At 42.4% G+C, this 63,902-nt stretch overlaps 1 protein-coding gene and 1 long non-coding RNA gene across 2 annotated transcripts; both read left to right on the top strand.

The window, feature by feature from the left end:
- Nucleotides 1–16,166: 16,166 nt before the first annotated feature.
- LOC136610625 (uncharacterized PE-PGRS family protein PE_PGRS36-like) lies at nucleotides 16,167–62,442 on the top strand. The gene is made up of 9 exons (XM_066589837.1): nucleotides 16,167–16,199; nucleotides 16,914–16,996; nucleotides 18,262–18,324; nucleotides 18,424–18,471; nucleotides 19,723–19,773; nucleotides 55,137–55,202; nucleotides 56,535–56,582; nucleotides 59,530–60,253; nucleotides 62,327–62,442. The coding sequence occupies exons 2-8, from the start codon at nucleotides 16,922–16,924 to the stop codon at nucleotides 60,235–60,237; spliced, it is 1,059 nt and encodes a 352-aa protein (XP_066445934.1). The 5' UTR covers nucleotides 16,167–16,199; nucleotides 16,914–16,921; the 3' UTR covers nucleotides 60,238–60,253; nucleotides 62,327–62,442.
- LOC136610624 (uncharacterized) lies at nucleotides 25,461–31,581 on the top strand. The gene is made up of 2 exons (XR_010790134.1): nucleotides 25,461–25,644; nucleotides 31,466–31,581. It is a non-coding gene; the product is annotated as an uncharacterized lncRNA (long non-coding RNA).
- Nucleotides 62,443–63,902: the final 1,460 nt, after the last annotated feature.

Genomic DNA, 63,902 nt, shown 5'->3' with positions numbered 1-63,902 from the left:
ATGTGCTGTTGGCTGCTTGTACCTCACACTTGTGTGTCGTGTTCTTAAAGGGGTTGTCTCGCGGCAGCAAGTGGGTCTATACACTTCCGTATGGCCATATTAATGCACTTTGTAATATACATCGTGCATTAAATATGAGCCATACAGAAGTTATTCACTTACCTGCTCCGTTGCTGGCGTCCCCGTCTCCACGGTGCCGTCTAACGCTGTCTTCTCCTTCTATTAGACGCGCTTGCGCTGTGCGGTCTTCTGCTGTGTTCAATGGAGCAGCTCCGGCGTGCTCGCGCCGGAGAGCTGGTCTGCGCATGCGCAGAAGACCTAGGCGGCGCGAGCACTCCGGAGCGGCTCCATTGAACAAAAAAGTCAGTGAAAAAGATATTTAAAAAATCGACCTATATGTCACAGGAAAAAAAACGCAGCAAAAATAATTTTGGTAGCTAAAGGAAAAGAAATGGAGCAGTAAAACCGCCACATGGGTAAAATCCCTAAAAAGTGTCTGGTCCTTAAGGTACAAAACAGCTTGGTCCTTAAGGGGTTAAAGAAAATAAATAAATATTTGTTTTCTCTTACAAGTTATATATAATTCATATATGGATGTACATATATATATTACGGTAGTAGTGGATGCACAATTATGTTTTTAGATATTTTCAATAAAAATAATATTAACATTTTTTTCCCCAGGACCACCTATAGTTTCTACTGGTACTATTTGGGGGTACATGCAACTTTTTAATCGCTTTTCTTTACATTTTCACTTGTAAATAGGGTGACCTAAAAAGTGCAATCCTGGGTTTGTGTAGGATAAATAGGGTGTTATTTCAATACATTGACATTTGATGGATGTGGCAATACCAAATATTGTTGTTTGTTTATTTTTTTGTTTGGTTTTCATTTAGATTTTTTATAAGTATGGGAAAACTCTTAATATTTTTTATTCTTTGTTATAATTTTAAAAAGTGTTCCTTTTTTTGAGTTTTTTTTTTGTTCTTTTCTTTAGTTCCCAAAGGGAAGTTGAACTTGCAATCATTTGATCACTTATACAACACACCATAATACTAAAGTACTATTGTATTACTGCAGGCATTCTATTAAGACGTGTAATAGGCATGTCTTAATATGTAGAAATACATGGCAGCCCTTCACAAGGCTCCAGGCTACGTAACACCTGATCCAGCACCCCGCAAATTCATTTTGGACAAACTATTCAGGAGATTCCACTGCAGTCCATGGAAGCTATCCATTCCGCGATACTTCCACTGTGAGCACTGCAGAAGTATTGCGGGAATCCGCGTCATAGCCCAGCGCCCGCACGTCATGCCCTGCACTGTGCATCCATGACAGCTCGCCGGGCGTGAAACTTGCGGCAGTTCTGGAGAGGTGAGTATGGGTCTCTGGGGGACACCAGGTCTGATTCCACTGCGAGATTTCACAGTCGAAATACCACCCGGCCGTGGGCATGAGGCCTTATAGATGAAAATACTGAATCAAATAAGTGAAAGTTATACACCCCCAGCTTAGCATCTCCCCTTTTATTACATACTGCCCTAAGATAGGGGAGCGTCAGAGCTGTTTTCAAATAAACTGTGTATCTTAATGCTAAATAAAAATAAATAAATAAGATTTCTATGTTTTTCCTTAGATTTAGCAGCGCTAAAGGCACTTTTAGGGCTCAGTCACACGGGCGCATTGGCGCCCGTGTTCCTGCACTATAAGACAGCCGCACTGCAGATGTGGACGACTCTCCGCACCGCCAGAAGAAAGAACATGTGACTGGCTGTATTGCCGGTCCTGTGTTCTTTCTTCCACACCTGCAGTACGCCCGATGCACCCGTGTGACTAAGCTCTTACACTGAACGATTGCTCAGATTGTCGCTGGATCACGGGAATCTGAGCGATAATCGCTCAGTGTAAATGCCTGCACGATCTAAGCAATGAACCATAAGGGCTCATGTCCACGGGGAAAATATGATTTAGGATCCGCAGCGGATCTCCCGCACGCGGATCCGCATCCCATAGGGATGCATTGACCACCCGCGGGTACATAAATACCCGCGGATCGTCAATAAAAGTGATTTAAAAAAAAATGGAGCATGAAAAAATCTGGACCATGCTCCATTTTCATGCGGGTCTCCCGCGGGGACGGCTCCCTCGGGCTTCTATTGAAGCCTATGGAAGCCGTCCAGATCCGCGGGAGACCTAAAATAGGAATTTAAAGCATTTACTCACCCGCAGCGGGCCGCGAAGCTCTGCTCTTCCTCACGGCCGCATCTCCCTTGCTTCGGCTCGGCGGATGTGCCGGCGCATGCGCGCGGCACGTCGACGACGTGCCGGCGACGTGCCGCCGGCGTGCCGCCGGCGTCAGGAATTCATCCGCCGGCCGAAAATGAAGATCCGGCCGTGAGGAACAGCTGACCTTCGCCGCCCGCTACGGATAGGTAAATGCTTTTAAATTGCTATTTTCGGCGCTCATGTCCGCGGGGCAGGAGGGACCCGCTGCAGATTCTACATGTAGAATCTGCAGCGGATCTGATTTTCCCCGTGGACATGAGGCCTAAGTTGTTGGATCATTCAGGCAGAACTGAATCTAATGATGATCGGCCCGTGTAAACAGGCAGCCGCTCATCTATGAACGACGGCCTGTTTACTGTGAATGGAGGCGGATGGGCCAGAACAATGTCCCCCCTGCTTCACTTCCATTTATTGAGCAATCATCGGTCCTGCCTAAAAGCACCGGAGCGAGTATCACTGGGACGACTCCAGGGCGGTTCTGCACTTGACAGTGTTGCGTGTTAAATGGCGCTATGATCTTTATGAAGATTATAAGCTACTGAGTATCTCATGTTCTTATTTACTCTGTAAATAGCACATCGGATTACAGCAAAGACATAAAGTCAATTTAGCAGATATTTACCTATGGCTCTGCTGACATCAGTTTAGGGACGGTGTTGTAGGGGAAATCTAATTAGTTCAGCCACATTTTACAAGGTAATCTGAATTATGGATCTAGTGTTCTGCTTGTCTTCCTTTATTCTTCTACAGCTGCCAATCCTCTGCCATTCTGAAAGAGTGTTGATCAACATTATAGCATGTCAGTAGGCACTAGTTCTGCTCTTCACACTGGCAGAGGTATTCTGGGGGCAAACGATTATTACTACGATTCATCCCCATCCGGGGCGACGGCCCCTGTTTATATGGAGAGGTGTGCAGCCGACCACTGAGCCATGTTATGCTCACAAACAAGCTGATCGGCTGACCAACAAGTGTTTGCTCTCTGGTCAGTGGATCATTTAGTTGTACATGGAACAATGATCAAGGGAAGAAACATTCATGTGAGGTTGTATAAAAGGCCCTTTAAGCTACATTTACTATGATGTTTAAGATTACCGTGGGGAAGGCAATGGCAAACCACCCCCCAAAAACAGTCTGCCAAGAAAACGTCACGATGTGTCATCACCCTAGGAGTCGGTCATGACTCGGTGCTTGCACCAGGGGACTTTACCTTACCCTTGGGATTACCATTGTAGTGTCTGTCATTATTATTTCCAGAAACGGATTCCAGAACCAGGAAGAAGGGAATAATTCCCAAACTTCATGTTTGAAACCATGTTATTCTTTGCTGCACCAATGCCGGAAACAGATGGAACCCCGCTCAGAGACCTTAGTGGTCCCCTTTTGAGCAGTTTCTAGGAATCAAAGCCTATGGTTCCATGCAGGTTTCATTCTAGATGCCATTTTCGGTGATCCAGATGGAAACCTGTGATGGAACCCAGAAGCGGAGAGAACAAAATGAGATGTGAAGAAGTTCTAATGTGTATGAAGATCTTTAGATGGGCTGCCCTGGACGAAGCTAAGGGTGAAACGAGTGTATCGGAGCGCAGAGATTTCCAGACCCTCGGTTACGTGGTGACATTTTATTATGTGCATGACATTGAGCTTGGTTGCGCCTATTGTAGGGTAATATGAGCATGATTTTCTTTGGGAACTTCTTATATGTGTGACCTGAGGTGATGTATCTCGCTGTGTATTGAGGCTGCATTTCCTTCATGTTCTGTTTTTTAAATGCTTTTATTATGTATGTAATTCTCAATAAACATTTTTTAATGCTAATCTCTGCAGCTCTGTCTTGGACATTTATTTTGGGGTTGTTATATTGGTTGATGTGTGGGACTGACATTTTTGGTGGGGCTATAGTTGTCTTCATATAGAATTCACAATTTGGGAGTAAGCAGGTAGGAAGTTGACCATTGGAAACCAGAAAAAAGGCCTTTACATGGCGATGATTGAGCAAAAATGTTCCTAGGAACATTTGTTTGCCCGATCACTGTGCTAGGCGAAGGTGCTGCCCATCAGACGATAAATGAGCAAGTGCTCGTTTGTTGTGTGCTGCACAAAAAATTATTATTGTTGGTGGCATGCCAGTTTGTGTAAACGGGGAATGGGCTATGGGCTAATGATGATGATGAAATGCTATTGGGGATAAACAATCATATCAATGATTGTTAGTCACCAATACAGTATGAATCAGCATGTATAAAGGCTTGGTACACAAGCGCCAATCTTACTGAATGGCGCTCATCATCAAGAGCAGATTGCGGTTCTTTTAAAGGCCCTTTTACAAACAAAAATTATTGCTCAAAATTTGGTCAAACAAGCAAAAGTGAGCGATAATCATACAGTGCGAAGCGAAAATATCACTCACTTGTTGTTAGCGGTTGTTAAGCTGACTTTTCGCCAGCAAGACTTTCAGTTTGAAAGCTCTGCAAGAGCGCTGATGACCTAAGCGGTGACATCAGCGCTCGTGCAGTCGCTTAACAGAGTGCTGGCCCGTGTAAAAGGGGCTTAATACAGGCAGATCCTCTACATATGCTAACGTTTGCTGACTGCCAATAAGTATGTCAACACAGATGATCTGCAGTATGGGTCCAAACAATGATTATCGTGATTGTTCACCCTAATACTACTTTGATGGTTCAGCTGCATATTTCCCCGATTCCAGAGGAAGCTGTGCAGCCGACCAGTAAACATTTTTTGGCTCACTTAGACAAATCGATCGGTCGATGGATGAGCAGTTTGTTTGTCAGCTGATCAATGTTACATTTATAAGGCCCAACAATCTGGCAAATATACCTTCATACAAACACTCATGCCCGAAAAAGGCCATGTAGAGGTAAGGAACCTGTCAGCATTTTTTTTATCACTACGAGCTAATAATAGCGGTAGATTAATGTAGCATCTATCCTTCCAACAATGATTTAGCTGTGTTGGACGTTTTTTTAAAAATGTGTGTGTGTGTATATAATATATATATATATACACTACCGTTCAAAAGTTTGGGGTCACATTGAAATGTCCTTATTTTTGAAGGGAAAGCACTGTACTTTTCAATGAAGATAACTTTAAACTAGTCCTAACTTTAAACAAATGCACTCTATACATTGCTAATGTGGTAAATGACTATTCTAGCTGCAAATGCCTGTTTTTTTGTGCAAAATCTACAAAGGTGAATAGAGGCCCATTTCCAGCAACTTTCACTCCAGTGTTCTAATGGTACAATGTGTTTGCTCATTGGCTCAGAAGGCTAATTGATGATTAGAAAACCCTTGTGCAATCATGTTCACACATCTGAAAACAGTCTAGCTCGTTACAGAAGCTACAAAACTGACCTTCCTGTGAGCAGATTGAGTTTCTGGAGCATCACATTTGTGGGGTCAATTAAACGCTCAAAATGGCCAGAAAAAGAGAACTTTCATCTGAAACTCGACAGTCTATTCTTGTTCTTAGAAATGAAGGCTATTCCATGCGAGAAATTGCTAAGAAATTGAAGATTTCCTACAACGGTGTGTACTACTCCCTTCAGAGGACAGCACAAACAGGCTCTAACCAGAGTAGAAAAAGAAGTGGGAGGCCGCGTTGCACAACTAAGCAAGAAGATAAGCACATTAGAGTCTCTAGTTTGAGAAACAGACGCCTCACAGGTACCCAACTGGCATCTTCATTAAATAGTACCCGCAAAACACCAGTGTCAACATCTACAGTGAAGAGGCGGCTGCGGGATTTTGGGCTTCAGGGCAGAGTGGCAAAGAAAAAGCCATATCTGAGACTGGCCAATAAAAGAAAAAGAATAAGATGGGCAAAAGAACACAGACATTGGACAGAGGAAGACTGGAAAAAAGTGTTGTGGACGGATGAATCCAAGTTTGAGGTGTTTGGATCACAAAGAAGAACGTTTGTGAGACGCAGAACAAATGAAAAGATGCTGGAAGAATGCCTGACGCCATCTGTTAAGCATGGTGGAGGTAATGTGATGGTCTGGGGTTGCTTTGGTGCTGGTAAGGTGGGAGATTTGTACAGGGTAAAAGGGATTCTGAATAAGGAAGGCTATCACTCCATTTTGCAACGCCATGCCATACCCAGTGGACAGCGCTTGATTGGAACCAATTTCATCCTACAACAGGACAATGACCCTAAACACACCTCCAAATTGTGCAAGAACTATTTACAGCAGAAGCAGGCAGCTGGTATTCTATCGGTAATGGAGTGGCCAGCGCAGTCACCAGATCTGAACCCCATTGAGCTGTTGTGGGAGCAGCTTGACCGTATGGTACGCCAGAAGTGCCCATCCAACCAATCCAACTTGTGGGAGATGCTTCTAGAAGCGTGGGGTGCAATTTCACAAGCTTACCTCAACAAATTAACAGCTAGAATGTCAAAGGTGTGCAATGCTGTAATTGCTGCAAAAGGAGGATTCTTTGACGAAAGCAAAGTTTGATGTAAAAACAATGTTATTTCAAATACAAATCATTATTTCTAACCTTGTCAATGTCTTGACTCTATTTTCTATTCATTTCACAACGCATGGTGGTGAATAAGTGTGACTTTTCATGGAAAACACAAAATTGTTTGGGTGACCCCAAACTTTTGAACGGTAGTGTGTGTGTGTATATATATATATATATATATATATATATATATATATATATATATAATCTCTATAGTGACAAGTCAGGGTTTACTCGCCTCTGGATCACTGTCCGAACGGTCAGGAAGTGGCATACCTCGACGAAAATATGCTCAGCAGTAGAAGATTTCTTTAAACTTTGGCTCATACACAGTCCAACATAGCTTGGGGTTCACAACCCACAGGGTGGTGTCACTAACCCCTCCTTGGACGTCTGGAGGGCGTCTTTCTCCGTCAGACAGGGTGACAGACCTAACTAGTCCAATGTAAAGGCCATAAACACCCCACCTAGGAGGTTAGGGTTGTCGTCAACTTCAGGGCCTTTGCTGGTCCTCACTGGACTCCAGCTTGCAGTCTGTCCCGCACTGCAAAGCTGTAACAACCAGGCAAACGGTAACAGTCCAATTGTGTTGTTTTTCACACAAACAAAAATAAAGGAACAAACTGTTCTCCAGCAAACAAAAAGAAATACAATGTCCTTCACACTGGTATTAGCAGTGGTAGTAGTAGCTATGACAATAGCTGTAGCAACAGCAGTAGTAATAGCTCTTACCCAGCTTTTCTCAAGCATAGGTTCCACCCAGTTTCCCTCACAGAAGAAGTCTTGAGCACACACATACAAACACGCTTACACGTGTGTGAAGCTGGCCTAAGGCTAGGGCTAGACCGCGACTTTGGCGGTGATAAGGGTCATGTGACTAAAGATCACTGTGTAATGCTCTGACATCGCAGTGCGAGTCACAGGTTCTAGTGACAATTGTCACAAAATGGATTTTTCGCACTGCGACTCTATTAGTCTTTCATCATAGAACAAGATTTTAAGATGTTTAGAGTTTGTGGTTGAGTATGTACTTTCAGATTCTGTACCAAATCTGACTTCAGCCTTAAGATTCTTGTTAGCGTTATGTGTTTCAGTATCATTGTGTGAGAGGAGTTTTTCAAAAATAAAATGAATCAAGAGCTCTCTTAGGTCCACTAGAAGTCAGACTCGGCTCTCTGGCTTAGCCATCTTGTCAATTGAAAACAAAGTAGCGAAAGAAATAGCTTTTGATGATGCGATTTCAAAGTTTGCAGAGAACAAAGTTAGGCCCCTTGTCCACGGACGTGTACTCGCCAGCGGTAAACTGCCGGCGAATTACGCCGGCCGACGCTTTCCATAGCATTGCTATGGAAAGCGCTGGCTCCTGTCCACAAGTGGAGAATCGCAATGATGTGAATTGCCCCTATTCTCCGCGGTCAGCCTATCTATCAGATAGGGCTGACCGGCGGAGATTCGGCGTCGGCTCCTGGGTGTCGGCTCCCGCGGCGGAGATCTGCCGTGGGACTTTGCGACGCCCGTGGACAGGGGGCCTTAGGAGGAAGGTTTTAAGTGTTTATGCTCACATTGTTAAGTAAATAAACCAGAAAATTAAACTTGCAGCTGTATCTTGTTTTTCCTTCTTTTAATAATTTCAAAATTGAAAGGATGGGTGCAGAGGGTGCGTGTGTGGAAAGATCCATAGAGCAAACCCAATTGAGGTGGTCCTACAGATGCTCAATTGGGTTCAAGTCTGGGGAATTATGGAACCAAGGAAGTACTTGAAAGTCTTGGCCGTGCTCCTCCAACCACTGTCAGACATTTCTAGCAGTGTGACATGTCGCACCGTCTTGCTGGAAGATCCCATCTACCCCAGGGAAGACAAACAGCATTTATGGGTGTACATGAGCTGTAAGGATTATTTCATAACCAAATCAGTTCAAAGTGCCCATAGAATGGCACAAAAAAATTCCCGAGACCATAAGGTTTCCGTCACCAGCTTGTGTTCTTTCAGCAATGGTTGCTGGGTGTTCTCTGATACTTTTCACCTGACACGACAACGGCCATCCGTTCCATGAAACAGGAAACAGGATTCATCAGAGAAGGTGACCCTTTGCCAATCAGCTGTGGTCCAATTCTAATACTGTAAATTGAAGCCTTTTCTTTCGGTGTAACGTTGTTAGCATAGGTGCAGTGACCATCCGTCTGCTTCAGAGCCCTATACGCAGTAGAGTTTGCTGAACTGTTGTTTTAGACACATGTCTGGTAGCCACTAGTTCATTTTCATGGTGAGCTTCTCCACCATAGCGTATCTGTCGGCCCTCGTGCACCTTCTTAGCTCTTCATGTCAATGGCACATGGTGCTCCGCTGTTTCAACTCTGGTTATTCCCAATGGTGCCGCTTATGCACTCACAATACATTTTCAACACAGCAGCAGGCAAACCGTTCACAAACTGCGTTGTCTTAGAAATACTGCTACCGTTGGCCAATAATCATCCCTTTTTGTAATAAATAAATAAATCGACAGTTTTACCCATTACAACAATGATTGATATGAGAGCAGACTATCACATTTCTTTATAAACCTAGCAAGTCGGCCCATGTATGTCACTTCGTATGCGCTGCCGACATCGAAAGTAGGAGGTGGTCATAATAATGTGACTTGGCTGTATGTATATATATATATATATATATATATATATATATATATATATATATATATATAGTGAACTGTTGAAAAACATTATATGTAATGTTTGTTATGTGTAGTGAAAGATCTAGCAATGCAACATGTCTGTTCAGTATTCCCACACGCTGAACTATCAGACTGGAATTGAATGAACTCTTGACAATATACAACTAACCCTGCGTTGCCCCGATTTGAACTGTTCTAAAAACATTTCATATGGACATGGACCCAAATACACCAGCAAGAGGCAGCAGCTGAGTTTACAAATAATGACAGTGCTAGTCAGGCACAATGTGACTACGTCATACAGCTCCATTCATTGGAAAAACTAATGGCCCAAGAAGCCCATATATGGTGGGCTCTTACCCCTTTTGAACATCCGATCATGTGCTGGATATCCGTCCTTCTCTACTACATGTCTAGACCTCACTGAGATTAATTCTGTGCATTGGATGTGATCCATCCAAGACGGTGAGCTGGATATACCCTTTCTGCATTACACAGTGCTCATTCGAATCAATGTCTGGGTCCTCAAGAACGAAAGATGGGATGAACAGTGGATCCGCCATTCTAAATTGAGAATTCAGTACATGAAAAAGAATGTCCTAAACTTTACACATGGTCATGGAAGATATTGTGTGTTGATGCTCAAGAAATTGATATTGTTGTAACATTATAAGAGACTCAAACAGAAGCATCATTTGCTCGTCTTTAGGTGTGGGCTACTTTAAGGTTTATGTCTCTCAGGTTTCTAGTCCAACAGAGATTTACTTTGGCTTTCCGCTGCCTTTCACTTTGCCAGTGTCTGATATCTGAATATGTGTGTCGGAACAGTACTGTAAATCTAATAATCTGTTTACAAGGCAACTTTAATCACATTGTAAATATTACAGAAGAACAGAATCACTGTGTCTTATGATTGTCTTAACACCATAGTAAACGAACATGACGAATAGCTTAAAATAATCCGGCAGTGACATTTTACATGTATTTTGATCTTAAGACAATTCTTATGCTTCCTCTATTCCATTTTGCAAGACTATTTTATGGCTATTATTATACTTGCATTGAATACACATTAGTTCCATATTGAAAACTAGAGATGAGCGAGCGTACTCGCTAAAGCAAACTATTCGAGCGAGTAGTGCCTTGTGCGAGTAGCTGCCCGCTCGTCTCTAAAGATTCGGGTGCCGGCTGGGGAGAGCGGTGAGCGGGGGGAGAGAGCGAGAGAGAGATCTCCCCCGTTTCTCCCCCCTCTCCCCCGATGCTCCCCGCCCCCCGACGGCACCCGACTCTTTAGAGACGGGCGGGCAGCTACTCACATAAGGCACTACTCGCTCGAGTAGTTTGCCTTAGCTTGTATGCTTGCTCATCTCTATTGAAAACCTTTTCAATGTAGAGGATCTATGATATGCAACTTTTATTTTAAAATACACAGCATGCTTTGTTGGAGACCATATCAAACATGTTTTATTACTGATTAAAATGCGGAAGCAGTTGAATGGCTGGGAGTTGTTATCAATCCTGAGTGACCTCACAGGACACTGGATAGTCTGCCACTTCTGTTGTGTCGATACCCGGTCCACCACTGCTCTTCACTTCCTGCTGCAGCAAGTCAGAGATGACATCACCAAAGACAAATATTATTAAGAATGGAATGAATAAAATCTGAGAGCGCTTTGCAGAGGCAGTATAGAGAATTATGGCCCTTTTACACAGGCCAACAGTCGGATAAATGACTGCATAAGCAATGACGTCACTGCTAAGGTTGTTAGCACTTGTGTAGAGCGTTTACATTGACAGACTTCACCGCTGTATTGTGAGCTTCTTGCTCAGTTCTTCATCTTCTATGTAAATCGCTGAGCGGTTAGACAGAACGACAAGCCCGCGTTTCAGTGATGGTTCTTATACTGACTGAAAGTCAGCTTTAAAAACCTGTGAACAAAAAGTGAGTGATGTTTGTGCACTTACACTGCACGATTATCATTGAAATTCATTCAAAGATGATCTGAATAAGATCATGTAAGTGCTAAGTGATATTAAAGCGGATGTCCATGTCCTAACTTTTGATGACTTCAATTCAATGGTAACAATGACTGTAATACCAAGCCGGCCACTTCCAAGTATATAGAACTATCATCTTCTGTTTCTGATCGCCTGGGGTTCTCGAGAACAGACCCCCGTCAATCAACTGATGACCTATCCTTCTTAAGGCATGCCCCAATTCGGTGGGGTTACTCCTATTTAACCTTAGGAGCCTTCCTCTTGTCTATTGGCCAGGAGATAAAATATTGCCTGTAGTGGGAGCTTTTCTGGACATAAACTTGATCTTATCCAAAATATGCTGTAATTTGCTATCCTCATGTAAATAGTATATTAACTCTGAATTCTGGGGGGCTTACTCTTTTTCTGCTGTTATACAATGGCGCTATATGCTGGCTAAAGCCAGTACTGCATGGGATGACATGTTGGATAGGCTCTGACAGCAGAGAGGCTGGCAGTATACAGTAAGAGAACCTCGATGGACGTCTTCCAGCATCGGAGCTGTACAGCCTTAAATCATAATGTCTTTAGACGTCAGACAGTGAATTGGAAAGGGTTAATTTTTTTACAAGATAGCAAATTACATTGTATTTTAGATAATAAAAGTAAGTTCATGTCCAGAAAGGCTCCCATTATAGGCAATATTTTATCTCCAAGCCTGTTTGGCAGTGGGACAGATAAAAGTAATGCATGATTGATGTGTGTGGGTTCTTATCGCGGTGGCCAGTCTGTTTGTAAAGCAGCAGTTTTGCAAAACCAAGTAAAACTTTTACTACTACTGCAACAAAGAAGGTTTACAGCATTCACACACACACACACACATATATATATATATATATATATATATATATATATATATATATATATATATATATATATATATATATATATATATTGCAACACTCCTAATGGTGTCTGTTTAATAACTTGTTCAGACTGTAACCTTCAATAAATGGGGTGCACTTCCAGGCCACTGAAAGCCCACTTTAGACGCCACGTTTCAAATATCAATCATGCGAGTAATACATACACGTCCACCTCTCCCCAGCACTTTTATGATGCGCATGTAAGCATTGTAAGTTCAATGCTTTACTAGGGTGTTGAAAAAGTGTGTCGTCCAATAAGGGGCAGTGACTACAGGAAAAATTTGTTAAAAAGGGAAGCTAAATGGATCTTTGAATTGAGTAGTAGGCCTCCCAAGAGTTTAAATATGAAACATAATGTTTTGTTACACTGCTAATTTTAAGGATTTTCTAAAGGTCTGTCATGTGGAATACCTCTTTTAATAGGATGCTAAGTCTCCAGGAGAAACTGCTGCCCCGTAAACAACAATCAGAAGTACAGTATGCCATTTTACTACTTTCACTGCTAGCTACGCTAATTTCAGCCAGAGCCTCTTGGTCTTACAACTCATAAGGAGAACCATTTGAGATCAATGATGTAGATGAATAAACTCCTACAGAAGCCCAATGGACTTGATATAACCCATAAGTCATAATCATATAACCACTTTGTTGTGTTTGTGCTACAGTTCAGTGACATTTACAATTTCTTACAACTGCTTACTTTATATTTGGTTCTACCTGTTGGCAGGTAAGTGCTTGGATAACATTTGCTTCACATGAGGGTACAAATAACCATTAAGGTAACATCCTTTGATCTTCCTGGCACAACATGACATAAGTATAATCATCATCAGATTTCATCCATCTCATCTTTCACAGTGATTTCACACTTTCTTCCTCTTTTTCATGCATGTTAGGTTAATATTGGATGCACTTCTGAACTACAAATTGTATAAATTGCCCAAATCTCCAGTGATTCTACACAGTTCATCTCTGAGTGTTCATACCAAGGAAACACTTTGCACGAAGGACAAAAATGAAGACCGTGTGTCCTCTCCTGGTGATTGCAGCTGTATGTTGCTTCGGTAAGTGCCACTGATTTTTTTGTGATACTGTTGTGCTAGTGTGTTCAGTCTTACAATGCTTTTTATTACAAATTTTGCCAATTCCCTTTTGCTGTTTCTAGATAACAGACTACAAAACTTCCAATCAATAGACTATAATACAAAATATTACTCTGCCAGAATGGTACCCCATTGAAGAGGAAGTGACCTAAGTTTAAAGCAAATCTTCAGCTTTTAATTACAGGTCATTTTAAGGTCCAACATTCTGTGCTGATTAATTTCATAATTAAGTAGTATCACAGCCATACCCTCATTTCTCTAATACAGAGCCCCAAATGCCTAGCAGATTAATATTAGTAAACTCCCAAACTTCCTCTAATGGTGCCTGTAGGCATCTAAAATGATAGGATTTAATTATGTGTATGCAGGGACTCTTTATTAAACAAAAATGAGAATTTGGAGTCTATTGAGATCAAGAAATGCTGTTTAAAGGTGATCATTCACTGTAATACTAAAATATGAAAGGAGTTTTCCAGGAACTAAAGTGGCCCACTAGTTTGGGGACAAATTCTGTTCCATACAGGAGGGGCAGGGGTATATAACTTGCAGTTGTTCTTCTCTGTCGTCCCTCCAATCTGCCAGTTCTCGGCCCTGTTTTTGGCCATTCAGGGTTGGTCACTGCAATTTTCTAACTACCTAATATACTCTGTACATTGTTCTCTGATGGTCAGCTCTGATAATGTAATCAACCCTGGGCAATCAGAGAGAAGGTACAACTACCAATGCATTGTAGTGCTTAGGTAATATATACGCATAAAGCTATTTAGTGTACAGTAAGGTATATTCTCACCTGGTCCCACTATTTCATCCTATTTCACCACCTCCTGATGGATACACTGTTTACATAACTTGTGGGATGTGGAAACAGTGTAGCAAAAGGTGCTCAGCTATTTCTTTAAAACCTGGCCACCTCTCTAAACATTGATGTGGCAACCAGTAGGACCAGGTGAGGCAGGATGGGGTTGTGGGCCCCTTGTTCTATAGATGAGTGATGGTTCCCCACATGCAGGTCCTGTAGGTATGCAATGAATGTCTGGGATAAGAATACCACTTTCAAATTTTGAAAAATGTTAATTAAAATTATTTATACATTTTGTGATCGGAGTCTCAATGTCAATGCAGCTGAGAGAATCTGGATGGGAAATGTTCTAACCAGAATGTCCCTATACTGTGGGCTCACGCCTCGGGACTGTAAATTCCAATCCTAGTATGAGCATAGAGTTCTGTTTCCCTGGTACAGCTTGTGGTATGGTGCCGAGGAGCAAATTACAGCATCTTAGAGAGAATTCCAACCGAGGTTCATGGGTGACCATATATTAGTAAATCATACATAAGAATTAAATAATAACCTGGTTATTTCCCTAAAGTTACCAAACTTTGGCTACAGCTCTGACTTGTGATTTACTAATGTATGGGTAGAAGTTATGTTTAAGTAGGAGGCCATAAATGTACAGGTATAGCCGTATGGTCAGCTTTTTAAAGTCTATGGCCACCTTAAAGCAAGTCTTCAGGAAAATTCTGAACACTGCATCATCCCCCAGTGATCAGAGTGACAGGGAAGATGCATACAGAGTTTGTTCTGTACGTAGTGTTTAGTGTTACTGTCCTGCCTTATGTAGCGCTCTCACAGAACAACTGAACCAGACTACTCAGCAGACTGAGGAGAGAGGTGCTGAAAACAGGAACTGTCCGTCAATTGTGACTGCTCTAATAGTCAAAGTGAAGGCTGGGATATTTTGTATTTGTAGAAAGCCATATACAAATGAATAGTAACACTACCAAAAACTTTAAGAAAATATTTTCATAATAAAAGTCTAATTAAAGGGCTCGTATAACAAATATATTTATAGTGAAATCCAGCCCATAATTATGAACACATTTTGTATTTACACTGATAGCTTTCACGTGGGATGGAATGCTCTGCAGGATGTTACGGAATATTCCTGTCAAAATTCACATGTCTAATTGAGTCAGAATTCTGCCATGTTTTGCATCAAAATTTGCACTTTAGGCATGCATATTTTTGGTATGCCAGAATATTCCATTCCGTGTGAAAATACACTTAAAAATGTTTCTGTCCCCAGATTTTCATTGAGTAATGTTAGAGTAGCGCCACCTGCTGCTTATATTCTGTATCCACCTTAGTTACTGTTCCACCTGTTCAGTCTTGCTTCCATCTCTGCTGCAGTGTTTATATGGAGGGAATGGTGAACGTCAGCTTCTGAGGCTTCTTTCCCACAAGGGTATATCGGCCCGCCGTTTTCACGGTCGGCCGATATACGCTGCGATCTGATGCATTGGATTCCAATGCATCAGATCACATGGCCATATTCCCGTGACATTAAAGTGCCTGGCTGGCCAATATAGCGCCGGGCGTTTTTATGTCGGGCCCAAAAGATAGTCTGGGAACTATCTTTTGGGCTAGAATACGTCGGCCGCTGCATGGGCTCCTATGGGAGCCAATGACAGGGGCCAGAGAAGGGAGGTGGGAGGGAGTTTAGCAGCGTGACTGCTAAACTCCCTCCCTTTTCTCTTGTCCCCTCTGGAAAATTTCAATAGGAGGTGGCGGAGCTAAGTGCTGCCCCGTCCCTTCTCCTCCCTTTTGCTTGCTGTGGACAAGGGGCGGGGATGGGGGTGGAGCTAAGCCAGCAATGGGAGGAGGTGGGACAGAGTGGTGCTTAGCTCCGCCCCCACCCTGCCCTCTCTCATTGCAATCAGACAGCGGGGAGGAGAGAAGAGGTGAGCCGGTGAGGGGGAGGGAAGGTTCGATGACATGGGGCTTTGGTGTATATGTGCCAGGCCTCATGGCGTCTGAATGGGCACACAAATGTTAGGGAACAAAGCCTAAAGTTGCTGTGTCTAATAGGATGGTGAGCAGATAAAAGGGAGACAGCGTTGCAGCAGAGAAGCAAGACTGAGTGACTTGGAACATTACTGAGATGGACAGATACAGAATGGCTCTTCAACAGAAACAGCAGGTGGCGTTAGAGCCGTTATACATGGGAGACGCCTTTGCTTGCACATGAGCAATCACTGCTCAGTGAATGGAGGCAGTGCGGGTCAGAGATCACTTCAGCCACCTGCCTCCATTCACAGTAAAGGGGCATCCATTCATAGATGAACTACTGCTTGTTACATAATTTTATGATTATTCAGTTTTTATGCCTGCAGAAACTAAATTACAAACAATAAGTGAACAAATTATCATTCGTTGTTCAGTTGCTGCAAGGCTGAACGATTATTCCTATAAACAATATTTTTTATGTGGAATATATCCTTTTAATTTTTATTCTTCAAATGCTCTATATATTTTGTGGTTAGTGCGCTGTATATTGGGTATGGCAATTAACATTGTAATGAAGACTGTGCAGTAACAGGCTATAATGACATACGAATTTGAATCTACATTCTAAAAATACCAGAAGGTTACTAACAGTATTTTATGTATTGTAGCCCCTGCCATGTCAAACGTTATTAGGAGTGGCAATGATGAACAAGATTCTGTTCGAGGACAAAGCTGCCTGGAGCAATCTATGGTAAGTATATGACCATATATCAGCAAAGTACTGCAATAAGTAGAAAGCAATTAGAGACGATCATTTTCTGAGCTGTAGCAGATAAAATAAAGTTTGCGATGTAGTTACTTACTTCATACATATGTCTACTTTTGCCCTAAGAGCACATCTAGTTAGGGATTTCAGATAATAGTTGACCAAGTGCCTTTTAAGCCAACAACCAACCACTGTAGACATGTACATTGGGCTCTGCTTGTTTATTTCAGTAGGGACTGGGCATTGTCGCGGCTTGTCAGTCGCGACAGCATTGTGGCATGGTGGCCTCAACACAGGCCAAGACCTGTTGCCTTGTTATGCAGGACAAAGGTTAATGCACCATGTGCAGAGATTGCTGGTGCTGTCTGTCTATGCTGCATGGATGCATGCTGGATTAGTCATGCCTGGGAGTAGGGTGGAGGTGTGGTTTTCTATTCACTCTGCTAGTTCCCAAGTGCGTAGTGGCTTTATATTCTCACCCCTCCCTTTGCTCAGTGCTGCTTATTTTGCTCCATAGTGGAGTAACTGGAGTTTGGAGCTCTTCTACGCTGGGTGTATTGCTACTTGTAGCTAAGTTGCTGCGGGTTCCTTTTCAGTTGCATTTCTGCTTTTCATTTCTGTTTTTCTTTGCTATCTGGTTCATCTCTCCAGAGGGCCCAGGATGAAGACCGCGGGGCCGTCTCTATCGAGATAAATTCTCTGCTTCTAGGCAGGGACCCTTCACACCCCCCCTTCCCCCTCGCTGGGTTAGGGCCAAACTTTCTCCTCCCTGGAGTGGTGCTACCGTTCAGCATAGTGTTGTCTGTGGCTATTTCCTACAGTGCTGAGTGTAGTTCTCTGGTGTTGCACGGGCTTTTCATCTGGGTTATGTATTTCAGTTGTGGTGCGCACTGTTCATCGGTGCATAAATCTATCTACTAGTGTAGTTGTGAACATCACCCTGCATCCGTACTGAGCGTGGTGCTTGTGAGCCGCACAGACGTGACAGGTATATTACAATGTTTGTCTCTTATAGAAACAAAGGCTTTGTCATGTAAAAATCCAGCCAGTCTGATCAGGGACTATCAGTAACGTCTAGCCGTCAACAGCAATCTTCCATCTGTGGCCCCCTTTACTCAACTTTCATATAAATGGACTCTGTGTGGAAACTGTAACAATGCTTTAAATAAATGTTTCCCATTTTCTGTTACCCTGCAGACATTGTTGGTCTTTTTCTTAACTTATAAAAAAAGATTGTGTTTTTCTCTTAGTACAAAAGGCAAAACCCTTCTACTCAGATGTTAGACTTAATCTGCGCACATATGAAATTTAAGGTAAAAAATAAAACCATCATAGCCTTTACTGTGTATTCAGACTGTCTTTCATGGAAACGTATTTACATACTTAATGGATGTGATATATTTACTTATTAGGATACACCTATGAAAGAAGGACTTATCAAAGCAATAAAGGACCTAGAGGTGAGCAACCTGTAATGTTGTTCTTATCCTTATTTCAATCATCTAATTTCACATCATAAACCTTTCGTCCCGCTTGGAAATACACTGAGATTACTGTTTCTGGAAATCTAAGAAATGTATCGCTGTAGTATGGCACAAGGTTAGATTTTTCTGGCTATGATGTTAAATACTATTGTATAAAAAGAGTAAAGTATTATGGAGGTCAGACCTTTATTGGCTAACCAGAAACATTCTATACCATATGCAAGTTTTTGAGGCTACTTAGTGTCCCTTCATCAGGCTGCTGAGGAAGGGGCATTATACAGCCTTAAAAGCTTACATAATTGTCTATTAGCCAATAAAGGTCTTACCCCCAGAATGCTTTACTCTTTTTTATACAAGAGTATTTAACTCATAAATCATTCTGTGAAAGGTTCATTTAAATCACTGGAAGTGTTCTTGGTGCAGATGTTTCCAGGCAGTCCCTGCCATAGATACCCTCCAGAATGCCTGCTTGAGTTACCTTAATGCAATGCCTGCCACTGACGCTGCAATACAGTGCCATCCTCATATGCCCCCTATAATGCCTGCTGAAAATGCCTCTAATGTATCCATAAGTGGCTGGATCAATGTATAATGTGGGCTCAGAGTATAATGTGCCCTTCTTCACACCCTTGCTACAACATCTCCTGCGGTATATGGACTCCCAACAGGGATGTGTCCACCCTAGCCGTCCAATTAGCCATAATGGAAGTGTATGTATTCCGGTTACGCCTCTACATGGGCACTGGTTATTATCCTTTTTGAGGTGTTTGGTGGGGCGACAGACTCATCCCGGCTAACTATGCGGCTATTTATTGTGTGTGAGGGATATATTAGGATAAAAATGTGATAGATGTATTCAAATGGCGCAGATTACATAATACATTTAGTGTAACATAATATATAAAAAACTGTATGTTCATATCAAAAGACAGTCCATGTCAGCAGCACTCACCAAAAACCCACGTGGGGAGGAGGGGAACGATGCACGCCTGCAGGGATCAGACCCACAATCCACTCAAACATCCAAATCGTGCAAGAAGGGCAGCATCCGTGGTGCAACAAAATATCCAGATGGATCTCCTTTATTCCTCAAAATCTATAGCAGTGACGTTTAGACTCCATTCAGGAGTCTTTATCAACAAATGTTGATGTTCCTTTTGGATTTCCACTCCCATAATTGTAACTACCTGGACCATCATTTGGGCTAATGTTTGCATTCTCATCTAGGATGCTTCTGGATGCTCCACTAAAGACCTTTTTGGAACAAGTGCAAGTCCAGTAAGATATTTCTCTATATATTTCATGTCATCTTGTTAAGCGCTGCAGTGTCTTCTACATGTCAGTAATTATCATGTTTTGTATGTTTATGGCCTCATGAACACATGCATGTGTATTTCAGCCTGTAATATAATAATGTATTGCAACCTGGATCCCTTCTACAGTTCAAGGGTTTTCAGTGAATTCTGCGCTGCAGGGTGAATTCAGTCTGATATGCAGCATTATTGGTGCCAAATGTACTAAAACCATGATGTGCAGAAAGCATAATAACACCTAAAGTCTCACTCTGTCTTATATTTCAATATCTGCTGTCCCCCAGGAACAGGTGGCGATGGATGAAAATGGTGTGCTTTCAAACCAGATGCCCACTATGAAGAATATGTTGGTAAACAAATGCACATATACACACTGTAGTATTTAAAGGGAATGTGTCAACAGAAAATTACCTAGAAATCACATTTATGTTAAACATATTTAAGGTGATTTTCTTTTCATTTTCGGTCACAATCTATATATTTTTTAAAATCCTAAAATCCTGCATTTTTCACTCTCAATACAAAGCCTAATATAAGTCTGACACTTCCTGTTGTGTAGAGGAAGCTTTCCAGCAGTCATCTCACTAACATCACAGGCAGGATTACACTGACAGATAGCACCTATATGTAGATAACACAGGATCCACCGTGCACAATAGCTATAAGCTATGACTATCTACTACCCCTTACAGGTCACAGAGCATGTCTAGAACTTCACCCATACAAGTCAGTGGATCCCCTCCTGTCCATTGTGTGAATGGCCCATGAAAATGCGGCTGCTTGGTCGTGTTATTCGGGCGAGATTTTTACGTCTGCAAATACGTCTGTCTGTTTAAGCCCTAAAACAAATTTCTAAATGCTCTTAAGTGTTTAATGCAGCTCAGGAAATATGGCCGCCCCCATAGTCATGTATAGGCAACAGAATAAAGCCTTCTACAATCAGAAAATAAAAAACTATTTGAAAAATGAAAACTGTTTCTCTATCTGGTTTTCATTCGTGGTCATATAGTCTGTTTAAAATTTAGAAAATGAACTGGGATAAGGATTAATATGGGGGCTGGGATGCTCAAAAAATATGAAAGCATTGTAAACTGTTTAAATTTATGTCAGTACATTAATTGTGTCTCCCTTGTATACATGATAGCACAGAGGCTTGTTACTGACAGCTCTGATAGACATACAGTAACTGTGATCAGTCCTGTACTGTGCGTCCATCACATGACCAGGACAAAATTTTAAATCTTTTAAAAATATAAGTTTTCTATTGCATCCTTATTAAAATCGCTTGCTTTATATTTAACTCTAAAGTGGCCAACCTCTTTAACACTCCTCGAAAAGACGATATCCAACCTCTATAATACAATGTAAAACAACTATAAATGCTATAAAACAAGAAAAGACACATATCACTGCAAATGATACCCTCTTAAAAAATATGAACCTTTATTTAGAAATATTTAAAAACATTATTAACCCAAGTATACTCACAAAAAATAATAATATGCAAAAATAATGTGTGTAGCCTTCGGGTTTAGGAGGTATTTCTGCAGTACTCACGGTTCATTGATTCAAACGGTGATATTTATGGTACCACATATATAGATGACTTTCCGGGGATGACTAGCAAGGGTTTCAGGTGATGTTCTGATAGCACACTATCCCTATAAGAGGCCTTACAATCGTCCTAACTATCTGTGGGGCGATCACCCTGACAAGAGCGCCCCCACTCCATGGAAGCTAACCCTGGTGTAACCCTACAAAACCCTAAGACACAATACTGTACTCCTGCGTAGGTTGTCTCTGGGATCATCAGGGGATACTTGAAGTATATTGGGCATGGAGACCACAAATAACCACTATTCCCCACTGATATGGACAACAAGAAAGGATCTGTTATCCCCCTATTCCTTTCCCTAGTGATCCAGTGCTGGCACTCAGGTGGTCCAATCTTTATTTACAAATAGCCAGCATGTGACTGCTGCAACCAATCAGTGGCTGGGGTGCTCACATGCCGTATTTTACTGGCATCACAACTCAGCTCTGTGCCAGGATGCAAGTGGTATGGCACAGACTGCTGCAGCCACTGATAGATGGTCAGGTACTGGCTGCCAGTAAATAAAGAGGTGAGTTTGGGTTTGGTTTTTATTTTATAACATTTGTAGCTCTTTAAATGTACTATTAGGAGTTGCATAGCTCCCTAACTCAGCCATGCATTACATCACATGATCAGTGTGCCCCTCCCACTGTTTTGCCCAATATCCCCCCCCCAATCTTGATACAGCCCTGCCTATAGTAGGTGAGAGGTCCCAATCATAAAAGTGTTCTGTATTTGTTCTAACGTGCCATCTACAGCGATGTGTGACGAAAGCTGAGTATATGTATAGTTTAAAGCTGCTCATAGAACTCCATTGTCAACTTGCATACTCAGCCGAGCATACATGTATTTCCACTGGGCAGAATGGCCACCAGACCACCACTGATGGCTCATCTACACCAGGAACAAAGGATCAGGCCTGTTGAAATCCAACATGCAGATTTTCATTTCCCCAATATCTGCCATCTGGAGGGTCTGTCGGTCCCCATGCACATTGTATTTTGTGGTTCGCCAATCTTGCGCAAATCTGATGGCTCGGCTGATATTTACCTAATTTATGTACTTTTATCATTTCCTTCTCTTTTCAGTAACTATATACTAAGATGTATCTATTCTTTTTGCAGAAACAGTGTAATGTTCCTTTGTCAGTGCCAATCCTGTGCGTTATTCGGGTAAGATCTCTGCAGTTATACTTTAAAAATACCAAACACTAGCATGCCCTGATAGAAAGAAAACCCTCTAGTATAGCATCTAGTATACGGTAACACGTTCCACAGATTATGGCAGGATATGCAGATACAGCACAAGGAAGACCACCTCTTTGAGAGGACCCCCCCTCCATAAAGACCAGATTTCTGTGTGACTGACCTGCAACTACTTTAGAGACTCTCTTAAGTGGTCATCTTTAAAGAGGTTGTCCAGTTGTAAGCTGTTGATGGCCTATGTGCAGAAAAGGCCACCAATTGTTGATCAACAGGGGTCTACTGCCACAGAGCTGCTCACTGGACTGTTGTGTTCAGGCATTGTGCTGATTTCTGCAGGAAACAGACAGCTCTGTTCCCACTGCAGTGGCCAGACTTGGAATTGCAGACCAATTTCCCATTGAAGTGAATGAGAACTTTGCCTGTAATACCAAACTTGACCACTGCAGTGGGAACGAGGCTGTCTGTTTCTTGCAAGAATCAAATCAGTACATGAACGCACTGGCCAACCAAACAGCTGATCAGCCGGTGTCCCCAGAAGCAGACTTCCGCCGAACTACTATTGATAGCCTACCCTAAGGATAGGCCATTAGTAGTTTTCAACACCTTTAAAATACCACCTTTCACTACGACTACCCTTTCTGACTACTTCTTTTGATGGTACATGTATCACATTTAGACGATACATTTGAAGTACCCTAACCCACGAACGGATTTCCGCCGCGTAATTCGCGGCGAAAATCCGCTGCGTTGCACGCAGCTATTAGGTTCTATTGAACCTAATAGCTCCATGCTCACGATGCGTAATTCCACCGCGGAATTACGCACCGCGATTTCTCCCGTCCTCACCCGCAGCATGCTCTATTTTCTGCGGGTGAGGACGGGCTGTACGCACTGACGGCTTCCATTGCAGTCAATGGAAGCCGTCCATTCACGCTATCTCCCGCTGTAACCAGCGGGAGATAGCGTGAAAAAACGCTTTCCCGCCCACCGCCGAGCGTCATATGACGCCAAATGACGCGGTCCGGCCGCGTCACGTGACACGGCTGGTGACGCGAGAGCGGTGGGCGGTGACGAGCGGTGACGAGCGGTGACGCGGCGGTGGTGGGCGGGGAAGCGATTTCACGCTATCTCCCGCAGGTAAGTATAGGGGCTCTGGGGGGCGCCGTGACGGGCTTCACAGCGGAATATTACGCTGCGGAGCCCGTCACGCTCGTGGGAAGGAGGCCTTAGGCTGCTCTCACACAGGCGTTTTTCACAGTGTTTTAGCAGGTGTTTCAAATGGCCATTAAAAACGCTGTGCTAAGCCTCCATTGACGAGCGTACTAAGCCTCAGACGACTGTTTGAGCACGCCGTTTCTAACGCCGCAATTTTTGAATGTTGTCTGCTCTATTTTATTGCATTTTAGGGATTTGTAACACACCACATCAAAATGCTGTTGACTAATTGTCCTACTGCAGTAATGGAGCTCATCAATACCTTCGTGCTATACTGTAAATGTTATAACTATGTGGTTTAGGCCGCCTGCACGATTTTTGAGCGATGCGAGAGTGAGTGAAAAAAAACAGAATTTGTGATGTTTTCACTCATGCAATGTTGTGTGAAAAAAAAAAAACGCAGCATGTTCTTTGTTTCTGTGCTTGGCTTTTTTTTATCTCCCATGTTTTCCTATGGAGCCTCCTTTTTATCGAATCGCAAAGCAAGAACTTGCGATTTCCAGGCAATGTGTTTTTAACAATTGATAGTTCTATTGTCTTTCTTTCACTAAAAAAAATCACGCCCAAATCGTGCTAAAAAACGCACAAGAAAATCACAAGTGGCAGTGATATTTTGGCGAGAAAAAGCAGCAAAATCCTGATCGCCAGTGTGAAGGAGCCCTCAAGCTATTGCAGAATTTCAAGGTTGAAAACATTTGGCCTGCATTTGTACAGATGAGTAAGGGCTCATTCCCATTTCCGTATTGGTAAAACACTACGGGTCTCCCTGCAGCGTTTTACCAGTGTTTGTAAATACTGGCTCCACCGGCAGAGACCGGGTATGGCAGCTCTGCTTCATAGTGGGGTTGCGTATGAAAAACACCGCCCGTACGCAACGTATTTCATAAGGACAGAGTTGCATACGCTGCCTATACCAATGTACAGGCCTCACGCTGCGTGGTACGCAGAGAAACAGAGCATGCTGCAATCTATTTCCCGTGCGTATGAACATGCAGTGCTTACACGCTAATGTGAACGGATCAATGAACGTCTATTTACTTTCATTGACTCCATTCACCTTGTGACACATGGCCGTTCATTGTGGCCGCATGATGTGCTGAAATCACAGTTGTGTGAATGAGCCCTAAAGGAGGAACTATTGAGACCGGATGTTGTTTCTACAACACTAATGTTGTTTTTTCTTCTATTTGCAGGACAATCTTGTGTCTGAACAAACTAGTAAAGGGGAGGCTAGTCAAGGAAATAAACGTATTGCTCGTCAGCTTTTAGGAGGGTTACTTGGAGATGGAGGTGGATCAGGAGGAGGGCTACTTGGAGGAATAGTTGGGCCAAAAGGGCTAGTTAGTGGTGTACTTGGAGGTGGATCAGGAGGAGGGCTACTTGGAGGAATAGTTGGGCCAAATGGGATAGTTAGTGGTGTACTTGGAGAAAGAGGGCTACTTAATCCCATACTTGGTAGTGTACTTGGAGGTGGAGGTGGCGGGCTACTTGGAGGGCTACTTGGAGGTGGAGGTGGAGGTGGCGGGCTACTTGGAGGGCTACTTGGAGGTGGAGGTGGAGGTGGGGGGCTACTTGGAGGGCTACTTGGAGGTGGAGGTGGCGGGCTACTTGGAGGGCTACTTGGAGGTGGAGGTGGATCAAGAGCATGTGATAGGCAAGGTTACCAGGGAACAACTGGTGGTGGTTATCAGCAAGACAATTTATTAAATACTGTACTAAGTCTGCCTGCAAATCTCCTAAGTGGTGGAAGGGATGGAAATGGATTATTACCAACAGTATTAGGCACTGTCAATGGATTAACAAGGATAATTTAAAAAAAAAGGTAAATATACAGTATATGCATTTAACTCTACAAACTCAGTATTTGTGGGGATTGCTTTGCATGGACTGGTCAAACAGCTATATATTTTTCACTTTCTAGCTTATTGAAGTAATCTTTTTGATTTCTCTGACATATAGGGCCACATGTTTTCTTACTGATCTTACCAAATTGCAATCACTTTTCATTTATTACACAATTCACATGGCAACACTTCAGTAAACAAACTGGGTACATATTTAACAAGTCACTTTTAACTGTCCGACTCCAACCCATGTCTAAAAAATGTAACAGACAGAAACTCCAGTCTAACTATAACCTACCCAAAGATACAGTCATACATTATCACCACTATTAATTAAAAATATATAGTTTATTGATACTTGTATGTAAGAGCAAGAACAATATTGAGGTTTTACACAGAACTATCCAAAATTGTTACAAACAGCTATGACAGTGTTTCCTAACCTTTTCAGCCTTTTCAACTTTTTTACAGTGCGGCACCCCTACCAAAAGTGTGTGCGGCTATGGTGTGGTCAGGGGCGTGGCTAGGGTGTGGCTTATTACAACGTATGATTTTTACCTCCATCGTTATAAAAAGGACAGGTCTGTTTAAAAAAAACACACAGGGAAGAGCGCTGGATGGGCTATTGATATACATTATATTTAAAATTAACATGTTGTGGAATTGAATCCTGCACCACATGTCAGTGTCCACACGGGTTTTGTACAGATTGTTTCCACACCGTGTGGATGATTTCAAAATCTCATCCATTTTGCTGCTACAGCTACTATAAATTCCACAACTAATCCGCCGTGTTGGTGGCCCCACTAGTAAAAGCGACCACCTATATTGGTAGCCCTGGTAGTAAAAGCGACCCCCTATATTGGTGCCCCCAGTAGTAATGGCAACCCCCTATATTGGTAGCCCTGGTAGTAAAAGCGACACCCTGTATTGGTGGCCCTGGTAGTAATAGCGACCTCCTATATTGGTAGCCCTGGTAGTTATGGCAACCCCCTATGTTGGTGGCCCAGTAGTAATGGTGATGCATACAGTGAGTGGCCTCGGTAGTAATTATTGTGGCCCCGGCAGTAATAGGTGACCTCTACTGCGGCTCCAGCAGTAAAAGGTGACCCCTATTGCGGCCCTAGTAGTAATAGCGATCTTAGTAGTTATGGCAACCCCTATTGCTGCCCCAGTAGAAATAGCGACCCCTATTGCTGCTAGGGTTGTCACCTTCGTCACAAAAAATACTGGCCATGGTAAAAAAAAAGGAGCGTGGCTTAGGGGCATGGCTTATCAAAGCATAAATGTCATCTACTCACGAGAACATGCTGCAGCCTGCAGACGCTCGCCTCACATACAATCTACACGCAGGCGCGTTTGACATCCCAAAGAGCGGCCCCAGCGTTAATAGTGACACCCTACAGCGGCCCCTGTACTAATGGTGACACCCCACAGTGGCCCCTGTACTAATGGTGACACCCCACAGTGGCCCCTGTACTAATGGTGACACCCCACAGTGGCCCCTGTACCAATGGTGACACCCCACAGTTGCCCCTGTACCAATGGTGACACCCCACAGTGGCCCCTGTACTAATGGTGACACCCCACAGTGGCCCCTGTACTAATGGTGACACCCCACAGTGGCCCCTGTACTAATGCTGACACCCCACAGTGACCCCTGTACTAATGGTGACACCCCACAGTGGCCCCTGTACTAATAGTGACACCCCACAGTGGCCCCTGTACCAATGGTGACACCCCACAGTGGCCCCTGTACCAATGGTGACACCCCACAATGGTCCCTGTACCAATGGTGACACCCCACAGTGGCCCCTGTACTAATGGTGACATCCCACAGCTGCCCCCTGTAGTAATAGTGACATCCCACAGCGGTCCCAAGGTTAATGGTGACATCTCACAGCCGCCCCCTGTAGTAATGGTGACATCCCACAGCGGCCCCTTGTAGTAATGCTGACATCCCACAGTGGCCCCCTGTAGTAATGGTGACATCCCACAGCGGCCCCCTATAGTAATGGTGACACCCCACAGTGCCCCCTGTAGTATTGGTGACCTCCCACAGCGGCCCCTTGTAGTGATAATGCCCCCCTGAGACCCATATACTTACCCCCTCCTCCTTGTGGAAGTGCCGCTGCTTCTTTGCCCAGCACACTGCCAGCAGCGCTGATTGCAGGTGCACACTGACGTCAGTGTGCTGCCGGATGACTCCTCCCCTGCTCTCGTGGAACCTAGGAGATGTCAGGGGAGGGGGAGGAGGATCCCGGCTGCACACTGACGTTACAGTGTGCGTTGGGATCGACGCCACTAGCAGCGCAGCTGAGTGAATACCGGCAGGAGAGCCGCATCTCCTGCCGGTATTCACTAACGTGGTGAGCGGCCGACAGCGGCGTGTGCCAGCTGGGAGGGCTCTGCATGCAACCTCTGGCACGCGTGCCATAGGTTCGCCACCACTGCTCTAGATGCTTCTTCTGGTCTGGAAATTCTGATCACAGCTGCCCGTGGTCCTGGAGGGCATGCGCTGAAGCCAACCGGACAGTGGATGGGCATATGGACCAGCGAGTGGCAGAGAACCCGGGGCCTGACCATAATGCAGGCCTATAATATGACCAGTAAAAAAAAAAAATATCGACCAGGCCAGTGAATTACTGGCTGGGTGGCCACCCTAATTGCTACCTCAGTAGTTATAGCGACCCCTATTGTCGTCCCAATAGTAATATTAACCCCACAGTATCCCTAGCAAAAATATTAACGCCCCCTCAAGTACCAACAATAACCCCCCCCAGTAATAACATTAACTCCCCCCAACCCATATACTTACCCAGTCCTGGTACTGGTGTATCTTGACGTCACCAGGAAGCTAGGGGTATGACAGGGCAGGGATGTGGGAAGGCCCCTGTCAAGCCCCTAGCTCCCCATTGGCTGCATTCCTCCAAGTCCTTGAAGGTCCTTTAGCTGTGTGTTCCATGTTCCCTGGGAGTGGGACTGTGCTCCGTTTCCCAATGTGGGCAAATTTCTGTCTGCAGTGCATGCTCTTTAGTCGCAGTAGTGATGTGGCTCAGTGGAGGCCCGAGTGATGTTGTTTCCTGCCAGACAGCCACGGCATCCCAGTTGGGAATCACTGAGCTAGGTTATGGTGATGAAGTCAGAAATACAATGTAATAGGTACAAAAAAATCACAATATAGAAAAATGTGTACATTTACTATAGCAACTTGAAGCCACACTAAGGGCTCCTGCACACTTGCGTTTTTCTTGTGCGTTTTTTTCACGCGATTGTCAGTGAGACTTTCTAATGTTAAAAACGCATTGCACAAAAATTGCAAAGCACAAACTTGCGATGTGTTTTTAACATTAGAAAGTCCCATTGACTATTGCGTTAAAAAAACGCAGCAATATTGTATGAAAAAAACACTCAAGAAAAACATAAATGTGCAGGAGCCCTAAGGCTGTCTTTACGCAAGCATTTTCTAGCGGCTATTCAGCCAAAAATTGTGACCATCTGAAGCATTGGATTCCAATGCACTTGTTCAAAAGGGCGAATTTTTTTTTTGGTACGTAAAATCGCCGGATGGAAAAGTTAGTGTACACTGCCGGCCACTTTTACTCTGACTGGAAAAGATAGATCTGGACCCATCTTTTACCGGAATATGCCGACCGGTCCCATAGACTCCTATGTGAGCCTAAAAGAACTGCCAAAAAAGGGAGGTGGGAGGGAGTTTAGCAGCGGCTCTGCTAAACTCCCTCCCTCTCTGCCCCTTGCTGGCTCCCGAGAAAGAGAGGAAGCGAGATGGTATTCGCGCCGTAGCCTGGCTGTGTGAATGGGCGTTAAAACGGCAGATGCAGCCGCGACTTGGTTGTGGCTGCCTTTTGTCAATGCGATTTTCGGCCGCGACGTGGGGAGCCTAAAAATCGCAGCGGCCATGTAAAGGAGTCCTAACAATATTGGGCTGTGTTCCCATATGGCACATGTATATTGCTCATGTGGCATTCCTATGGCACTTTGGATGTGCATGTTAATTCCACAACAGAGCGGTTTTGCCAATCAGTTTTCAGCTGATTGGCTCCTGCAGATGAAGGACATTGAAATAATGGGGCTTATTCACTATTGCAAATTGCACCAGAAAACTTGTAAACAAGCTGTACAGCACATTTACTATGTGTTGTAGACACTTTTTTTTGCTGTAATCAACAAAGCATTTAAAGGAAAATGGGGTATGGCCTGATTTTTTGATTGTCTATGAGCAAATTGAACTGTGGATCATCTGCGCAGTTGACCCACGTGGATTCCGCAATTCAATTATGCCCGTGGACATGAGGCATAAGACTTCATGCTTACGACCGTCGCGGGATACACTCACGGTTTTACGATATTAGTAAATAAGCCCCAATGTGCTCTACCTGTAGAAGCTGATCAGCTGGAAACCACACTGGGAAACTATAGCATTTTGCTGTAAATCATGTGCGTTTTTCAACAGCATTTTTAATATCCAGTTAACTTACACATCAAGAATGCCGTGGTAAAGTCACATGACCGCTATACAAGCGATATGTGGGAACACAGCCTAAGCCTGCCTGTCCATGGGTGCTTTTCATTGCATTCCCTGCGGCAATAATCCGGCCGCAGGTAACACAGTGGAAAGCACAGCCCCCTGTCCACGAGCGGAGAACCATAGCGATTCTCCGCTTGCGGCCAGCAAATTGCAGCATGCTACGAATTGCCGCGATTCTCTGCAGTGTGCCTATCTATCAGGTAAGCTCACCGTGGAGCTCCGTCTACCGGCTCCTGCTTCCGGGTGGTAGCTCCCGCAGTGGAGATCCGCCGCGGGATATCGCAACGCCCGTGGAGAGGCAGCCTAAATCCTCCTCGGGGTTTAATTGTATAAGTGACCGTAGTTACTTGAATAACCCAACACACATGCTTCCTCAGGGCTTAAAATAATCGTGCCCCCCCCACCCCTCTGATCCCCTGGTATTAATTACTAAATAATTTGCTGCTGTGTACATGAGCCAAACACACAGCAGGATGTTAATTAGTAATATTTAAACCTTTTCAAACTGTTTGTTCTACAATAGAAGTCAATGGACACTGAAAAAAGCAGGACAAAGATCTGCACTGTATATTTTGTATTGCACCTTTTTGCAGTTTACTCTTTTAAATTAAACCGAGTAACAAAGAGCAGAAGTTGCTGCAAATCTGAACATGTCTGCAAAACATCAGCACCAAATCCACATCAAGGTCCGCATGGAAGACGTTTAGATTTTGATGCAGATTTGTTTGTGATGTTTCTGTCATGTGTGAATCCCCATAAATGATACCTAAACAAGTATTTTAATGTGCATGAATACATTCCAAGCCATATTGGGTCAGCAGGAGTTTTTAGGGAAAGTCTTTAAAATGTAATATGCGCTATAAACCTAATCATTGCTGTTATTTATTACTATTAGAGATGAGCGAACGTACTCGGTAAAGCACTACTCATCCGAGTAATGTGCTTTATCCGAGTACCTCCCCGCTCGTCCTGAAAGATTCGGGGAGCGCCGCTGCTGACAGGTGAGTTGCGGCGGGGAGCGGGGCAGAGCGGGCGGGAGAGAAGGAGAGAGAGATCTCCCCTCCGTTCCTCCCCGCTCTCCCCTGCAGCTCCCCGCTCCGCGAATCTTTCAGGACGAGCGGGGAGATACTCGGATAAAGCACATTACTCGAACGAGTAGTGCTTTACCGAGTACGTTCGCTCATCTCTAATTACTATCGTTTTATTTTTTTCAGTTACTGAAATTTTTTGTTTCCTTTTTGTTTATACAGGAAACCAAGGTGACAATCCAGATGAGTTTGGACGGAACATTTCCATGAAGAATCTATAATTTCCATATGTAGTTTAGCTTTGTTGATCAAAGGCCTAATAAATTAGATGAGAAGCAGCATTTGTCTTGGTGTTTGTCTTTTTCTATAGAGCCAAGTAGGGACAAATAGTGCAAGAAAGGGACTTACTTTGCTTAGATAAGAAGGGCAGTTGTGGTCCATGAAGGTGGCGCAATCATGGAGACACACTGGAGGCAGTGGACATATTTTCTAGTAAATATTTACTGCTGAACTCAACAACAACATAATTCGGTCCCACTGGGAAGAGTCATATACCTGTTTTGGCCTCATAGGGGACAGTCTCTCAATGCCAGTAATATTCAGCCAGCTGGAAACAGTCACTTAGTGTAAACAAGGTCCAGTCCCAGTCACAGTCCCCACATTTCCTGAACCCCTCAACTGTCCCAGACCCATATTTGGTAGCATCCTCTGTTTTGTCCTCTTCTTCTCACACTTGCCATCCTGAGAGGATGATGCTCACATCAAGGGCTTACACCCATGAAGGCTCTAGCACTCAGATAACCCTCCTGGCTTGCTACATCTCTCCAGTCAACTGCACACCACCATTAAGTTCCCAAAGCTGTTACTTCCCAGTGCCATATTGGGTACGGCACAGTCTCTCTAAATCCCCTGAGAATCACTGCGGGTAATGTTAGCCCAGAACAAGTCCCTACTGCACAACATATACAATAGGAGGAATACATAGTTTGAAAATAGACATCTCCTCCTACTCCTATAAACTAAAGCATAAACAACACAAACATGGCATATCATTATAATAAAACATCTCCATACTTTATCAACCGGTAGGGGGACTTCTGCTCCTTAAACTCCCTTACGGTTTATCTGCTGCTGATCTTAATAGCTGAAATAACTCCACACAGGTTTTGTGGATTGTAACAGAACAGCAACTGTGAAGAATATAACAAGTCCGTAATAACGGTATTGCAGTGGGACCGACTCAATATAAATTACCTTTATATGCAAACCATATGTTATATATTACTGACTGTTATATAATTGATTGTTAAATATTCATTAGATCGGACCCAAACAGAGCATCTTGAATGTACTTTCCCATTTAAATGGTAACACACTTCCCTTAGAGGGCAAAAGCTATTGATAATATCTAAAATAAAGCTAAACCTAACAGACACACATAGTACATAAATTCATATATCAGTGATAAAAAATATTTTTTAGTTAATCATATTTGATAGTGCCACTATGGAGTATCCTGGGTGTGATTCAATTTTAATTACCCCCAGAGGCATAAGGGAGTTTTGAAGTAGTATTTACAATCAGAAGAGGTATGTCGTCTGTGTGATATTAGTCACAGAAGATCCTAAATATTACAAGAGTGACTGATGGTTAGGTCACAATTTAAAATAATTAAATTCTAGATGGTTAAGTAGGTCTATTATGGTCCGACGCGTTTCGCTCCACGTTGGAGCTCTTCAGGGACCTATATGCTCAATAGATATGCCTCACTGAATATTGTTGGTGTCACTTCCCCGTGTTATATCTTTTAGTTATGATAGAAGATAGAGCAACATTAGATGGTAAGTGGTAGTGCAAAGTGCAGATATTACGTTGTACTGAACACAATAGTTCATAGAGAAAACTAGAAGCTGACTGTAGAATATCATCCGATGTTAGATTTTACTCTCAGTCAGCAGGAGTATCTGTTCAGTCACCACCAATTACTTATCCCCTGAATTAATTTTAATAAATAAATCCCTTGCTTCAGGGGATAACATGTCTGATTAGTTATGTTGCACTAGTAAGCTCATTTAACTGCCTTATCTTGATAGATTACTGACTGCTCTCTTTATTATTGCATTATCTTCCCAAATATTAACATCCAGTTGAAGGGGTTAATAGATCCTAGATAGATTTGGATCATAACTAGAGATGAGCGAACCTACTCGGTCACGCCCCTTTTTCGCCCGAGCACCGCGATTTTTGAGTACTTCCGTACTCGGGCGAAAAGATTCGGGGGGCGCCGTGGGTGAGTGGGGGGTTGCAGCGGGGAGTGGGGGTGGAGAGGGAGAGAATTTATAAAGTAACCAGGCAGCAGCTGATGATTTTTTATAAACATAGAAAAAACTTTTATTCCTCCATAAAAGTCAGACTGCCAGTCTGACTTTTATGGAGGAATAAAAGTTTTTTCTATCTTTATAAAAAATCATCAGCTGCTGCCTGGTTACTTTATAAATTCAGCTGCATTTGGTTTTTGGATCCGGACCACACCAGGCTCTTGCATATTTCTCCTCATATCCACAACAGATGATTTCCTGGTGGAATCCAGAGTGTTAGTCTCTCAACTCTGGTGAGTGCTGTGGTTGCATTTAACTTTTCTTGGGGAGAGGGAGAGAGAGAGAGGGCTCCCCCCTGTTCCCCGCTGCTACCCCCTGCTTCGCCACGCCTCCCCCCAAATCTTTTCACCCGAGTACTGAAGTACTCGAAAATCGCGGTGCTCGATCGAGTAATTACTCGAAACGAGTAGGTTCGCTCATCTCTAATCATAACCCCATATATTTTCTCAATGTTAGCTGCTAGTAATAGATGATAGATATATTGCTTGATAATCAAAGTTTTCACAGCCACTTGATTTTGTAGTGGCAATGAATACCAGCAGTACAAAATAAAAGAAAAGAAGGAAGGGATAGAGAAGCAGTAAGCCCAACTGCCTTGATGGTAGGCAATTGGTATCCATCAAGGCAGCTGGGCTTACTGCTTCTTTATCCCTTCAGTCAATACTGCTGTCAAATTCTCGGCAAGCCCCAAAATAAACTGTACTCTCTTAAACCTAAACCAAACTATGTCTTTCACTATGCCTGCCAACTAGGTAGTAATTCTAGAAGTATAATTCTGTAAATCTACTCATATTTACAGTGAACTTTACATACTTCGCATTGTAAACTAGGACAGAAGGCTCACATTATTCGTTCTGGAAAGCATTATGGAAATAGAACACCAAAGGAAGCTGCAGAAGAAGTTATCAACTGACTACTTTTACTCTTGGAATGCGTAGAGAACATTGATCCATAGAGTGACCAAAGGTCGGATGTAACCGAACGGATAATCATCATCATTTCTATCCTGCTGCATTGTAAACCTGCATTCCTTGTAGCTGGTCCTTACAACCCCTTACGGCACTGTAATTGCTCAGGCCCCATTGCTGCTGTTACGTTTCCTACAACAAGATCAGTGCAGAAGTCTACCAAACCTTTGAAAATAATCTTAAGTTTGTTTATGATTCCTATGCGGCCGACTGAGGTCAGGATCACTGTCACTAGTAAAGTTGTTCCGGGCCTCTACCGTTCTGAAAGGGCCCGAGGTACTATACACTTGTCCAGTGTAATTAATCCGCTGTGTGCGAATGCCGGTGTATGGAACAGTGGCATCAACCAACAACTACAACCCCCCTCATTCTGAGGACTACGGGCCCTATTCTTTGCTGCGGTAAGTCCTTCCGGGACTAGGAGTTGGTGAGCGCCACCGTGACAGGTCCATGCACTACACCCTCCTAACTCCAACCATATGCTAGGATAGAAAGCCCCATCCTTTCCTCCAGTAACTCCCTTTGGGGCCCGTTACAAACGTTGGCAGTTACTCACGGGATATATTTATATATACCCGGGCGGTTGCACTAATCTCTGTAATTTCCTGCCTCACCCGGCAGCCTGTACACACTACTTTACAGAAAAGATCGTCAGCTGCGGCGTGGGACACTGCGGGAATGTGGGAGTGTTGAATATATGCTCTGTTGTCATTTTTACCCATTTGGGAGATTATTTAGAAGGAATTTAATTAACTTGGACAAACTCTTTTAAGGATATGATGATTTATTATTTCATTGCGGAAATTTTATGCTCCAATAGCCTACTTATGGCTCGGACTGTGAATGCTGTGGAATTTCTGCAGCAAACTTCGCAGTGGAAATTCCGCTATGTGTGAAGGCAGTTCACGTGAGGATTATTTGCTGCACATCTGCACCAAATCCTCATCAATATCTGCATCACATGGTGCACATTTTGTGAGAACTTTGATGCTGATCTGCAGCAGATTTCACCTTTTCAATTGAATGGGTGAAGTCTGTTGAGGATCTGCATTCCCTTAGCCCAATTCCTCACATTCTCTTTGTGTTTTTTTCATTTTCTTGCCCAGATATTTCTCCCAGTTAAATACCATTCTGTTAGTCACAGCCCACTGTTCCAGCTTGTCTAGATCTATTTGAATCCTCTCTTCTTCTATAGGGGGGAAAGCTAACACTTGGTGCAGATTTTGGCACAGATTTTCATGCAGCGTTTGACGCTGATTTTAGTGCAGATTTTCTGCTGCTGAAAATCAGCGCTAATTTCTCTATGTGTGAAGTACTCTGAGGCCTCCTGCACACTGGCGAGAGTGATTCAAGGCCTGCTATCACTCTTGCAATTCATGGGAAACCCCTGGATGCGAGGCGTTTTCATGTGAAAACAGCCTCGCATCCTTGTGGGGATTCCTTTCATTCCATTGCTTTCAATGGGGCAGCAGCAGCGTCAGCCCCATCAAAAGCAATGGAAGAAGATCGCGATCCTCTGCCACTGATGTGTCAGCTGTGGCAGGGAATTTCCTTCATCCCCCATGGGGAGTCCCCTCATCACTGAACACCCTGCTGCTTCACACCCAAGGAATTCCCTGCTACAGCTGTCACAGCTGCAGCAGGGGATAGCGATTCTCTCCCATTGCGTTCAATTGGGCCGGCACTGCTGCCACCGGTCCCGTTGAAAACAATGGACGATATCGCAAAAAGAAGGGGTATGCAGAGATTTGGGGTTTTTTTCACGCAGTATCGCTGGAGTAAAAACATCTCAAATGACAGGGAAACCATTGATCACACAAAAAGAGGCACAATTGCCTCCCCAGTGGAAAGAGGCCCTGAGGCTGCTCGCACACAGGCGTTAGTAAAAATGTAAAGCATTTTCAAACACATTCAACAGTGTTTCTAATGCACCCCATCATTGCACTGGATGATGTAGTGCATTAAAAATCACTGAAACGCACTAAAATAGCACATTGATTTTAATGGGTCCGAGTTCTGTCAGTTTCAAGCTTGGTCAGAAGTTAAAATTGCCCATGTAGATATTTACTTATGCAAGAAATGTAACTGTCAACTTTGGCTCTACTCTCACGGGAAGAAAGAGTTCAACCTTCTGCTTAAACCAATGTGGTTCGCAACTATTTCTTTAAAGGTGAGCCATCAATTTCCATTTTACAAGTAGCCATGCTTATGAAATTGATTTTGTAATACGATATATAAATAGAAATATACATTTGGCTGGTGTGATGCTGAATGCATTTACCACTAATACAGGTGCATAATCCAAAAATAAACTGTATTCTCACCTAAACCAAACTATGCCTTTCATTATGCCTGCCAAGTAAGTAGTAATTCTAGAAGTATAATTCTGTAAATCTTCTCATATTTACGGTGAACTTTACATACTTCGCATTGTAAACTAGAACAGAAGGCTCACATTACTCTTTCTGGAAAGTATTATGGATATATAACACCAAAGGAAGCTGCAGAAGAAGTTATCAACTTACTACTTTTACTCTTGGAATGCGTGGAGAACATTGATCCATAGAGTGACTGAAGGTCGGATGTGACTGAATGGATAATCATCGTCATTTCTATCCTACTGCATTGTACATATGCAGTCCTTGTAGCTGGTCCTTACTACCCCATGCCATACATTTACAGCACTGTGATTGCTCAAACCCCATTGCTGCTGTTGTATGGTCACCACTGGAGGTGAGGGATAGCAGTGATTGATAGCCGCTACCCAGCAGCAACAGTTAGATAGGAGAAAACTCCAATTCTGGTCATGTAAGCAAATCAGGAGCATTCGCTGCATCACTCAGAGAAATGGCTCCTGTATGCTCCATGATGGTTTTAAGAGATGGCTATCTGCCTAAGAAGGATTCCCTGGCCTTTTCTCAGACATTCCTTGTTAGGGCAACCTCAGTTAGCTACAAGTGCATTTTACATGCAAAAGTAGTAATGCTTTTGAATACACAGCTATTGCAATGTAGTGTAATAACAAATAAAATGCAAAAGTTCCTTTGAGGGATAAAAAATAATTAAATGAGATAACCAACATACACATAAAAAAGGAATACAATAGACATTAAGAATAACTATGCTATGAAGATAAACTCGTTAGAGATAAATACAGTGGTGCTTGAAAGTTTATGGACACTTTAGAACTTTTCATATAATGCTTACATTTGACCTAAAACTACATCAGATTTTCACACAAGGTCTAAAAGTAGATTAAGAGAACCAAATAAAAAATGGGTGAAAAACATTTATTTATTTATTGAGGAAAAAGATCCAATATCACATGTCTGATCTTCACAGCACGTTTGTGGAAGTGTATCAAGGCAAGGTTAAAAAAACACCTTTAAAGAGTTTGGACTCCACCAATCCAAAAATCAAACAGATTATGTACAAATGGAGGACATTCAAGACCAAGTGCAAGGCATATAACAGTATGCAAAGTCAGAAATGAACAATACCTAGGTATGACTGGGTGCGCGGCTGTTAGAAAGAAATGGAGATTTTTTTTGATGGGAGGCACTGAGCCAGGTAGCATAGATAAGTGTGCTATCTGCGGAGAGGGAGCATATAGTAATCTCCCTGTAAGTGGAGAATACTATATCCCAAAAAGGCGCAATGTTAGGACAATTCCACCAAATATTCAACATGGCTCCTATTTTCCTATTACACCTCTAGCAATACAGGGAGACCGTGGGGAAAATGTGATGCAACAGAACTGGACACCTATACCATCTAGTTATTATTTTATAGTTCCTTTCTTGTGTTCTACAGGCCATGGGCAGCTTGTGGACCAGTAAAATGGCCCTCTCCCAATCCCCGGGAGCTATTGCACATCCAAGATCCTTTTCCCACATTTTCATCAACGCAGGGTCCCAATCAAGGGTTTTCTCCATAATCTCTTGGTAAATCTTAGACATCTAGGCGGGGGCAATTCCTGGGTAAACAAGGTTTCAAAAAGAGTAAGTGGAGTTGTGAACTTTGAGTAATTGGATTTAAGGAAGTTTCCCTGGCAGGAAGAAAATCTGGGTTGCAAAATAAAGGGATTAATGAGCCCTTCTTCTTGGACAACGCAAAGCTTAGCACTGCATTGTTCCATAACTTCAAGGAATCTACCGGAAGAGGCGAATGCTCAATAGTATTGGGTCTCAATGTTTGCGCCAGCCAGGGTAAACCCGCTACTTTTATTTCCAACAAATCCTCTTCCAATCTCACCCATTGCTTGGAACCCCTGTGAAAATGCCAGCCAAACAAGTGCATTACTATGGAAGCCAGGTGATAAATCCTAAGAACAGGTAGCCTCGTTCTTCCCTTACCCCTTGTGTCTTGTATGGTTCTGCAGCATCCGAGTGAGACGCACTAAAGTGGAGGAGACCACAAGGATTGCAAGTTGGATGTCATGGGTGGCGCTGCAATCTCTCCCGACAATGGCGGCAAAGGTGCCCTACTCAGTCGCTGCGCAGTGGCACAAAAGATATATATATCTACTCTTACGATGAACAGTGCTTTGTCACATGACGCCAGCACTTCATCTGGGACTTCAAGGGTCAATGATGGAAATAATTTCACATGAGTCCTGGTAGCTTTTGATTTAGTAAACTGGAAGTGTACAGATTTACTTAAGCTTCAGTTTTAGAAATCCAATACAATACAGCAATGACACTCTTGAAGAAGCTTGGCAGAGCAACTGATTATGCAGTATAACAACACTTTGTAGTACAGCTGAATTTGGATGAAACACAGATTTCTCTTCAATGCTCTCTCTATTTGTATTTAGAGGTTACACAGTAGAAATTTCCACAGTCCTAGTTATCTGTTGAGCTTACTGAAAGTTGGCTATGCAGTTATTGGAGTTAAAGTTTAAGATGAGCCTCGTTACTACCCCTGGCTTTGATTTCACCGGATTGTATGTAACTCACTGTTTTAGTGGAACGGGTCCCAGTTTCTCTATTCCTCATTGTTAGTAGACTAGGGAGCTGATGAATCTTTGCTTCCCTGTTGAATAGCATGTTGTAGCTGCTCACTCTGCTAAACTCCTCCCGCACGACATCTGACGATGACTCTCTCCGCAGACTCCCTGACTACTCCTTCACTTCCTGTCTTGTTCCTGCACTAAACAAAGTTCGAGAAACATGTTGAGCTCTCTTTTTTCCATCTGTTTGTAAACTTATATTAGCTCAAATCTATATTGTTTACTTTCACAGGCCTCTATTGTGGCCTATGTGATGATATCATGCATTAATACTATTGATGCACCCTGCCTACCCTTTAGGCCTTGTTAACTCTTGATGGATCCTCTGCTTTTTTTCAACACCTAGTTTGGAACCCAGTACATTTGTCTTAGGATCTGGCCTTCCTCTTGGAGCAGTTAAAGTTATTAGAGCATGTTTATCTTTTTTTCTCCGAGATATTTTTTCCACAATATCTATTACAAACGCCGTTAGGTTCACACAATGTGTGTCCTTGCTACTTTAGGAGCACAACTTTTGTCAGAAATATTTTCACCCAATAAACATCATTGATGGTCATTTTTGGCTGACCTATGCCATTGCACCTCAGTCTTGTTTGGTTGTGACTAAAGGCTCAGGGGTTGTCTCAATACCAATATCTCTGTCCGTCTGGTGGTATATTTCTATACTTTTGTATTTTTTTGATATTTATTAGCCCTTATTTGATATTTTAGACAGTTATAATAAAAGTTATATTTTAGGGGTGTGTCCAGTGACATTTCTCCATTTGAATGGGAAACACTGTGACAAACTGGCCACTTCTCCTGCGGGTGCAGACACGTTTAGAGCTTTCGATTTTAAAATTGCTCAACCTGCCAAACCTGCAAATCTCAGTGAGGCTGTGTAATATATAATAACATTTCATCCACGTACAGAGACATTTTTAACAATCTAAAGAACAAATCTAAAGACGTATTTAATATACACACACAATCACATGGGAGGGCGCGAACATGGTGAACTTAATTTGCACTAGATAAAGAGGGTGAGAGGGCACAGATATGTTGGAATAAATAGCATTTAGATAAATACCAAAGAGTGATGACAATAACAATAAATAATTAGTCCAGTGACAAGGAATGTGAAAGCAACGTGAAATCTTTCCTTCAGACCTGCAAACAAGGAAAATGGAACAATACGTCTGCAGCACCACCTATTGGATGGCAGCATTCCTTCAAATCAATGTATGAGTTTTTACTAAGTCTGTAAAACAATGATTGGGAATAGCACCCCTTCTGGATGCTGTCCTTGGGGAAAGACGATGCTATCCCCCGACCCCGTCTTCACGCACCTCCTGACCACCTTCAGACATTATTCTCCACCGATGCAAGAACTCTGCTCCAAGGTGCATTCCATTTTTGAGAGTATCAAAAATGGCCATAAATTTATACTCCAAATTCTTCTGTGAAGTTGCCCCTTAGTATGATAACTCTCATCTGCTCTTTGCTGTGACCCTCACCACAAAAATGTTTTGCCACAGATAATTCAGTCTTTCCCTCTCTAATTGTGTGGCGATGAGATCTCATCCTGGCTCTCTGTTTTTGTCCTGTTCCCTAATATAAAGCCCCCCAACAGGACATTCACTGCATAGGATCAGGTACACAACATTAGACATGGAACATATTAATGTCCCCGGGATCTCATAGTCCTGCTGTGTGGGGGGAATTTCTATCCTGTCCGTTGTCAGTATATGTGACTAGATCTTGCAGCTCCTTACATTACAAGGATAAGGTCCTTTTTGTGTGTCAGAGAACAATGCCCTCCTGATTATAAAGTTCCTCAAATTTGGAGGTTGCCTGTAGCATAGGAAGGGAGAATCCGAGGATATGGTTTTCAGACTGTCATCCTTGTATAGGGTATGGCAAAGTTTCTTTGCAGTCTTCCTTAGAACCTTTATCTGTGAATTGTAGGTCACTACTAGAGGCACACATCTGTTTTTTTTCTTTCTCCTTGTATTAGAGTAGTTGGTTTTGGGTATCCTGGTGGCTCTGGTGATTTGGTCATTAATTGAGGTGGGATGGTAGCCATGATTTAAAAATGTATTTTTGAGATTGTGTAAATGTTTCTCTCTGTCTGTTGGGTTGGAGCAGATCCGGTTGTATCTGATGGACTGGCTGTAGACGATGGACTTTTTAATGTGCTTAGGTTGGGAACTATCCCATCTGAGGTATGTGGGCTGATCAATCGGTTTTCGGTATAGGGATGTCTGTATTGAGTTGTTTGAAATTTTTATGGTGGTGTCCAAAAAGTTGATTTCTGTATACGAGTAGCTTAATATCAGGTTTATGGTGGAGTGGAATGCATTGAATCTCTCATGGAATTTTATTATTTCTTGTACAGTGTTGGTCTAGATGATTATGATTTCAGCAATGTAGCGGAAGTAGGCCAATGGTTTGCTGGAGCAGGGGGCCAGAAAGTCACTCTCCAGTTTTAAGAGTGCTGCTATGATCCTTATGAATACATCAAACTACTTGAAAGAAGCAGATAGACAGCTAATGGATACCAGATACTATACTAAACTGAATTAAGACCCGACCCAAAAATATGTGAGGGAATTGAGAAGGGTCATCAGAAGCCTATCTGTGAACTCCACAAAACGTTTGGAAATATAGCTGAGCTAAATTGAATTTTATTGATAGATAGATGGATGGCTGAACTTATTTTTAATTCAGATTAGATATTAAATAATAACTATTTTCGGCCAGTATCCATGTAGCATAGCTAGTACCATCTATGCCATGCTGGAGTAATATAGCAAGCAGAGATTCTGACCTTTATTATGGGTGGCTCAGAATAGCCTAGCCAGTATTATCTGTCCAATTTAGCTGTGCCTCATGGTTAATATTATCTATGCAGCATAGTTAGGTTGGGATATTACAGCAAGCAGAGATACTGACCTTTATTATATCTAGCTCAGTATAGCCTAGCCAGTACTATCCAGTCAATTTAGTTCAATCAGTATTCAGACATACGTTTGCCTTGCTGTCCTCAAAAGTGCTTTTCTTGAGTAACGGCGAGACAATAGTGATATAGACCAGTAATTATTAGGAAATTATACAGTACATGCACATCAGACACACATCACTGCTACATGTATATCACATACAGCTCTGCTACATATATTCTTCAACAGGGATGAAAAGTAGCACAGCAGAGACCTCCACACACTGATCAACCCTTGGTCATGTGACCCCAGACTGCTTCCATTGCTGCCATACAGGTGACTGATCACATGATGGTGATATCATGACAGGTCCTGTAAGCAAATGGCTATTGTAGGTGTTCGTTAGTATTCCATTCCCTACAAACCTTACTGGCTCCAGTTGCTATAGAATAATAACAAACACCTAGCCGGACAGCAGCAGTGTGCTTACAGGACCTGTGATGACATCACTATCATTTTAACCGGGACAGAGCATGTAACTCACTCACTCGGGATGAAGGATGTTTGATGACGTCTCCATCATGTGATCAAGGCAGAGCATGTAACTCACTCACTCTTGCTCCGCCCCTGATCATCCGGGTGAGTTACATGCTCCACCCCTACTCATATGATGGTGACATCATCACAGGTCCATCATCACAGGTCCTGGAGGTCATCCAGAGTGAATTATGCATCCCCTACAAACCCCCATGGCCTCAGTTGCTATGAATTACTTTCTAAACAAAAAACTGTTTTTCAGTAGGAGCTCCCCATGCTTCCCCATCAACCCAGAGACTCCTAGATACCCAAGCAGCCTTTTCACTTGCCCCCATCTTATAACCCCTGTGTAGAAGCCTAGACTTCCAGTCACAGCTACTTCCTATTCCTCACCAGGTCATTATAACAATTGAAATAAGGACCCTTCATCCAACAGTCTTAAGGCCTATTTACACAGGCAGATAAGTGATCATTTTGCATAAAGTACTAATAGGCACTAATTGCTATTAGTACTTTTTCAGCTTCATTTGCATGCAAATGAGCTTCTGGGAGCTGTTGCAGAACTCACCAGGAGATCTGAGCGCTGTCATTAGCTCCATTGTTCAGCCAGGGGCTGCTAGGAGAAAACAATGTAATCTCAGGCTCACTGTGGAGAATTCAGCACCATGGACAGCAGAGACAGAGTGCCTGCGGTCCTGCTTACCAGCTATTTTGCCAGGGGGGCTGACAACTGAGACAAAGCAATCAGCTATAATCCGCTCTCCCTCAGCAGAACACAGCATGCAGTCCTGCTTATCAGCTGTTCTGCTGAACCATGGTTTTCAAGCAGAATTGAAAACCGTAGTTCGGCAAAAAACTGAAAGATGAGCCTATTTAGACACAACGATTATCGATCAAAAGATGGCTTTTGAGCATATTTTGAAAAAAATCATTGTGTTGAAATGGGCTTTTAAGCATGCAGAGAGGTTGCACAGCACATGCATACAAAGTAATAAGCAGAATCTGGTCCCATTCTTCTCCCACCCCCCACCACACACCTCAGGATGGATAATGGACATAATATCGTTGGAAGAAGTAAAATCTGTGTGGGGCAGAACTTCGAGACCAGACCGAAAAGACAGTGACCAGCACATAAATTATAGTAAGTGTTTATGTGAAATGTGCTTGATTATGTGGGGCAGCAGAAATGGGAAGAGATTCTATAGGTCCTGGAATACTTCTATAATAGGGTGTTTAGTCTCCAGGAGAAACTGCTGCCCCCAAAAGAAGAACCAGAAGTGCAGTATGCTATTTTCCTAATTCACTGCTAGCTACGCTAATTTCAGCCACAGCGTCTTGGTCTTACAACTCATGACACAAGGAGAACCATTTAAGAGTATAGAGATATCACAAGCAGCAAACCACAGTCCCAGTATGGGTAGGACCCTGTTTTAAGATGCAGCAGCCACCCGGGTTTGGACCAAGTCCCAAAGTACAGCCAAAAAAGAAAGAAGGTGGCAGCATCAGGAGGTGCATAAATTCCTCAAGATTTTATTCTCCCATAACAAGAAATCACGATGTTTCAGGTCTTTGTCAAGGAGAACCATTTGAGATCAATGATGTAGATGAATAAACTCATACAGAAGGCCCAATGAACTTGATATAACAGATTACTCATAATCACATAACCCCTTTGTTGTGTTTGTGCTACAGTTCATTGATATTTACAATTTCTTACAACTGCTTACTTTTATATTTGGTTCTACCTGTTGGCAGGTAAGTGCTTGGATAACATTTGCTTTACATGAAGGTACAAATAACCATTAAGGTAACATCCTTTGATCTTCCTGGCATGGCACGACATAAGTATAATGAGCATCAGATTTCATCCATCTCATCTTTCACAGTGACTTCACACTTTCTTCCTCTTTGTGATGTATGTTAGGTTAGTATTGGATGTACTTCTGGACTAAAAATTCTATAAATTGCCCAAATCTCCAGTGATTCTACACAGTTCGTCTCTGAGTGTTCATACCAAAGAAACACTTTGCACGAAGGACAAAAATGAAGACCATGTGTCCTCTCCTGGTGATTGCAGCTGTATGTTGCTTCGGTAAGTGCCACTGATTTTTTTGTGATACTGTTGTGCTAGTGTGTTCAGTCTTACAATGCTTTTTATTACAAATTTTGTCAATTGCTTCTCGCTGTTTCCAGATAACAGACCACAAAACTTCCAAGCAATAGACTATAATGCAAAATATTACTCTGCTAGAATGGTACCGCATTGAAGAGCAAGTGACCTAAGTTTAAAGCAAATCTTCAGCTTTTAATTACAGGTCATTTTTAGGTCCAACATTCTGTGCCATAATTAGGCATTTTCACAGCCATACCTTCATCTCTCTAATACAGAGTCCCAAATGCCTAGCAGAATAATATTAGTAAACTCCTAAACTTCCTCTAATGGTGCCTGTAGGCATCCAAAATGATAGGATTTAATTCTGTATTAGGGTCTCTTTATTAAACAAAAATGAGAATTTGGAGTCTATTGAGATCAAAAAATGCTGTTTAAAAGTGATCATTCACTGTAATAGTGAAATATTAAAGGAGCTTTCCAGGAGTTAAAATTGGTCACTGCAATTTTCTAAGTACTGTTATAGTAATAATATATGTGCTTCTTACATCAGCCTGATAAATATGAGATAGAGAGATATGAGATAGATAGATAGATAGATAAATAGATAGATAGATATGAGATAGAGAGCTAGCATGCAATGGATCTGAGTCTGACTCCATATTGGTCATTCTTCAGTAAACTTCTGTTTTTTTGTTAACATCAAGATACAGATATAGTGGAAATAATGCATGTACACCCCCAAAATCATAACAACTAATGATTTGCTTACTATGTAAAGACTCTAATGATTAACATATCTTAACACCTCAAGTTATATGCTGCTACCAAGCACGTAATTCCTAAAACTCAAGTAGCACAGACGTTCATTAATATCCCTGCCTAGACCAAGGTATGCGAGAGAGGAGATAAGAAGCAGCTCCCCCCATGAGAATGAGCATCCCAGAGCCTTCTCCTGAGAAAGCTGCATAAGGGTGTATTATAACATGCTGCTTGCACATACCAGGGTATAATTTTGAGCACGTTAACCATTTAACTGCTAATTATTTCCTATGAAGGTATATATATATATATATATATATCCATATATCTACCTTCATAGGAAATAGTTAGCAGTTAAACGGTTACATGCATCATTTCCACTATATCTGTATCATGATGTTAACAATAAAGCAGAAGTGTACTGGAGAGTGACCAACATGGAGTCAGACTCAGATACACTGTATGCATGCTACTACTCATTATAACCAATTTGGAGCAGGGCAGTAAAGTACATGAAATGGGATATTATACCCATAACATCTGGCGCCTGACTTGGAAAAATTGACGACTGATCCTTGGAAATACGAATCCAACCAATGGACATGCGGTTTGGCAGACGCAAGCAATGCTGCAGCAAACAAGGGTTCATTTTTGCTAAATGGTCACTTGTCTATTTAAGAACCCTGTGACTTCACTGTTCTGTGTTGCTATGTTCTTTTAAAAATTGTTGGTTAGACATAAGATAGCTCTCATCATCGTTTGTAGTGTTTATTCTGTTACCAAATCTTGACGAAGATTTGATGGTTATTTGAGGTAAGTAATGGTTTCTTGAAATACGAAACGTTTATTCTCAAGGTTATTTTAATTACCTCAGGCAATAAAACTGCTAAGCAGTTGACAGTGAAAGATGGACCATTTGGGTTTCTTTCTAGCCATAAATAATGGGTAATGCTGACTTTAAAATTGATGATGATGTAGATAGGATGTTCACAGCAAAAGAAATAGTGCAAGCTTTTGCAGGTAAAAAGCAGGAGGTTGGGTGGTTACTATAGATGAGCGAGTATACTCGCTAAAGGCAATTGCTCGAGCGAGCATTGCCTTTAGCGAGTATCTCCCCCGCTGGAGACTGAAGGTTCGGGTGCCGGCAGCGGGCAAGGAGCTGTGGTGGAGAGCGGGGCGGAACGGAAGGGAGATCTCTCTCTCTCCCTCTCTCCCCCCCGCTCCCTCCTGCTGACAGCTGCTGCTCACCGCTCCCCCGCGCCGACACCCGAACCTTCTGTCTCGAGCGGGGGAGATACTCACTAAAGGCAATGCTCGCTCGAGCAATTGCCTTTAGCGAGTATACTCGCTCATCTCTGGTGGTTACTAAAAGACACTTCCACAAAGCTTTAGAACCCAGACTTGACGGTCCATAGCAAGTAATCCTAACCACTGCTACAGATGTTCAGCGGGAAGGACAAATTCAATTGGATACACGCGTTTCGCTGCAAGAGAGTCTCCCCACCATGATGAACATATGCTTTTTCCTGGGTTCTTCAATCCCTGTTATCTTTTTCCCAGCAATGCTTCCTTAACTAAGTCTCTGAAGGGTCTAACTAGACTCTTTAAAGAACTAACAGCAAATTTTGCCCTCTCCAACCCCTTTTGGTGACTGCTGGACTGATGCTTTCAGCAGATAGAGCCACCAGATTTAATCTTTTGCTTGAACTTTAGTTAAATGGTTAGCATGCTCAATATTATACCCTGGTATGTGCAAGCAGCATGTCATAATACACCCTTACGCAGCTTTCTTACAAGAAGGCTCTGGGATGCTCATTCTCATGGGGGAAGCTGCTTCTTATCTCCTCTCTCGCATACCTTGGTACAGGCAGGGATATTAATAAAGTCTGTGCTACTTGAGTTTTAGGAATTACGTGTTTGGTAGCGGCATATAACTTGGGGTGTTAAGGTATGTTAATCATTAGAGTCTTTACATAGTAAGAAATCATAGGTTGTTATGATATTTGGGGTGTACATGTGTCATTTCAACTATATCTGTATCTTCATGTTAACAAAAAAGCAGACGTTTACTGAAGAATGACCAATATGGAGTCAGACTCAGATCCATTGCATGCTAGCTCTCTATCTATCTATCTATCTATCTATCTATCTATCTATCTATCTATCTATCTATCTATCTATCTATCTATCTATCTATCTATCTATCTATCTATCTATCTATCTCTAGCTGGTATAAGTTATACATCTCCCTGGATTTACTGTACATAATTTTACACGTTACACACACAATTAAAAACGCATTACAAACACATGCAGTTATTATTAGTGTTTGCAGCTTCTTAATAGCGTACGTGGTCTTTAAATAATGCATGCAGTTTTTTTATGTGTTTTTCTTAATTGTGATTATAAAGTACAACAAAAACATGAACAAACCCTGAGGCCAATCTTACACTTTCATCCAGAAAACGCAGCCTGAAAATGTGGCATTTTTACCAGATTTCCAAGCTGCATTTTTGAACGCATGGTACAGTGTTTGACATCACTGCAATGCACCCCTATCATTGTAATGTGTGAGGAGGTGCATTAAAAAATGCAAAAATAGAACAGACAGCTCTCGAAAAATCACAGCACTATTAATACCGCATTCAAGCACAGGTTTCAGTAACCCTATTAAAATCAATAGGAGTGTAGTACTGCGGTTAGTACAGTGCTCGGGGCACCATGCTAATAGCAGGAAAGTGCAGGAAATGTGTCATGTTTGGAAAGATTACCCAAAGGGGCTAGATCATATATGGAAATTTGTTTTGCAGCTGTATGCAGCATGATTTAGGTATAGGTACGGGGAAGAGGATGGGAGTGAAGGCCCAGGGTGAGGGGCCCCCAAACTAAACCTTTGCACCCGAGCCCCTGAGTCTTTTGGTACGTTTCTGGTATAGGACTGTAAATTCAAGCAATTGAATCCTAGCATGAAAGTAAAGTACTGTTTTCCTGTTACAGCTTGTTGTATGGTGCTGAGGAGCAAATTACAGCATTTTAAAGGGAATTCCAACCAAAGTTCAAGGGTGACCATATATTAGTAAATCATACATGAGAATTTAATAAGAACCTGGTTATATCCCTAAGTGAAAAGTTACCAAACTTTGGCTACAGCTCTGACTCGTGATTCACTAATTTATGGGTAGAAGTTATGTTTAAATATGAGGCCAAAAATGTACAGTTATAACCGTATGGGCAGCTTTTTAAAGTCTATGGCCACCTTAATACAAGTTTTAAGGAAAATACTGAACACTGCATCATCCCCCAGTGATCAGAGTGACAGGGAAGATGCATACAGAATCTGATCTGTATGTAGTGTTTAGTGTTACTGTCCTGCCTTATGTAGCGCTCTCATAGTACAACTGAAGAAGACTACTCAGCAGACTGAGGAGAGGGGTGCTGAAAACAGGAACTGTCAGCCAATTATGACTGCACTAATGGCCAAAGTGAAGGCTGGGATATTTTGCATATATAGAAAGCCATATAAAACTGAATAGTAACACTACCAAAAACGTTAAGTAAATATTTTGAGAATAAAAGGCTAATTAAAGGGCTTGTACCACAAAAAATATTTATAGTTAAATCCAGCCCATAATTATGAACACATTTTGTATATAACCTATTAGGTTTCACGTGGGACGGAATGTTTTGCAGGATGTTACGGAATTTTCCTCTGTCAAAATACGCAGGTCTAATTGCCATAGAATTCTGCCATGTTTTGCATAAAAATCTGCACATTAAGCACGTATTTTTTGTATGCCAGAATATTCCATCCTGTGTGAAAATGCCCTTAAAAATGTTTCTGTCCCCAGGTATTCAAAGAGTAATGTTAGAGTAGTGCCAACTGCTGTTTATATTCTGTATCCACCTTAGTAACTGTTCACCTGTTCAGTCTTGCTTCCATCTCTGCTGCAGTGTTTATGTGGAGGGAATGGTGAAGGTTTGTTCCTGAAGTTGCTGCATCTACTGGATGGTGAGCAGATAATAGTGAGACAGCGTTGCAGCAGAGAAGCAAGACTGAGTGACTTGGAACATTTACTGAGGTTGACAAATACAGAAAGACTCTTCAACAGAAATAGCAGTTAGAGCCGTTGTACATGGGAAACGCCTGACAGTAGTCCCAGCGATAATCGCTCCTTTACTTTCACAAGAGCGCTCATTGCTCAGTGAATGGAGGCTAAACATGTCAGAGATCATTTCAGCCACCTGCCTACATTCACAGTAAACAGGTATCCATTCATAGATGAACGACTGCCTGTTTACATAGTTTTATCATCATGCAGTTTTTATGCCTGCAGAAGCTAAATTACAAACTATACGTCAACAAATTATCATTCGTTCTTCAGTTGCTACAAGGCTAAATGATTATCCTCCTGCGTAAAAAGGTCTTTAGGTTTGATTCACATGAGTGTTTTCACACCCGGCCAATATACGCTGCCACTCTGATGCATTAGTTTACAATGCATCAGTTCAGATGAGCATATTGCTGGGGTGTAAAAGTGCCTGGCTGTCAAAGATAGTGCATTTTGGCCAGGCTCTTTTACTTCGGCAGCTGCATAGACTCCTATGGGAGCCTATGACAGCTGCTACCCCGTCCAGCCTCCTCCCATTGCCGAGAGACAGGGAGGGGGAAGGAAGGGTTAGACAGCTTAGCTCTGTTTAGCTCTAGCTAAACTGTCTCTCGCCACCCAACGGCATGGCGGGCTCGGCGTATATGGGCCGGGCTGGGAGCTGTCTGAATTGGCACACAAACGTTAAATTTGTGCGCCGGTTCATGGGTTTTTACATCACCAGTGGGCGAACATAAAAATGATGACGCCTGTGTGAATAAGCCCTTATACTAACAATAGTTCTACAATATCTGGGAATAGATAACTTTTTTAGGAGTGTAAATACAAAATATAAGTATAATGGGCTGGATTTCCGCATGAACAATATTTTTTGTGGAATATCTCCTTCAAAAAAACTATTTTGTGATTATACATTTGCTTTAAACTGAACAATTGTATTCTCCATATGGAAATATTTTTATTCTTCAAATGCTCTATATTTTTTGTGGTTAGTGGGCTATATATTGGGTATTGCAATTAACATTCTAATGAAGACTGTGCAATAACAGGCTAAAATGACATAAGAATGTGAATCTACATTAGAAAAATACCAAAAGGTTACTAACAGTATTTTATGTATTGTAGCCCCCGCCATGTCAAGTGTTATTAGGGATGGCAATGATGAACAAGGTTCTGTTCAAGGACAAAGCTGCCTGGAGAAATCTGTGGTACGTATATGACTGTATATCAGCAAAGTCCTGCAATAAGTAGAAAGCAACTTGAGACGATCATTTTCTGAGCTGTAGTAGATAAAATAAAGTTTGCAATGTAGTTACTTACTTCATAGTATGTCTACTTTTGCCCTAATAGTGCATCTAGTTAGGGGTTGTTTAAAGTAGATCATAGACTTCAGATAATGGCTGACCAAGTACCTTTTAAGCCACCAACCATCCCACTGTAGACATGTACATTGGGCTCTGCTTGTGTATTTCAGTAGGGACTGGGCATATTATGATGTTTGTCTGTTGTGGAAACAAAGGCTTTGTCATATAAAAATCCAACCAGTCTGATCAGGGACTATCAGTAACGTCTAGCCATCAGCAACAATCTTACATCTGTGGCCCCCTTTACTCAACTTTCATATAAATGGACTCTGTGTGGAAACTGTAACAATGCTGTAAATTAATGTTTCCTATTTTCTGTTACCCTGCAGACATCGTTGGTCTTTACTTTATAAAACATGTAATTGATTGATTTTTTTAGGACAAAAAGAAAAACGCTGCTACTCAGATCTTAGACTTAATCTGCGCACATATGAAATTTAAGGTAAAAAGTGAAACCAGCATGGCCTTTACTGTGTATTCAGGCTGTCTTTCATGGAAACGTATTTACATACTTAATGGATGTGATATATTTACTTATTAGGATACACCTGATAAGGAAGGACTTATCAAAGCAATAAAGGACCTGCAGGTGAGCAACCTATAATGTTATTCTTATCCTCATTTTCATCATCTAATTTCACATTATAAACCTTGTTTCCTGCTCACATTGCTCAGTGTTGTAATCAAGAACCTCATATTTCAGTAAATGCGTCACTTCTGTACCAAAAGAATATCTTTTTCTGCTGCTCGCTTGGAAATACTCAGAGATGACTGTTTCTGGAAATCTAACAAATCTATCGCTGTAGTATGGCACAAGGTTAGATCTTTCTGGCTAGGATGTTAAATACTTTTGTATAAAAAGAGTAAAGTATTATGGAGGTCAGACCTTTATTGGCTAACCAGAAGAATTCTATACAATATACAAGCTTTTGAGGCTACTTAGTGTCCCTTCATCAGGCTGCTGAGTAATGGGCATTATACAGCCTTAAAAGCTTACATAATTGTCTGTTAGTCAATAAAGGTCTTACCCCCAGAATACTTTACTCTTTTTTATACAACAGTATTTAACATCATAAATCATTCTGTGAAAAGCTCATTTAAATCACTGGAAGTGTTCTCGGTGCAGATGTCTCCAGACAGTCCCTGCCATAGATACCCTCCAGAATGCCTGCTTGAGTTACCTTAATGCAATGCCTGCCACTGACGCTGCCATACAGTGCCATCCTCATATGCCCCCTATAGTTCCTGATGAAAATGCCTCTAATTTATCCATAAGTGGCTGGATCAATGTATAATGTGGGCTCAATGTATAATATGCCCTTCTTCACACCCTTGCTACAACATCTCCCGTGGTGTATGGACTCCCAACAGGGATGTGTCCACCATAGCCGTGCAATTAGCCATAATGGAAATGTGTTTATTCCAGTTACGCCTCAACATGGGCACCGGATATTATCCTTCCTGAGGTGTTTGGTGGGGCGACAGACTCATCCCGGCTAACTATGTGGCTATTTATTGTGTGTGAGGCTTATCCACTTCTGCCAAATACTGTGTCACATACATTGCTCTTTCCTTCTGCATTAAATCTCCTCCCTTTCCCGCTTCTAGGGACCAACTATGGCTCTTAAGTTTCCCATGTGGGGTTGCTCCTATCAGGGTGTTCACCCTACTTCTAGGCAGGGTCTGCTACACCAAAGTTAGTTAGGGATTCCATCACCACTTTTATGTTACTATAATTTGCCCTATTTTTTTCCCCTCTTACTTTGGTTATATATGTCTATATTGGTTCTTTAAGGGCAGAAATTATGTCTTGGTCTGATTTGTTGGTGACGTCCATGAACGGAGCTGTACTTGTGCTCTGTATTATCATAAGAAGCACAACATTATAAGATGAGTCTTTATAATATATTTTTGTACAAATAACTACCTGCATATAGCGCCTTTTGTTTCCTATATTTTACTTTGCGCCGTCCCATAATATATTATGCAGCATAACTGGAATTGTTTACAGTAAAAGGATAGAAAAGCTGACGGTTTACCGGTCATGACTGCTTCCCTTGTATGCTTTATCTCCAAAATTTGAGCCTGTATCCACCTGGAGCTGGCATAGGAAATAACTCAACTACCAAACTGGTGATAACAGATAAGGGCCACAGTAATCAATTATGGTATCATAATGACACTTTTCAAAAAAAGGATGATAGTTGGAGAAAAATGTGATAGATGTATTCAAATGGCGCAGATTAAATAATACATTTAGTGTAACATAATATATAAAAACTGTATGTATCATATAATTTACAACAAAACATTAGAACAAATGTTCATATCAAAATACAGTCAAGGTCAGCAGTACTCACCCAAAACCCATGGGGAGGAGGGGAATGATGCACGCCTACAGGGATCAGACCCACAATCCACTCAAACATCCAAATAGTGCAAGGAAGGCAGCATCCGTAGTACAACAAAATATCCAGATGGATCTCCTTTATTCCTCAAAATCTATAGCAGTGACGTTTAGACTCCATTCAGGAGTCTTTATCAACAAATGTTGATGTTCCTTTTTGATTTCCACTCCCATAATTGTAACTACCTGGACCATCATCTGTGCTAATGTTTGCATTCTCATCTAGGATGCTTCTGGCTGCTCCACTAAAGACCTTTTTGGAACAAGTGCAAGCCCAGTAAGATATTTTTCTATATATTTCATATCATCTTGTTAAGCGCTGCAGTGTCTTCTACATGTCAGTAATTATCATGTTTTGTATGTTTTTGGCCTCATGAACACATGCATGTGTATTTCAGGGCTCTTTCCCACAAGCGTATATCAGCCGGCCATTCCAATGCATCAGATCACATGGCCGTATTCCTGAGACGTAAAAGCGCACGGCCAGGTCAATATAGCACCAGGCGTTTTTATGTCGGGCCCAAAAGATAGTACTGGAACTATCTTTTGAGCCGGAATATGTCAGCCATTGCATAGGCTCCTATGGGAGCCCATGGCAGTGGCCACAGGTGGAAGGGAGTTCAGCAGTTTGGCTGCTAAACTCCCTCCCTCTGCTCTCCTCCCCCTGTGTAGGCTCACCGCTCTTCTCCTTCCCGCTCGTTGTTTGCAATGGGAGGGAGTGGGATGTGGGCAGAGCTAAGCACCATTCTGTCCCGCCTCTTCTTATTGCTGGCTGTGGACAAGGGGTGAGACATTGGCGAAACTAAGCTCCCGCCCTCTCCCCACATTGTTCATAGCCATCAATGGGAGGAGGCGGGACAGGCAGGCACTTAGCTCAGCCTCTGTCCCACCCTCCCATTGCAAAGAACGAGCGGGAGGAGAAGAGAGGTGAGCCTGTGATGGAGAGGGAGGGAAAAGGGGTGATGGCATGGTATTCTCTGTGTATATGCGCCGGGACCCATGCCGTCTGAACGGGCGTACAAACTTTTGATTTGTGCGCCCATTCACCAATTTTATCTCTCCCAACATAGCGTATATAGGCCGGCCGAGAAAACGGATGGCTGATATATGCTCGTGGGAAAGGAGCCTCAGCCTGTAATATAGTAATGTATTGCAAGCTGGATCCCTTCTACAGTTCAAGGGTTTTCAGTGAATTCTGCACTTCAGGGTGAATTCAGTCTGATATGCAGCATTATTGGTGCCAAATGTACTAAAACCATGATGTGCAGAAAGCCTAATAACACCTAAAGTCTCACTCTGTCTTCTATTTCAATATCTGCTGTCCCCCAGGAACAGGTGGCGATGGATGAAAATGGTGTCCTTTCAAACCAGATGCCCACTATGAAGAATATGTTGGTAAGCAAATGCACATATACACACTGTAGTATTTAAAGGGAATGTGTCAGCAGAAAATTACCTAGAAATCACATTTATGTTAAACATATTTAAGGTGATTTTTTTAAAATTTTCAGTCACAATTTATTTTTTTTAAATCCTAAAATCCTGCATTTTTCACTCTCAACACAAAGCCTAACAATAGGCTGACACTTCCTGTTCTGTAGAGGAAGCTTTCCAGCAGTCATCTCACTAACATCACAGGCAGGATTACACTGACAGGTAAACCCTATATGTAGATAACACAGGATCCACCGTTTTACAATAGGTGATTAGCTGAGACTATCTACTCCCCTCCCTGCAAAATGACCTCTGCACAGGTCACAGAACATGTCTTGAACAGTCTCCCATACAAGTCCATGTGTCCCCTCCTGTCAATTGTGTGAATGGCCCATGAAAATGATGCTGCTTCATTGTGTTATACGAGCCAGAGTTTCATAGTCGCAAATGCCCCTGCAAATACGTTCGTCTGTTTAGGCCCTTAGGCATATCTTCTAAGTGCTCTTAATGCTCTTAAATGCAGCTCAGGAAAGATGGTCATAGTCATGTGCAGGCAACAGCTAAAAACTTCTACAACCAGAAAATAGAAAAAAAAAAGAAAAATGGAAAATCTGGTTTTAATTTGTGGTCATATAATCACTTTAAAATTTAGAAAATGGACTGGGATAAGGATTAATATGGGGACAGGGATGCTCAAAAAATATTAAAAAGCATTGTAAATGTTTTAACTTTGTCAGTACATTAATTATGCGTCCCTTGTATACATGATAACACAGAGGCTTGTTACAGACAGCTCTGATAGACATACAGTAACTGTGATGAGTCCTGTACTGTGCGTCCATCACATGACCAGGACAAAATTTTACATTTTTAAAAAATATAAAAGTTTTCTATTGAATCCTTATTAAAATTGCTTGCTTTGTATTTAACCCTAAAGTGGCCAACCTCTTTAACACTCCTCAAAAAGACGATATCCAACCCCTATAATAAAATGTAAGACAACTATAAATGCTATAAAACAAGAAAGGACACATATCACAAAACGATACCCCCTTAAAAATGTGAACCTTTATTTAGAAATATTTAAAAACATTATTACTAGAGATGAGCGAGTATACTCGCTAAGGCACATTACCGCTCGTCTTTAAAGATTCGGGGTCCGGCGGCGGCGGGGGAGAGCGGGGAGGAACAGAGGGGAGATCTCTCTCTCCCTCTCTCCCCCCCCCGCTCACCGCCGCAACTCACCTGTCATTTCAATACCTACATACTAAGATTTATTTATTCTTTTTGCAGAAACAGTGTGATCTTCCTTTGTCAGTACCGATCCTGTGCGTTATTCGGGTAAGATCTCTGCAGTTATAGTTTAAAAACAGTAGCATGCCCTGATAAAAAGAAAATCCTCTAGTATAGCATCTAGTATACTGTAACAGGTGCCACAGATTATGACAGGATATGCGGATACAGCACAAGGAAGACCACCTCTTTAGGAGGACCTTCCCTCCATAAAGACCAGATTTTTGTGTGACTGACTTGCTACTCCATAGTCTTTCTTAATTGGTCATCTTTAAAGAGGTTGTCCAGTTGTAAACTATTGATGGCCTATGTGCTGGAAGGGCCACCAATTTTAGATCAACAGGGGTCTGCTGCCACGGAGCTGCTCACTGGGCTGGTGAGTTCATGCATTGAGCTGATTTCTGCAGGAAACAGACAGCTCTGTTCCCACTGCAGTGGCCAGGCTTGGTATTGCAGACCAAGTTCCCATTGAAGTAAATGAGAACTTTGCCTGTAATATCAAGCTCGACCACTGCAGTGGGAACAAAGCTGTCTGTTTCTTGCAAGAATCAGATCAGTGCATGAACACACTGTCCCAACAAACAGCTGATCAGCCGGTGTCCCCAGCAGCAGACCTCCGCTGATCTACTATTGATGGTCTATTCTATGGATAACCACCCTTTCTGAATACTTCTTTTGATGGTACATGTATCACATTTAGGCCACAACGTTTTAGCAGGTGTTTCAAACGGCCACTAAAAACGCTGTGCTAAGCCTCCATTGAAGAGCGTACTAAGCCTCAGACAAGTGTTTGAGCACAGCGTTTCTAACGCCGCAATTTTTGAACGTTGTCTGGTCTACTTTATTGCATTTCAGCGATTTGTAAAGCCATCAAAATGCCGTTAAACGCGTTTTAAAATGCCATTCAAAGAGAGATGGAAAGAGCTTATTCCTGCTCTCACCAGTGAGGACTGGGGGACTGCGATGTCCACAAACACCGCAGTGTCACCAGCAGCAAACAACAAACTGATACAACTATATATACTGCATCAGTGCTATCTGACGCCAATCAGACTGCATAAAATGAAGAGGATCCCCACAAACCAATGTCATAGATGCAGAGCCCCTAATGCAAACTTCAACCATCTAATATGGAGTTGCTCTAATATTCACACTTACTGGGGAGAAGTCACAGAATTCTTAACTCAACTGATGGGCATACCAGTACCACAAGACCCAGCAGTGTGCCTACTGGGCATCCTAGAAGAGGAGCAATGGCAATACCACGACAGAATACTCCTCACTAAGGCACTATTCTACGCCCGCAAGGCAATAGCTTTGTGTTGGATGGATAGACGCCCCCCCGACACTCTCAAAATGGCAGAACATAATTAATGCTATTCTACCATATGAAAAAATAGTATACAAAAATTGAAAATGCCCCGACAAGTTCGATAAGGTGTGGGAAAGATGGTGCGGATCAACAAGCACAATATTCACGCAAGACCGATTCCAAAATCTGCTGAGAGCAGCCGCACCTAGAACAAGCCGGTAAATCACGAGGGAGTTATGGCCCTCCACTGGAGCCATGTGCTAATATGATGCCACAATGTACCCAATACCAGCATATGTTAATGTAGCGTATTTGAATGTAATTACAGAACCACAAGAGCCTATGATGTAACCAAGTTGTTTATTCATGCAATGTATGAAATATAAACTGTTCAATAAACCGAGTTTAAGAAAAAAAAAATGCCATTCAAAAACACTGTAAAACGCTGCATTTTAAAAACATGGTGTTTAACTAACACTCGTGTGAGAGTGGCCTTATAGCTCAGGGCTGCATTCTCAATTCTGTAGAGTTCAGATCTGAAATCTTCAGTATTCCATCATGGCTCAGTGGCAGTAAAAAGCTGCCTGCACTTCTTAGAATGTGAATAACTACAATCTAATATGAAAGAGACTAATTGTCCTACTGAAGTAATGGAGCTCATCAATACCTTCGTGCCATGCTGTAAATGTTATGTTCAAAGATAAATATGTGCTTTAGGCCGCCTGCACACTTGCGAGAAAATCGCACCATTTTTGAGCGATGCAAGAGTGAGTGAAAACATAGAATTATGAAATCCCTGTTTTTCAATGGTTTCCTTCACATTTGCAATGTTTTCACCCATGCAATGTTGCGTAAAAAAAAAAATCATGTTCTTTCTTTCTGTGCTTTGCTTTTTTTATGTCCCATGTTTCCCTATAGAGCCTCCTTTTTATCACATCACTAAGCACGAACGTGCAATGTGTTTATGTGTTCTTAACAATTGATAGTCCTATTGTCTTTCTTGCATAAAAAAATCGCAGCAAAATTGCGCTAAAAAATGCGTGAGAACATCACAAGCGGCAGTGATATTTTGGCGAGAAAAAGCAGCCCTGACGCTCTAAAATCTTTGGAAAAAAGTTGGGATTTTGCTGCGATTTTCTCGCAGCAAAATCATGATCGCCAGTGTGATGGAGCCCTCAAGCTATTGCAGTATTACTTTTGTACAGATGAGTAAGGGCTCATTCCCACAACCATACCTGTAAAACACTACGGGTCTCCCTGCAGCGTTTTACCAGTGTTTGTAAATACTGGCTCCACCGGCAGAGACCGGGTATGGTAGCTCTGCTTCATAGCGGGGTTGCATATGAAAAACACCACCCTTACGCAATGTATTGCATATGGACAGAGTTGCATACGCTGCCTATACCAATGTATAGGCCTCACGCTGCGTGGTACGCAGAGAAATAGAGCATGCTGTAATCGGTTTCCGTGTGTATCAACATGCAGTGCTTACACGCTAATGTGAACGGATCAATGAACGTCTATTTACTTTTATTGACTACATTCACCTTGTGACACATGGCCGTTCATTGTGGCCGCATGATGTGCTGAAATCACAGTTGTGTGAATGAGCCCTAAAGGAGGAACTATTGAGACTGGATGTTGTTTCTACAACACTAATGTTGTTTTTTCTTCTATTTGCAGGACAACATTGTGTCTGAACAAACTAGTAAAGGGGAAGCTAGTCAAGAAAATAAACGTATTACTCGTAGTCTTTTAGGAGGGTTACTTGGAGGTGGAGGTGGATCAGGAGGGCTACTTAATGGTGTACTTGGAGGTGGAGGTGGATCAGGAGGGCTACTTGGAGGAATACTTGGGCCAAAAGGGCTCGTTGGTGGTGTACTTGGAGGTGGAGATGGATCAGGAGGGCTACTTAATGGTGTACTTGGAGGTGGAGGTGGATCAGGAGGGCTACTTGGAGGAATACTTGGGCCAAAAGGGCTAGTTAGTGGTGTACTTGGAGGTGGAGATGGATCAGGAGGGCTACTTAATGGTTTACTTGGAGGTGGATCAGGAGGGCTACTTGGAGGAATACTTGGGCGACAAGGGCTAGTTAATGGTTTACTTGGAAGTGGAGATGGATCAGAAGGATTACTTGGAGGACTACTTTGTGGATCAGGAGGGCTAATTAATGGTTTACTTGGAGGTGGAGGGGGATCAAGAGGACCTGTTAGGCAGGGTTACCAGGGAACAACTGGAGGTGGTTATCAAGGGCAAGCAAATTTATTAGAAAGTTTACTAAAGCCCGTTCTTGGACTGCCTGGAAGTCTCCTAAGTGGTGGAAGGGAAGGAGATGGATTATTAGGAGGATTATTAGGCACTGTCGGTGGAATAACAGGGGGGCTACTTTAAAAAAAAGAATAAAAAGGTAAATATACAGTATATGCGTTTAACTCTACAAACTCAGTATTTGTGGGGATTTCTTTGCATGGACTGGTCAAACAGCTATATTTTTTTCACTTTTGAGCTTAATGAAGTAATCTTTTTGATTTCTCTGACATATAGGGCTGCATGTTTTCTTACTGATCTTACCAAATTGCAATCACTTTTTATATATTACACAATTCATGTGCTCCCGCCCCCTCTCTGCCTCCCCTCCACCCCCTCTCCGCCCCTCTGCACTATTTGCAATGAAAGGAGGCGGGACGGGGCTGGGCTAAGTCGTGAGAATTAGCCCCATCCCCGTCCCGCCTCCTCTCATTGCAAATAGTGCAGAGGGGCGGAGAGGACGCAGAGAGGGGGCAGGAGGTCAGAGCACTGCTCCTGGCTCTTCCAGGCTCCCCCCCTGCAGAGAGACGACGTATATCGGCTGGGCGTGAAAACAGAGCCGATATACGTTCGTCTGAATCCAGCCTTAGACACTTTTGGACACTTATTTTTATGATCTTATTTCTATGATCAACAAAGCATTTAAAGTAAAATGGGGTATGGCCTGATTTTTTTCCAAAAATTGTGCCAATATTTTGACACAACTTTTGGTGTAAGCTGAGACCACTGAGAGGTGGTCTAAGCTTAGACTAGACAGTCTTAAAATTTGATAGATTTATCATTCAGAGTTACTGTGATAAATGCGGCACATTTTAAGGCCTCATGTCCACGGGCAGGCATGGATTCTGAGTGCAGAATCCCGCAGTGGATTCCTGCTGTGCCCGTAGACATAAGGCAAAAAATACATTACTCACCTGTCCAGACGCAGTGCAGGTCTCCTCTGTCGTGGCCCGGATCTTCTTTCCTCTGCATGGCTTATGCACCCTGACAGCGTGCTGCGTGCATGCATTATGCCATTTATTTTTTAAATATCCTGCTTTTCCGTGGACCCGCGGCACGTCCGCAGTGTCAGCTGTGGGCATGCCGCGGACCGGACAGCTTCCATTGACTTCAATGGAAGAAGTCCCTGTGAGAGCCGCAGAAAAATGGAGAATGCTGAGTTTTTTTTCTCTGCGTGCGATCCGCCTGCAGGGAAAAAAATTACATCTGCAGATGCCCAATGATAGTCTATGAGCATATTGAACTGCAGATCATCTGCGCGGGTGACCCACTCGGATTCTGCAATTTAATTATGCCCATGGACATAAGGTCTAAGGCCTCATGCTCACGATTGTCGCGGGATATGCCCGCGGATTTACGATATTAGTAAATAAGCCCCAATGTGCTCTACCTGTAGAAGCTGATCAGCTGGAAACCACACTGGGAAACTACAGCATTTCGCTGTAAATCATGTGCGTTTTTCAACAGCATTTTTAATATCTAATTAACTTGCACATCAAGAATGCCGTGGTAAAGTCACATGAGCGCTATACAAGCGATATGTGAGAACACAGCCTAAATCCTCCTTGGGGTTTAATCATATAAGTGACAGTAGTTACTTGAATAACCCAACACACATTTTGCATGTCTGCTACCTGGGGGGTTAAAATAATGTGCTGCTGTGTACATGAGCCAAACACACAGCAGAATGTTAATTAGTAATATTTAAACCTTTTCAAATTCAGCAAAACCGTTTGTTCTACAATAGAAGTCAATGGACAATTGAAAAGAAATGTATGACAACGATCTGCACTGTATATTTTGTATTGCACCTTTTTGCAGTTTACTCTTTTAAATTAAACCAAGTAGCAAAGAGCAGAAGTTGCAGCAAATCTGAACATGTCTGCAAAACATCAGCACCAAAATCCACATCAAGGTCCGCATGGAAGACGTTTGGATTTTGATGCAGATTTGTTTGTGATGTTTCTGCCATGTGTGAGTCCCCATAAATGATACCTAAACAAGTATTTTAATGTGCATGAATACATTCCAAGCCATATTGGGTCAGCAGGAGTTTTTAGGAAAAGTCTTTAAAATGTAATATGCGCTATATACCTAATCATTGCTGTTATTATTACTATATTTATGTTTTTTTCAGTTACTGAAATTTTTTGTTTCCTTTTTGTTTATACAGGAAACCAAGGTGACAATCCAGATGAGTTTGGACTGAACATTTCCATGAAGAATCTATAATTTCCATATGTAGTTTAGCTTTGCTGATCAAAGGACTAATAAATGAGATGAAAAGCAGCTTTTGTCTTGGTGTTTGTCTTTTTTATAGAACCAAGTAGGGGCAAATAGTGCAAGAGAGGGACTTACTTTTTCTTAGATAAGAAGAGCATTTGTGGTCCGTGAAGGTGGGGCAATCATGGAGACAGGCTGGAGGCAATGGACATATTTTCTAGTAAACTTTTACTACTGAACTCAACAACATAAATCGGTCACACTGGGAAGAATCATATGGTTGTTTTTGACCTCATAGGGGCAGTCTCTCAATGCCAGTAATATTCAGCCAGCTGGGAACAGTCACTTAGTGTAAACAAGGTCCAGTCACAGTCCCCACATCTCCGGAGCCCCTCAACTGTCCCAGTCCCATATTTGGTAGCATCCTGTGTTCAGTCCTCTTCTCCTTACACTTGCCATCCTGAGAGGATGATGCTCACCGCAAGGGCTTACACCCATGAAGGCTCTGGCACTCAGCTAACCCTCCTGGCTTGCTATGTCACTCCAGTCAACTGCACACCACCATTAAATTCCCAAGGCTGTTACTTCCCAGTGCCATATTGGGTACGGCACAGTCTCTCTAATTCCCTGAGAGTCACTGCAGGTAATGTTAGGAACAAGTCCCTATTGCACAACATATACAATAGGAGGAATACATAGTTTGAAAATAAACAAAAGCATAAACAACACAAACATGGCATGTCATAATAAAACCACCATATTTTATCAACCTGTTGGGGGACTTCTGCTCCTTAAACTCCCCTACGGTTTATCTACTGCTGATCTTGGTAGCTGTTATAACTCCACACTGGTCCTGTGGATTGTAACAGAACAGCAACTGTGAAGAATATAACAAGTCCGTAATAACGGCATTGCAGTAGGAACTACTCAATATAAATTAGCTTTATATGCAGACCATATGTTATATATTACTGACTGTTATATACTCATTAGATCAGACCCAAACAGAGCATCTTGAACATACTTTCCCATTTAAATGGGTCTATCCTGATGGCCCCAGAACAGGTCATCAATAGCTAATCGCCAGGGACATGTTGTTTAGGATCCCCAGCAATGCCCCGATTGTCATTGCAGTGGGTCGAACATATGTTATAGTAGACTGCGCTGGAAACGACCTAACTGCTTTCACTCTCCTTGAAATCAATGGTAGCTAAAGCCAGCTATTACATTTCAGACACAGCTATAGCAATAGGAACAAAGCCAGCCAAGCCACTTCCTGTGCCGTCTACTCCGATGCACATCCAGCCTGCTGTACTGAGAGTGAGCCGGGCGATTGGCGAAATGGCTAGCCATCCCAACTAGCTGGCTCCTGCGATTAACTATGGATGACCTATGGATGGGTCATCAATAGTTTTGCCAGGAAAACCCCTTTAAATGTCTTGGTGTATACCTATCTACTGATATGCCTGATCTGCATGCAGAGAATTATGTCCTTATTCTTCAACAGACATTACAAGAACCCTTAG

Source organism: Eleutherodactylus coqui, chromosome 2 (genome assembly GCF_035609145.1).
Source record: "Eleutherodactylus coqui strain aEleCoq1 chromosome 2, aEleCoq1.hap1, whole genome shotgun sequence".
NCBI lineage: Eukaryota > Metazoa > Chordata > Amphibia > Anura > Eleutherodactylidae > Eleutherodactylus > Eleutherodactylus coqui.
This window is presented reverse-complemented; position numbering and strand designations above follow the sequence as displayed.

Bases quoted from the DNA above. Each gene is read 5' to 3' on its own strand.
- LOC136610625 (XM_066589837.1), top strand. From the start codon at position 16,922: ATGTCAAACGTTATTAGGAGTGGCAATGATGAACAAGATTCTGTTCGA. The intron at 18,472-19,722 runs GTGAGCAACCTG...ATTCTCATCTAG, and splicing joins AAGCAATAAAGGACCTAGAG to GATGCTTCTGGATGCTCCAC. The intron at 19,774-55,136 runs GTAAGATATTTC...GCTGTCCCCCAG, and splicing joins TTGGAACAAGTGCAAGTCCA to GAACAGGTGGCGATGGATGA.